Raw genomic sequence first — 72,089 nt, 5'->3', positions numbered from 1 at the left:
TTCTAAATATTATTTCTAAAAAACAATGTGCTCTGTTGAATAAGATAATGAATAAGAATACTTTCATTAATGAATAACTCTGAAGATTGTAAATGTGCCTGGGAACTCAAAAAATGGGTATTGTTCATTTTCCTTTCTGTTCTGAATACAGTTCCCCTCAAACAACCATTTATAGATTTGTTTGTTTTCTGGAGCAAGAATTGGAAAATGTCTGGTAGAGAATTAATAATGTAGTTTGGGGGGAAGATCAGTTTTATCAGATATCCAAAATCTCCACAGTAAATTAATTTCAAAGAAATAGGTTCTTCAAAATGTTAATATCTACCATTTAATTTTAGTTATAATCATTATTATTCTCTAGAACCTGTCTATGCATCTTTTAGTTACCCAATTTTATTGTTATTTCAGATAAAGGTATACAACTGAATTTGGGTGGCTCAGTGGGTGAAAGCCTCTGCCTTCGGCTCAGGTCATGATCTCAGGGTCCTGGGATTGAGTCCCGCATCGGGCTCTCTGCTCAGCGGGGAGCCTGCTTCCTCCTCTCCCTCTGCCTGCCTTTCTGCCTACTTGTGATCTCTCTCTGTCAAATTAATAAAAATCCTAAAATCTTAAAAAATCTTAAAATCTTAAAAAAAAAAACTGAATTGATTTATCTGTGTCTTGCCCATTGTGAAGATGTGAAATATGTTGGTGATAAACTTTCCCAGGTGGCACTTTGCTTTCTCAATCATTTTACAGCTGTGAAGAATGAATCTTCTATGTGGCTTTGTGAGTGTTGTTTTAATTCACCTGCCTGAACATCCTGACATAAACCCGGTTACTTTACCTTCAAACAAAATAATGATCACAATAAAAGAGAAACAAGCAAAATAAAATGAAAGCTCTTCAGTGAGTGCACACAACCTGGACCGATTCCTTGAACTCTGTGTGCATTCGTTTTCTCCCCTATGAAATGGCGGCCATGGTTGCATCTTCGGCTCGTCTAGAACTGAACGAGAGCTTTTAAAAGTGCTTTCAAAAGTGCATGGCACCAAGTAAGCATTTAATAAATGTTAGATCAAACACAAAGCTGAGTGACATCACTTGAGCATTGTCTCTTTATAGTTTCAATTTGATCCTTTTTAGAAACTTTTCAGTAGATATTCTTTTATTTATGAGATAAGCTAATGAGCTGTTGGTGGGAGTAGGGGTGCAATTCAGGCTCAAAACGAGAAAGGAGGAGAGATGCTCTGGGGGAGGTGTAGACGCGTCTCTACTTGAGATTTTATGAACGCATAACGTAGATAATGTTTCATCATAAAAATTGCTCTTTTTATTTGACAGATAAGTGCCCTGAACACATGGAGGGTCAAAGGGTGAACATGGGGGCAGGAGTCAGATCTAGAATTTACGTCCAAGCTTGATGACGCTAAGTCAAATTATTCTTACTTTTTGTCATGGTTATCTCTGTATATGATTATGTATTAATCTGTGTGTATTCATATTTAACATTATTTTATAACTATATGGTATATTTTGGTGAGTGAAAGGTTTATATTTAATGGTCACATGTTCACAATTTAATTCAGGTCAAATAAAATGCAAAGGAGTCAATAACCACATATTTCCGAATGCAATATAGCAGAGAGAAATGTAACGTTTTTGTGAAATTTAGTGAAGCCCATTAGGTTCCACTATCCTATTCTAATACCTGCATGCATTTTAGATAACAGAATAAGACATGTCCTAAAAATATACTGTAGCTCTCAGTGCTCTTACTTAAATGCATTCTGTTCATTAACAAATGGCTTAAATTATGTTGAGATGCAAAATCATATCTATCCAGTTAGCTACAAAATCTCTTCTATTGAAACTTCTCAAGATACATTAGTGATGCATTTGATTCCACACCTTCCACATTCCAAGCAACAGAGGATCACTGAAGAGCTCTGTGGAAGGCTGCTTCTTAATAAGGGAGACGAGGAAGCAGTCTCTATTTCCTCCAATCAAGAAATGGTAAGAGGAGAAGATGTCAAGCAAATGCATAGGAATCTCTCTATGTATCTGGAAAATGATCTGAAGCTAACCTTTCTAGACTCCAATTTTTGCATGAATTTGCACCCCCTTACTGAAGCATGCTCAGAAAGGAAAGGATCATGGCCAGGGCATTGGAGATGGTGTGGGACTTTCACAGTGAAGATCGTATTTCACTCTGACTTAAAGCACAGCCCAAGGCTGCTTAAATAAAAGGTGAGCTCTAAAAGGAACATCTTTCTCACACGGAAAGCAAAATAAATCTAATTTTCAAGAAGATGCAGACGCTGGTTGAAAAATCAATCCTTCATTCTTCTTCCAAAGTGACAGATTTAGGTGAGTCACAACATGTTCAGCCTTTATAAAACTCTGTCTCAGGTAAATGCACTTTCTTAAAACAGGTTCTAGTCCTATATTTTTTCCCCTATTTCTTTCATGTATTGGATTTATAAAGTCCTTGTACAGAGCAAGTACTGGAGACTCTATCTTGAAATCTAGTGTCTTAAAAGCATTCTAAAAATGGCAAGAGCCACAACAGTATAAATGCATAGTGGTTATTTCTTCCAAACATATATGTTATGTTATCTGAGACTGTTGAAGATGTCCACTTGTGTAAAGTCCCAGACATGGGAACACAGCCAGGAAGGGGATTTCCTCTGAGAATTCAGGAGCCTTGGAGCCAGAGCACCGACAGTCTGCCACAGGGAGAGCCCAACAAAAATTGCACATGGCAAATATGAGATCTGATTAAGGCGTCAGGGCAGAGCAGGAATAAAGAATTTAAAAATAAATAAATAAAAGGCTAAGCACCATTAAGATGCAGGAATAGAGAAGAAGCAAGGAAAAGGTGAAAATAAACTGAGATATTCAGAATGAGCATCATTTTGGTGCTGCTAGTGAGGCCATGGGGAGGGGGATCTGATTCAATAGTGGGCCATTCTCTAAGTGTTGACTGATGATGATTAAGTTTCCCCTACCTTGAGGTTGTGTCTATAAACCGTGACCATCTGGAAAATTCTTCCCATTGTTTGGGAGAAAAACCCTATATGGCAAGCCTGGATCCTAGACTTGGAGTTCAGTCCCTCCGGTTGTAATCCCAGCTCTGCCACCTGATAGTTTGGGACCAAGTGCTCAGCTTCTCTGTACCTTGGTTTATTCACCTGTGAGATGGGAAAACTCTATGTCCTTCAAAGGATTATTGAAAATAGTGAGTGGGTTGTTACATGTGAAACATTTATTATGATTAATGGCTTGTAGGCCCTTCATTTTTCTAGGTTGCCTTCGTGAAGCTCTTCTTCATTTCTCAATCACAAATAATTGTCTTTGAGAGAAGGATGTCGCAATCTTTAGAAAGAAATGTGAGTTCCAAAGGTTGTTCTTAGGAGGGACTCTATATAATACTGTCACATAGGCACATTACTTAAAAGAAACACTTCACTTAATGCATCTGTGTTCTTTAGGGCAAATTATATGGATGCTCTAAATTATCATAATGAACAGTGTATAGGCTAAATTTTAGTAAATTCTATCTCATTAAAAAAACACGTTGGACTACAGGAATAGTTTGAGTCCGGTAAAATTTAATATAGTATTTAAGAATATGTGCTTCCAAATGCAGTTCCTGAATGCAGCGCCGCGGCTACTTCCATGGTCCTGGGCTCCTTCAACTGTCCTTCTGTTTTCTCATCATTAAATGGAAGTAATAGTAGCACTTGCCTCACAAATTTGTGGGAATTCAGAAAGATGGTTCGTGAAGACAGCCTAAGACAGTATTAGCTATTACTATTATTTTCAAGAAGAATCTGATGCTAAACAGGTTTAGCAGAACTGCCCCAAATCATACACATTTATTTGAAGTAGACGCTAGATAGCTGATAAGTTTCAGCTCTTAACCATCACATCAATTACCAAAATGATTATTTTCAAATTATTCTGAGAACTTTTAATTTTTATTTCTGCCTTTGGAAGACAGTTTGTTGAAAATGAAAGATAATTCTGCTTCTAATGCTGCCGACGTCTGAAAAACACATCCGGGTGAGTAGCGGTTGGCAGACCCAGGCTTGCCACTGTGGTTTCAGAAGATGGGAGACTGCACTGGAGAGGCAGGGTCTCCAGGACTCGCGTCTGCTCACTAAGACCTAGGGAAGGAACTCTGAGAAGAAGCAGAATCGGGGAGGGCAGGCGGCGTGGTGGGTGGGAGCTCTGCGTGCTCCTCTCTGTGCGCTGGTCGGGTGCCGACACGCACCTGTTTTCTTGCTAGCCACCGAGTGGAGCAGGGGTTCCCTCGCTGCTGCCTTCAGGGCACTTTCATGAGAAACAAAGTGGAGGTCGGACCCTGTAAAGATTTAGGACTTAGTGGGGGGGGTGCCTGGGTGTCCGACTCTCGGTTTCCACTCAGGTCATGGTCTTCGGGCCGTGGGACTGAGGCCCACATTGGGTCCCCGCTCACCGTGCAGTCTTCTTGAGAGTCTCTCTCCCTCTGCTTCTCTTTTCCCCTGTTTCCGCTCCCTCGTCTCTCAAATAAATAAATAAAGTCCTAAAAAAAAATTAAGTACTTAAACATGGGAATAGTAACATGGACCAAACTGGAACATGGGACACAGGGCGGAGAGAGCAGAGGCCCAGAACGTAAGAATATTAGCATGCAGAACCAGGGTTCACTTCTGATCCCAGGTGCCTGAATTTAGGCCACTAAGTCTGATTGTTACGTGCTATTCAGAATCCCGAGTGGGAGTTTGTGAGATGCCGGGGAAATGGGGAAGACGGGCAAGCCCGGTCAAGAGGTCAGACCCCCGCAGGCCCAGGGACGACAAAGGAGGGGTGGTCCTTTAGAGAGCCGTGATCTCCAGGGGAAACCTGAGCTTCACTGCTGGGCAGTAAGCTTGCTCTTGGAGGGGTGCAGGCTTTGAACTGGATCATCAAAATGGCCTTTAGGAAGCGTGGCTTGACCGCAGTTTGATAGATTATGGAAGGACGGACTGACAGAGTAGAGCTGGGGCAGTGCGTGCTTCAGAGGATCCTGCAAAAACCTGATCCCAGAGAAGAGTCTAATTTAGCAAAGCATCATGAGCCATGGGGAAGAACTGTTTCTGTCTTACTAAGGGATGAATCCACAATTCTAAGCATAAGTGCTTGGGGAACGTGTGTATCAATATGAGAAACAAGGACAGGAGGAGGGACACAGGCGAAAGTAGGGCAAGGAAAAGAAGAGGCTCCTGAAAACCGCCGTGGAGCACAGAGACGGGCCGGAGGCTATGGCGGGCTGTTAGTACGCACAGGATGAAGAGCCAGCCCCTTCCCTTCCAGAGCCACGGACTCCCAAATCATGGAAATATTAAAGAGGTGTATTACTATTGTAAGAGATACGGTGCTAAGGCACAACGAATGTGGGCATAAAATGTAAGCCAATCTGGGTTTAAATCCAACTACAGAAGTATGGGTGATTTTGGACAAATTGATCAATCTTTCTGATGCCAAATTTATCTACAGCACGGAGGTAGTAGATGCTGTTTTCCAAGGTTATTGCAACAGGCCTGTAATAAAATAATTTCATGCCAGTCACAGAGACATCAGTAAATGATAATTATTGTTGTCATTATGCAAAATGTGATACAGTATAACAAGGGCTGAGAGTCACATGGACAAGGTATTTTCGCACCTGGAAAAGGAGAGATCTTTAGAGCTCAGCGGGGCTGGGGCTGGTGAGAGTTCATCTCAGCCTTGCGGTGTGTGTGGGATTTTCTAAATTAAATACACAGACACACACACTCACACACACACACACAGTATATATTTATATGGATTGAGGGGTCAAGTGTACTTTAGATAAAGAAAGTAGCAAAAAGAAGAAAAGTTCTAGCTTAAGAAGTCTTGTATCTGAGGGAACAGCAAGGTGTCTAAGATAAAAATATTCCACTGGAACCACAGTTCAATCAAGATTTGGTTGGGGGAGGATTTGGGAATCAGTAGCATTTCTCTAACTATCAAACGTATATATGAGTCATCTTCTTTTTGACCAAACACCTTTTTTCTATGTTTTAGAGATGTGTCAGTGAACAAGCCTAAAAATAATTTATGTGATGTTGGAGGTGGAGCATGGAAGTCTCCACTCTCGGCAGGGGGTCACCAAGACTTCAGGTGTGGGAGCCACGCGCAGAATTCTAGTCATATTTCCAAGAATAAAGACAAAGCCTTGACAGAAAGGAACAGTCCATGGATCCGCTGTCACCACCACCAAACAGATGGACTCTAACTGGTCGATTGGGTTATAGTGCTTAACAACCAAATGCCAAATGAATGCCCAGAAGCCAGTTCAAAGGCAACAAAAAAAGGTCAAATCAGCATCCAGCTATAGATACAGATTAAATGACACCAGTTATGATCCCTGCATGATATGCCTTGTAAAAATAGTAATATTTAATCTTGCCGTTATTGAACAAGAGAAGTTCTCCGGCTGATTAATGATGGGTTTTATCCTGCTGTAAAGCAGCAGAGTTTCCCGTAAAGAATTTTCCTTAAAAGCCAAGTGCACTAGAACCCTCAGCATTTAAATCAGACCTTGTGGACTAAGCGGAGGTCAGGATTGATGTGATTGTTGGGGGAGTTCAGTGTGTGTAATGGGCGTCTGGGGGATCTTGGTTTTGGGGACTGCACGCCAGAAATAGTGACTCTGTTTGCCTGTAGTGATCTCGAACTCCTCAGTTCAGAGACACTGAGAAAAAATGAAAGTAAAAGACAAACGTCAATGAGTTTATTTTACATGCAGCCAAAACTCTTTGATGTTAGGTAATTGCACAACATACAATGATTAGCAAATAATGATCAATGCATCATTTTGAGGTATCTCTCGGTATGTGTATATTGACTAGTTTTATGCACATCCATAGAATACATCTATATGTGCAAACTAGTTTATAAGCAGGATTGACTTTTCTCATATATGTTGTAATGCATTTTATTAGGTTTAAAAAATAACACATTCCAGAAAAGACGATGGGACTTCTGGCTCTGACCTGTGGCTCACCTGTAATTACCCGTGAAGACCCAGGAGGCCCAGGAGACTGGCTGCAGACGCACTCAAGAACCACCTGGTCCATCCAGATGGCCAACAGACACATGAAAAAGTGCTCCATATCACTCGGCATCAGGGAAATACAAATCAAAACCACAATGCGATATCACCTCACACCAGTCAGAATGGCTAAAATCAACAAGTCAGGAAATGACAGATGCTGGCGAGGATGCGGAGAAAGGGGAACCCTCCTACACTGTTGGTGGGAAAGCAAGCTGGTGCAGCCACTCTGGAAAACAGCATGGAGGTTCCTCAAAATGTTGAAAATAGAACTGCCCTATGACCCAGCAATTGCACTATTGGGTATTTACCCTAAAGATACAAACATAGTGATCCAAAGGGGCACGTGTACTCGAATGTTTATAGCAGCAATGTCCACAATAGCCAAACTATGGAAAGAACCTAGATGTCCATCAACAGATGAATGGATAAAGAAGATGTGGTGTATATACACAATGGAATACTATGCAGCCATCAAAAGAAATGAAATCTTGCCATTTGCGACAACATGGATGGAACTAGAGCGTATCATGCTTAGCGAAATAAGTCAAGCGGAGAAAGACAACTATCATATGATCTCCCTGATATGAGGAAGTGGTGATGCAACATGGGGGCTTAAGTGGGTACGAGAAGAATAAATGAAAGAAGATGGGATTGGGAGGGAGACAAACCATAAGTGACTCTTAATCTCACAAAACAAACTGAGGGTTGCTGGGGGGAGGGGGTTTGGGAGAAGGGGGTGGGATTATGGACATTGGGGTGGGTATGTGATTTGGTGAGTGCTGTGAAGTGTGTAAACCTGGTGATTCACAGACCTGTACCCCTGGGGATAAAAATATATGTTTATAAAAAATAAAAAATTATTAAAAAAAAAAAAAAAAAAAAGAACCACCTGGTGGTGAGTCCCTGCATCGCTCCTGTGGGCCTTTGTGGTTGACGGCTGACACTACGTGACATGAAGGGGAAGCTCTTCCTCCTGTCAGGTTAAAACATTCCTTTTGCTGAAGAGAAGGGTCGACGTTCTAACCTTTGTGTCCTAGACAGAGAGATGACCAGAATGAGCCCTTTGCACTCCGTGCTGTGGCTCACCAAGGCCCGGTGTTGACTAACTTCATCTTTTTCAAACCTCCTTTCATCACGCTGACCTGATGGGCACCCAGAGAGCACAGATGTTACAAAGCAAATTAAAATAAAACACAGAAGGAGCAAAGGCTTTCTCGGTCAAAGCAGAGATGGGAAAAAGCTGCCTGTCCCAAGGCACCACACTAGCTCCTTGGAGGGCACACCCACCTGAGTCCAGAGAACTCAGGAAATCACCAGAAGCGCGCCTGGACTGAGGGATGTTCTGAACATGGGGAGACACGATCGTCGGATGAGCTAGGTCTGGGCAGAGACGGAAGTCAAGTGTTTTCTCCAGGGCCTGGCCTGTGGTCTGGGCAGGGCACTTAGAGGTAGGCACCCTGGCCCAGATGCTCAGGTGCCGGTCCGTGCCTGAGGGCTTGAGTGACTCCTCTCAATCACTGGGAAGCTTTATAAATTTGAGGCCTCTTCCTCCTCCCATTTAAGCTCCCACTCAAAGAATTCTGAACTGGAATAGTTCACGGATGGCCTGAGAATCTATCCACACTTTTAATTATGCTGACATAACAGGATTGGGTTTCCTCCCTCTTGTCCAACCCCCTAATTCAGTGGCTCCGGTCCTGGCTGCCCATGTGATTCACCAGATGACCTTTGAACTCCACCGGTGGCTCATTCTTCCCCACTGAGCTCTGTCTTCATTTGGGTAGAGCAGAGTCCGGGCAGCAGTCAACCTCCCTCGCTACCGGCGTCCGCAGTCACCTTCTCTGATGCACGGATTCCTTTCACAGCATGCCAGACAAGGAGGCAGTTAGCACCCTCTTTCTGAAAGCCTCTGGTGATATGGAGACCCCTTCCTCATTACGAAGCCCATGCCAGCTTCAGGAATCAGTGGCAAGGGTCCAGTTGTAGGAAAAAAAAATGAAAATGAACCCAAATCTACTTCAGAATAACTCATTTTTGTGCTCCTGCTTCTCCCTAACGATGAAGGTGGCCTCTACTTCCTTGGGTCACAGCACGATGTAAGCAAGGAGAGATTCCTCCGTCAGCCCACATCACTGAGGAGGGCCGACCATCCTATCCTTGTAGTTGGGCAGGAGTGAGCAAGGATGCAGGAGATCTTGTTCACTCAGTGTGTAAACGCTCACTGGGTACCAACTCCCCTCCGGGGGCCCCAGGCCCTAAGACCAAACAGGAAAGGTATGTGGGGGAGCTGTGGAGGCCGTTTGGAAGGGCGCGCATTTGTAGTCTGGTAAGCAGGGGCCCCGCCAGGCTCTGCTACTGAATGCGTTGTCACCCTGACCAAGCGGTTTCCTTGCACTCCAGTGCTCCTGCCTATAAAGCAGAGATGACAAATATTCAGGGGATATCCATTATGTGACAGGTAAGGGAAATGTAAAACAGGCATGGCCCCAGTTCAGCAGAAAAATATGCATGAAATCTCACCATCGTACAGTAGAAGTACACTGGGTTTTCTGGAAAAGTCAAGGAAGAGAAGACCAGACTAGGAAATGAAGGAGGCTTCCTCAGGGGAGGATGTCCCTGGACTTAGGGCCTTGGCACATCACTTTGGGGGGAATCAGAAGTTAGGCTGACCCATGCCTGAGCCCCATACCTCCTAACGCCTTACCTACCACTAACTTACTGAGCTCAATGAGGTAATTCATGAAAAACGCAGACACGTGGTCGGTCTGCGATGCATCTCCGTTCTCATCCTGTTGTTTTGATCGTCCTTATCCCAAAGAGGAAAAGACGGACGATGGAGCGTGGGAGCAGACATGACCCTTCTGAGAATGGCTCACATACCCCGGCCTGCGGGACTGTCACAGCAGGGAGTGTGGCGGACATGGGCCCGCGCTGGAGGAAGGGGGTGACTCTGTCTTCCCCCTTTCAACCTCCTAACGCAGAGGGCTAGCAAACAGCCAAGCCTTCCAACCACTGCGAAATAAAACCCTTGGGTATGCAGTTGTCTTGTTTCATTCAGTGAAAAATAAGTTTATGAAGGTCTGTGTTCACTGTCTCCTCAAGACTAGACTCACTTCTCCACTTCTTTGTATTAGGTAATCATTCTTCTCTGTTTGAAAACCCTTCCTGCAAATTTTGCTCCTCACTCCTATCCCTCTGAGTGCTTCTTAACCTAGAGAATATTAAAAACTAAGGCCTCCTGGGGTGAGCCCTGGGCATGGGACTTTGAGAAGCCTCACTGTTGATGTTTGAGAACCACTGCTTTCTAACTCCAGTGAAGGCCCACCTCCCCCAGGCAGCATTCCCTGATTGTGCCACCCACGGCGATGGCCCTACTTCCAAATTCCCACAGCCCTCGCCTCTCACACACGCCGATCGCAGACAGTTTCACAAGCTATTTATGGTGAGAGAACTGGGTCACACAGGAGGTTTACATTCCTGGTTGGATCATGTCCACTGAAGAGATTTACAAAAGTTCATCTCCAGCCTCAGTTTTCCCATTTCTAAAACAGAAATTGTACAGATGATCCCACAGCGACCTTACAGATAAGTAGGTGGACAGTTTGCATCTTGTCTCCTAAACAAATGTGCACATTTCCTGAGGGCAGGGGCTGTCTCTCACGGGGCTGTGCCCTCCCCCACCACCAGCAGGGAGCTCCAGGCAAACTAGAGACCTTGGTCTCCAGCACCTGCACCACTGCGGGCTTTCCCAGGAAGCTCTTTCCCTCCATTTCTTTGGCTGCCTCCAGAAGAATGATCCCATTCTCAGCTCCCTCTTTGCCTGATGAGCTCCTCTTGAGGGGATCCCAGGAGTTAGGGGTGGCGGGGATCTTTTCCCCTCCATGACGCATGTCCACTCATAATTGTAGTTCAAAAGGGCAGGTACCATGCCAGCCACTGTCTCTGTGTTGGTTCGCTTACAAACTAGTCCTGTTTGCACGGAATATATTTTTCCATAAAAAGAGAGTTTTTCCAGCATGATGGTGGCCAGAGCTCTGCTAACTTTCTTCCCAGAGAAACTGATGGAGACTCTCAAACCCTCTGAGTTTAATTTCAGGCCTCCGGCTATGGTAAGCAGCAAATGAAGAAACATCGATTCAAGGACATCTACAAAACTTCAGTAGTAAAGTCAAGAGTCTGTGGCATTTAAGCCAAGACGTCTCTTCCCTCCCCATCCCCAGCTCAGGGAGACTCCATTCCAGACACCGCGGCCAAGAGCACAGGCTCCGTCTGCCCCGGGCTCCGAGCCCCATCTCCTTGCCAGAAGCCATGTTTTCAGGAGCCAGATGTGGGCATTTCTGCACTGCCTCCCTAACTCTGGTGGGGATGCTGAGTCCTGGACAGGTGCGGCACCCATCCTTGGATGCCCAGGGTAGCTTCGTTGTTCCCTGCCAGGACACACAAGCCCTGGTGCTGGCCCCACCGATGGCTCAGCCACTAGAGTGTGGTGTCTCTCAGAGGAAAGACAGCCATTGTCTTCACCCCCAGCTCCAGAGCCTTGGCTCAGGACATGCCTACAGGGAGACACAGGCCTTATAAAATAGATCTCCTGATCTCATCCCTAAGGAACTGACATCATTACCAGCAAACCTGGAGGGAGTCAGGCCTGGGGCACTCTCAAAGCCAATGAACTTGCCAAGGTTCATAGTTAGAATGGTGATCCGGCCTCGAGTACGAGCCAGAAAGGCCCGGGACTTATCAGACAGGACTGGGAGTAAGGCAGCTAGTTGCCTGGACCCCTCCTGGCTTCAGAATATCAAACACTGACTCCAGAAAGGAACCCATCCCCAGGGAACAATCTCTGAAGATCCGCACATGGCCAACGAGCACATGAAGCGATGCTTTGCCTTATTCGTCATCAGGTAGCTGCGAGCCAAAACCACAGTTAGATACCACGTCACACCTGTCAGAATGGCTAGACCCCAAAAGTCAAACAGCAAGTATTGGTGAGGTGGTGGGGGAGACTGGAACCCTGTACATTGCTGGTGGAGTCCCCACTTTGGAAACCGGTCTGGCCGTTCCTATCACGGTTAAGTATAGAATTCCCATATGACCCAAACATGCCACTCCTGGATATCTACCCAAGAAAAATGAAAACTTAGGTCCACACAAAAGCTTGTGCATGAGTGTTTATAGAAGTATTCCTCATAATAGTCAGAAAGTGGAAACAACCTAATCATCCATCAACACAGGAGTGGATACATGAAATGTGATTCGTCCACATGATGGGATTTTATTTGGCCCTGGAAAGGAATACCTTCCAGGCTACCTCGTGAGTAAAGCTTAGAGACTTTATGCCAAATGAAGAAGCCAGTCAGAGGAGACCACACACTGTATGACTCTGTTGATAGGGACAAATATAGAGCATAGAAATCCAGAATGCTGATGTCTGTAGAGATAGGAAGATCCGCCCCAGAAGAGCGTGGAAATGTGCTAGGATTGATGGTGGCAATGGGGGGCACATATCAGTGACCAAGAGTCCTTTGGATTATGCCTTTCATACAGGAGCGTTTTATCTCAATGACACTGCTAAACACATAGTAAATTGAATTTGTGGACATCAAAAGAGAAAAACAGTTGCCAAGATGGTGTTAGAAGGGTCATGGTTATGAAGGACTGTGGATCTAGATATATTTAGAAATATTTCCTCCCAGCAAAGCGTCCATGGCTTTCCAAAGAATGCTTCCATATTGGCTGGGCCCAGCTTACATGCCTTCCTGTTAGCCTTCTGAATGTAAAATGATTAAAAGGGACATTGGCTATCTGACATGTCTGGAATGAATGCCCCACGGAGGAAACAGTAAAACTCCCTCAAGGACTAGAAGCCCCCAAATGTGATGTCCTTTGTTTGGGGACGTTGACGTCCGTGTTCCTCCCCATTCCGACTGTCTACCCATCAAGAGGGTATTTACGACCATCGTTGAAACTTCTTACACTTTCTAAAAATACATATATACTTATTTATCTATTTATTTGAGATAGTGAGAGAGAGGTGGGGGGCAGAGGGAGAGGGAGAGAGAGAATCTCAAGCAGACTCCCCTAGGAGCACTGAGCCTGACACAGGGCTCGATCTCACAGTTCTGAGATCATGACCGGAGCTGAAATCAAGAGTCTGACACCCAATCCACTGAGCTACCAGTGCTCCCAGTTGTAGCTTTTTAAAATGCTTGTGCCAGGGATTGAAGCTACTAGTTCTCTGCTCCAAAGCCACTCTTCTCAACCTTTGCGATGTTGGTCCAGGACTCTGGAAACCACTTCTCTGCTTCTCCGTCTGGCCCTCAGTTTGGTCTCCCCAAAGACGGTGCCAGGAAGAACCAGGCTGAGGGAAGGGAGGCCCGTTTTCCTCCCCAAACATCACCGCACTTCCCTCCGGCAGCAGTCCCTGGGCAAGCGTGCGGGCTTCTCTTTGGAAGGCTGCTTTCCAGCTCCGAGGGGCTCCTTCAGGCTACGAATCCTTTCCGGTCCCTGTGGTCCTGGACGGTGGAGGGAAGAGCTACTCCCCAGAGCTGTCTCACTTGTGTCTTAGTGTTCTTTTCTGTTGTCTTCTTGACAATTGTTTACAGAAACCTGCTTGGATTCTTGTATGGTTATACTGTTGATGTTGTTTTCTTTCTATTAGAATAACTGTGTGATTGGTTTCTCGGTGGCATACATAGTGCTTTACAGAGAGGATCGGACTTCATGCTCCCTATTCCCTGTCTGGACAAGCACAGGATGTTTAACAGACGAGGCATTGGACTCCCAGAGGTTTAGACACTTGGCCAGAAGCTCAGAACCAGTGAGTGAGAAATCTAGGTCCAGAAGGTCTGGAGGATTCTGAAGATCCTGTCCTCCATCTCCATGATAAGAGGCCACCTGGTCTGACACTCCCAGGGTTCCTGATTTTCCTGAGTTTCGGCTTCCCTTCCAGAATGCTCTAGATCAAGCACAGCTCTCGTTCTGCAGTGAGCTCCACTGCGTTCTCTCTAGTGGCACTCTGCTCTTGGTGTTGAGTCTGATGGAAAGAGCGGTGCTCGCCATGTCCTTCTAGGTTCCTCTCAAAACATGGACCCCACCTCATGAGGGAGGGCCACTATTCTCAGCCTGCCATGCTCACGGTAGAGCCCTGGTCCCATGAGCTGGGGACTGACTGCACCTGCCATGGCTCATCCCCAGAAGGGGCAGAACGAGACACTCATCTCCTACTCCTCAAAGGAATAAGACCTTGCCACCAGATGCTGAGGGAGGTGCAGGGAGCCCCGAGGGCCCAACAGGCTCTCTGCGCCGCCTGCCTGCTCTGCTGGGCCAGCGAAGGAGGATGGACACTCTCTGTTCAAGTACCTCGGACTCTTAGTCTTAGCAAATTCTGACAGATTTTGTCGACTAGATATTGCCTCATCTGTTCTTTGTCCTCAGGACCATTTCCAGACCCTTTGGATGGTTGTTTTGTAAGTATTTGTTGGTAGTTGCACTGCAGAGAAGGCCTCTGGGGCCATGTTGGTGGCTGGCTTTTGGCATTTGTTTCCTGGAGGACCCAAGCAACACATCCTTGACCACCAGTCCGTCCATGGAGGCTGTCACAAAGCAGGACTGAGGACATTACTTGCACGAGAGGGGGTCGTTTCAGTAGTCTTTACTGTCAGTTCATGTGACCCTGTAAGAATGTTTCTTAAGCAGAATCTGCCTTTCTGGAGAGAAAGACAGCGTTCCCGGAGCACCTCATTTCTCAGAATTCTTGGCAGCCCCAGGGCTCAGCCTCTCTGTTGTAACACTGCTCTGGAGATAATGATCTTCATTTTGGCAGAACCTCAGGATGACCTTGATGTTTACAGCAGCAGGAAAAAATGATGAGCTGGCTGATGGCATTAAAGCCGACAACTAATGGCGAGGAAGAGGAATTCCCTCTTCTTTCCATGTACGTATATTCATTAGTAAAAGGGAAAACTCATAATCTCTTGCTTAAAACGAATTGTGTGCCACCTTCAACTCCTCATCTGAATACATTTTTTATGACACTGGAGAAATGTTTTTCAGTTTATTTTAAACATATAAATGATGCTCATATTTTTAAAAATTGATGTTGAAAAACAAAAGCCTCTAAGGATATGACTCAAAATGTCATTTTATATACTGTGTATCCAGACAGGGTGTTTATTTCAAGACTTCAACACAAGGCTTTTTTAACCCCCTTAAAAGCCTCATTGAAAGATTAAAAAAAATACTTCTAAATATTTCCTTAGAGTTTCTATTTACCATTCTAATTTTATTTTTTATCCAATAAAAGAGATGCTTAAAACTACTCATAAATTGCCTTATGAGGCAAAGCCACCATTAACCATATAAATCCAGTGGGGATTAAATCATGTTTGGCTATTCATAACGAGCGTTCACTGTGCATTATCCAAAATTGCACTAATATACACTTTGATTTTTTTTCCCAAAGTAATTTATAGAAGTGTGGTCTTTTTATGACATCACAGCTTTTACTCTTTATTCTCTATTGATTAAAAGTCAGGTCAGTTTGCCTCGGGACATCTCGTTAGGGGTGATTCAGATTCAGGCCGACTAGAACTATATTTAGCTAATGTATAGAAAATAAAATAGATGGCTCTCAAGAACTATGGGAAAAGCAACAGCGAACCTTAGCTAATTGTGCTGGCTTGTGATATATCATGACCTTGATAGTGGGAGCCATTGACTGATGCCCACTCAGCTGAGAAGAGCAGAACACATCTTGGAAACGCCTGTACGCTTTCCATGCAGGTTACATCCAGAAATTAGTACAGCTAAAAAGCAAAACGCTTTTAGTAAAAACAAAGCGATGCTGGTCACAAATACCTATCGATGAAAATGACGACTACATAAATTAGATTCATAGGATATGTTTCAAACAATTTTTATTCATCTAGTTCTGCAGTGTCAAAAGAGCTTGAAAAATTAAGATTAACATTGGCTAGAAAACATTAAGGTAAGAAAAGATGCAGAGAATATCTGTAATTATATTGACATTTATGGTGAAGTTTTGGAGATTAACTGCCTTAAGCTTCACTATTTCAGAGATCAGGAGGCAGGGCAATAACAGCAAAATCCCCTTCGGTTCTTTCTCTTATGCGAACAAACTAGCAGTTAGTGTTCATAATTTCACCCACATAAATACAAATCAAACCACACATTGTTCTTACAAAAGGAAAATAGAATTGCTCTTATAGTTCCTAGCTGTTTGAGCTTTCATTTACAAGATTATGATTTTTTTTTAATTGGGAATATAGAAAGAAACGTAGAAGAATTAGTATAGCTTGGTCATTATACCTACATGCACCTATCCTAAAGAACAAATAAAATACAGAGAAATTTTCTTTATGAAACAATGCATGATTTCATCATTATGTATATTAATAAAATACTGGAAATAGCCTTTGGTTCCAACTGCATGGGGATGGTTAAGTATATTTTGATGTGTCTATTTATGGAATAGTGTGCAGAAATGTTAAAATGCTATTTATAAAGGGTTTATAGTTGCAGAGAAAATGTATATAGTGTGTGTACCGAAAAGTTCAGAAAATATAGATCTTTACATAGAATGATGACTCTGGGAGCAGGAAATGGGTCATGAAATCACTGAAGGAGAAATAACAGAAATGGTCGCCTTGCAGTGGTGAGTTACAGGTAATTATTTTTGTCTTTTTAGGTGTTTTTCTGTGTCCTATACTGTCTCAAAATAAGGATATACCTTTTATAAGTGGGGGACTTTGATGGCTTTTGTCATTTTGAATAAGATATAACAAGGCATTCATACTCATTTCAAGACCTAGAGTAAGAAAAATCAAAGGGCAGCATAGTTAAACTCACTTCAATCGGTCAATCAGTCCTGCGTACAATTAGGACGCTAACTGGGGCCGCCCAACGTGTGGCCATCAAAAAGAGTACGAGAAGAATAAATGAAAGAAAATGGGATTGGGAGGGAGACAAACCATAAGTGACTCTTAATCTCACAAAACAAACTGAGGGTTGCTGGGGGGAGGGGGTTTGGGAGAAGGGGGTGGGATTATGGACATTGGGGAGGGTATGTGCTTTGGTGAGTGCTGTGAAGTGTGTAAACCTGGTGATTCACAGACCTGTACCCCTGGGGATAAAAATATATGTTTATAAAAAATAAAAAATTATAAAAAAAAAAGCACATCATAAAGATAAAAGGCGGTGAGCATGAAGTGTGGCCCTTGGGCAGCATGGTGCAGAGGTGGAGAAAGATCTTAATGGAGCAGGTGGTGGTTTCTGCACGCATCTGTGACAAGCATTCCAGGCAGGAAAACAAAGTGAGATGCCCAGATGCAGAGCAAATCAGATGTAAGAACGGAGGGACCCCCATGAGGGAAACGGGCAGCGGAGTGTGGGAGCAGAGCTGATTCTTTGAGTAAATTCCATGAAAAAGCAGTAGATTTAGAAAGCACAGAAAAAAGAGATGGGGAAGAGTGTCTCAAGTAGAAAAAATAACCTCGAGTAAGCAGACAGACCAGAGACGTCAGGCTGGGTGCACAGCTGAGTCATTTCTCTGTCCAGGCAGAGAAAAACGGGCAAAGTCTGGCTTTCAGCACGAAGCTTGGAGGTCACTCCCCAGGCCGTGGAGGGTGTGGAAGACGTGGAAGCCGGCTGCATTCACATTTTAGGAAAAGCACCAACAATGACGTGTGTGATATTGACTTCTACTTCTGGGCTTACAGGTGGGCTCTTAAGTCACCCTATGGGGACACAGAAAGGTAACAAGGCCCCTTACACAGGAAGCGCAGTTAGTGACCCTGCGGCCACCAAAGAAATGAAGCCGGCAGCTCCGAGCGATCACCGGAATTCTCAAACGTACAATGAAGGAGAGGGTGTCGTCAGAGCGAGGAGGGGCTCAGAGAGGAACTGGAACTATGCCTGAGTTTATTTGGAAGCCCAGTGAGCCTGGGCTTGGGTTTCCAGGGTAGGAAGTGTGAGGGGCAGCAACAGAGGTCGTCATACATCAGAGCGGCTCCCCGTGAAGCTGGGACTCTAGCGGACCCACGCCTCTGTGTAGGGACACATCCAATAGCAGGCCTCTTTGCACATCCCCCGGTGCTGTGACCAAAAAGATAGCTTCTCACTTAGACACAGTCTTACTGAAATGAAGAAAGTCACGGGCACCGAGAACATTTTGGAACTAGCCAGACATAAAAGACCTATTTATCTGCAAATAGAGAAACAGTTATGCTGGCAAAGCTGTTAATATCAGCAACGAAACAGATCGCAAGGGAGCATTGTCAGTGTTGCACAAAAGCAACTCTTGACTTTCATGCTGTGACCTAAATTCAAGAGTGGGGATATGAAATTAAAAATACACTCCAAGAAAAAGAAAAAAATAAAGGGAGAATTTACACCATCCGATTTGTCCTAAACGAGATGTTTCAGGTAAAGGACAGTAATCCCAGGAGGACGTCCGAGATGCTGGCAGGACTGCGGTAACACAGAAGCACCACGAGCAACTGTAAGTAAACGTCGGCGTACAAGAGTGACAGCTACCACATTCTGTCAGGTCAGAAGTGGACTGCCCACATATCTAAAATGGTGACATACCCAGCAATCGGGAAGGGGATATAGGACATTAAAATATTTTAGGGTCTCTCTGCTTCTGGAAGAGGGATAAATATATATCCATGAATGCTACAGTCTGACACTGAAGGAACACAGGGTCCTAGTTTCAGTGCAAGTGCTAAAAGAATAGAAGGGAAGACTGTAGCTCCCAAGTTCACAGGAGGCCAAGAAAAGAAGGATAAAATAGTTAACCCGACAAAGGCCGGGAGAGGAGAAAAAGAAGCCGAGGGCAAGAGCGCGGGGAAGCCCCAGACACTGTGGCAGGAGTGAACCCTAATCACTACAGCAGAGACGATGGGCTGCACTCCCTGGTGACAAGGCAGAGAGAACCGGGTTCCATTGTTTAAAAATTGCTAAATAATTTAGCAAGAGGTACCTCTAAATACCGTAACAGAACCACACGTTCCAGCAAATTTCAACCATGACAAAGGTCCTGTATACATTGTAATATTTGACAAAGTCCACTTTGTGAAAAATAATTCTCAGTAAGGCAGGTACTTCCTAACTATGCAGTGTTAAGATCGCTGAGATGATACGGCATTATCCACCATGCATGTCGGATGCTTTTTTTTTATTGCGTTATGCGAGTTACCATACTGTGAGCCATTCGTGTTCGATGTCGTGTGCCCTGATTCGTTGTTTGTGTGCAACAGCCGGTGCTCCCTGCAGTCCGTGCCCTCCTTAATACCCACCCCCAGGCTCACCTAACTGCCCACCCCAACCCTCCAAACCCTCAGTTAGTTCCTCAGAGTCCACAATCTCTCAAGGTTCATCTCCCAGCTCCGATTTCTCCCCTTCTCCTCTCCATCTCCCCATGTCCTCCGTGCTATTCCTTATGCTCCACAAGTAGGTGAAACCATATGATAACTGACTCTCTGCTTGACTTCTTTCACTCAGCATCATCTCTTCCAGTCCCGTCCATGTTGCTACAAAAGTTGGGTATTCGTCCTTTCTGATGGAGGCATCATACTCCATCGTGTATATGGACCACATCTCCCTCATCCATTCGTCCATTGAAGGGCATCTCAGTTCTTTCCACAGTTTGGCTATTGTGTGTGATCTCTCTGTTCTGAGATAGAAGTCTGGTAATCTCACTTTAAGAATATAGTGTATACTACTCTAGTATCTACATCTCTATCATCTAGTATTATCCAACAGAAATCCAGCGAACCTAGAAATATACTTGACTTAACTTTCCACGTGAAACCTTTTGGAGAACATAGCCTTTTCCACGACCACCACTCAGGGAACACATTCAGTGGGGACAGAGAGGTCCAGCGCCTGCGGCGTTCGGGGCTGGGTGAGGTGGGGCTTCTACAGTAAAGGAGAAGGTGGTAAAATGTCTAAAAATGTTGGAGATGAAAGAAAACTGCCCACCGCCGCCGGTGGGTGCAGGAGCCCTGACTGAGGACCCATGTGTTCTTGCCCAGGAGAGCTATTCCGTCCTCAGTTCTCGCTGGTCCCCCAAACTGCACCCAAGCGGGCCTCTTCCTACCCTGGATCCTCCCCTGAGGGTAGACTGAAATCGCTCTTTCTTGGGTGAGGGCTTTCATCTGGGGTTAGGTGGGGGAAGGGCAGAGAACTTGGCTGGAAATTTCCCACCTTCACTTAGCAGAAGCAGCGAACACTCTCCAGGCAGAGGCAACTTCGTCTGGGTTTCTCCCCAGAAGCAACAAACACTTTCTTGCTTTCCTGGGGGTCTGAGCTTGGAGGTCTTCCCGACCCTCCCCAGAGGCCTAGGGTTCTGGTGAGTGAGTTCTGAAAAGTGCGGGTCATTGGGCACCTGCACGCCTGTGACACTGGGGGTGCTGAATAGGCATCCCTTGGCACTGGGGTCCTATTTACTTGGCACACTGGCCTTGGCCCACCCCAAGCCCTCAGAACTGTCCCAGATGCACTGGCTTAATCTCCTCACATCAGTTGCCTGGCCTGTCCAGTTTTGCCAAGAGTAAGCCAGGTGCTACGTTCCTTCTCTCCTCAGTGGACTCAAAATGCATGTCTTCTGTTAGCTTTTTCTCATTGTTAGTGTGGGAGCCATGTTCCTGAAGTCTACCTCCTCTCCAGATAGGATTCCCCCCACGTGTTTTCTGAATGTAACTTCAAGTATGGAGCCCCTCATTTCTCATTCATAAATTCTGATTCATTTTATTAAATGGATCTGTACGTCAAGACCAACTTTGCGCTGAAGTGGTCTCTCTGCTGAGAAAGCTGTCAACTTTCCTGAGATGTCCTATGTGCCCTGAAAGGGGCCGGTGACACCGGCCTCCACCAGCGTGCCGGCATGTTCGCCAGCACCTGCTAATGTTCCCAGGTCTGGAACAGCCTTCTTTTCTCCCAGCATTTGGGGGGTGGTGGGGGGAAGAGCCACATTTCCTCCTTTTCCAGTGAGGGCATCTTCTAGATGGTCGGGTTCTTACACTCAGAAGCCAGGGTAGGTTTGGCATCTGCCACGGTGTATGCCAGGTCAAAAGCCATTGCATTTATAGCTCCAGTTCATCAACAGTTCACCGCCATGTCTCTGGCTCTTTTTTTTTTTTTTTTTTTTTCTTTAAGATTTTATTTATTTATTTGACAGACAGAGATCACAGTAGGTAGAGAGAGACAGAGAGGAGGAAGCAGGCTCCCCGCTGAGCAGAAAGCCCGATGCGGGGCTCGATTCCAGGACCCTGAGATCATGACCTGAGCTGAAGGAAGAGACTTTAACCCACTGAGCCACCCAGGCGCCCCACGTCTCTGGCCCTTAAAGATCGTTTTCTCAGCTCCAAGGAAGGCAAAGCTGGCGACCCTTCTCAGAAGCAGAGGGGTCAGGGTTTGGGTGCAGATCTGTTTGCCGGGGTTCTCATCCCTGGCAGCATGATCTTCACCACCTCACCACCCTGCCTCACAAGGGAAGGGACCTGGGCTTGGGGACTGGCTGGGCGAGTGGCTGGCCTGGGGTCCAGCAGGGTCCACGCGCTGCAGCGCTGTTGAGGGTCTGCATTCCTGCCTCTGCAAAGAAACTGCCTTTCATAGAACCGTGAGGCACAGAAATTGGGCAGGTTGTACTTTTTTTTTTTAATAAATATAAATAAATGGCCACAGATGAAAGGCTTCAAGCTCTGCACTTATCTCAAGAGCTAAGGGGAGGGAAAGGTTATATTTTTTCATACTCAGGTGTCCCCATGGTAACATGAAAAATCTTTTTTCCTCTGCAAACCACACTTGTGTTATCAAGACTCCCCAAGAAATGTGTGCCTGTTTGCAATCTGAGGTTAAAGAAAAATAGTCGCATATATACAATGGTTCAGAATGTTTACTTTTGAGAGCTTTTACTCCAGAAAAATCGACTCCGTTATCTCCCTTCCTGAGATCTTTCTCTCAAGGGTAGACAGAGAAGCTGTTGCTTACCGGTTCGGGACAGATGATTAACATCGGGAAGGCCCTGGACGGCGGGGGGAGCCTGGTGGCCACAGGGCTGGCGTTTATCAGCAGCGGGTGCTTGGTGGCGGCAAAGGTCCTGCACTGCGCTGCGTCTCCGGGGCTGGAAATGAAAGCACCGGCGGGACAGCATGCAGAAGACGAAACAGCAATCATATATGGACACAATCCGGGGGCGGGGGGTGGAAAAGGTACATCTGAGGGAGATCTCATTTTTCCAACAAGTGGCAGCAACCCTGGCAGCCCAGACTCATTCCTTCAAAGTCTTAACAATCATGCTGCCTGCAGAAGGGTGGAAGCTATAAATTAATGTCGCCAGCAAGGGGTCGGAAAATAGTTTTGCTTACTTAAAATACCAAGTCCAACTTTGTTGCTGTCTTTGCGGACATTAGAAACCAAAAATAAGTTTTAAAATGTAAGACTCAGAAGTGAGTCCTTTGATGAATGAAAAGGCCCCCATGGCTTTCCCTTCTCAACCTCTGTTAGGCTCGCGCGCTAAGTAACCAGCATAAGGCAATCCAAAGGGAAAGGAAGGGGTGCCAAGGCAAGACCACACTCCCTAGGACGGGCTGCAAATGAGTTGCCCTCTTTGTGACCTGACGGACCTCAGCACGCAGAGGACTTCGTGTGACCCGCGCACTTTATGAAGGGCCTGAGTCGGAGGCTGCTCCCCACTTATCTTTCTCCAGCCCCAACCTAGCATGTTCCCTAGAAGGCGGTGGTGCGCCGCTAATCATAAGCACCTATGCAACAGAATTAAAAAGAGCAACAACAAACACAGGGAAGGACTTTCCTTGGAGCGGATTCTGATAACAGAGAGGCGCATCACAAAAGGGAGGAGAAATCACGGTTGCAGGCCCTGGGCGCTCCCCAGGGGCCGACACATTTAACCTTCAGAATGAACCTGTGTAGTAAGAATTATGAGAAATGGGCTCAGAGTGCTGAGGGGACACAGGCACCAAGACTGGTGCATGGGGTAGGTGTAGGGGTGAAGACTGAGGTGGTGGAGACCACAGCGGGGCCTCTGGCCGTGTAGACAGAGAACAACACCCTGGGAAGTGGGATGGGCAGAAGATGAAGGCGTTTGAGCTCTCAATCAACTGGGTGTGAATCCCGGCTCTTCCACTTGTTAGCCAGGATTTCCCGAAGTGAAATGACCCCGTGTTCTCTACATTCCCATGAAAATAGGAAAAACAGTCTGTACGTCAGAGGGCATCGCATAAATGAGATACAGGTGTCTACTTGGTATATTGTCAGGGGCAAAGGAAGTGCTTCATAGAGTAAGTCTTAGCCACTTGCTACATGTTATTATCACTGGGATGTCATTCAGTCCACAGATGAACCTGTCTATGCAATATCATAGCACAGAAGCTGGCTTGAGCACAGTTCTTCCTGAGAAAGACATTCTGCATGTCTGTCTGAGGAGCGCTGTAAGACAGCTCCCCAAACTCTAGGGGTAATAAAACCAGTGCAGGTCAACTGACTCCAGCAACATGCCAATGAAATAAGTTTTCCCCATTCCCCCTGGTCTGAATGCACGCTCATCATGAGAGCACATCTCTACAAGAACATTTCGTCGCCACAATTTCGGGCAGTTCTTCCGGTGACGCTCCATGTCCATCAGCCGGTCCCAGGTGAGCTTGCGGTCTTCAGGTCTTGCTGACTTGTATCTCTGCTCGTTTCCTCCCCAAACCAATCTAATAATCCTACCTTTATTCTAAGATGAAACCTTGCAAGTTTGGGGCGCCTGGGTGGCTCAGTGGGTTAAAGCCTCTGCCTTTGGCTCAGGTCATGATCCCGGGGTCCTGGGATCGAGCCCCGCATTGGGCTCTCTGCTCAGCAGGGAGCCTGCTTCCTCCTCTCTCTCTGCCTGCCTCTCTGCCTACTTGTGATCTCGGTCTGTCAAATAAATAAATAAAATCTTAAAAAACAAAAATAAAAACTTGCAGGTCTGGGCACAGACGCGAGAAGCTCACTCCTTCAACTATGATAGCAAGTGCAGTGGAAGTTGTTCCAGACCAGTGTGTTTAACGCCATCACGGAAAAGACCACACAGCACTGCGAGGGACAGGACATCGGGCAGCTCATGACTAGACAGAGCTCGGTTTGTTTGGAGAGTGGTGTGCGCACGCAGAAGGACTTGATTAGATCCCGCGGGAATTGGCCTACAGGAGGGAACCTGAATGCAGCATCGGAGGAAACATTCGGAAGACTGGTCAGGAAGAATACAGTCTTGGACCTGTGTGGCACTCTCTGTGGAAGTGTGATAAAAACGCTACCTGTCACCTTTGGTTCCAGAAATGGGGCCACCACTGTTCATCCAATGAGCATGGCCGGATGCGAGTGAGACACTTGCTTTAGCGTGCTTCTGAGCTGCACCCGTGCCCTTCTGAGTTCCTGGGAATGCCTCTACCCTGTATTCTTCTCCATGCACACACACCCTTCGAAACCACGCTTCGATTTCATTTGCAGGTGGAAAAATGTCTTGATCCTCCAGAAAAAATAAATCATGCCACCTGAATTGTTTCAGTGCAAACAATGGTTTTGTCGCATTTTTCACTATATGCTGACATTCATTTATTTAGAAGTCTATGCTGTGTACATAGTAGATGCTCAATAGACAGTCGCTGAATCAGATGACATCTTCTCTCTTAGGTGGTGATGTGATGAGCTCTGAGTGGGTGTGTGTTTAGACACTGAGACCAAACACAAATGTGGCTGCTTTTCTCCCTGTTCGGTTGATCAATCATCTGATTAAAACATTGAGTGAGCATCCATTACTTGCCACACATTACGCATCTATCTGGAAATGAAAGAAATAATTAAGCTTTTCTACTTGATTCATTGAGCGTGGAAAAGAAAAATTATTTCCATTTTTTAAAAATGTTTTGAGAGAGCAGTGGGGATTTTGCATAGACGAGTGTTTTGTGGTGTAGACTAATATTTTTAATGCAATCACAGTTGTGAATAGCAGTGTAAATATATTTTTTTGTTTGTTTTTAGAAAGAGTTACTTAGAGAATTCAGTCCCTTAATATTGTAGAAACATTTCAGTCATTACGAAGATTAAGCAGCCTGGAGTCTGAGAACAAAATGAAGCTTTCTCCTCTACTGACTTAGCTTTACTGTCCATCCACCACTGTCAAGAGTCTAAACTCAGAGTGAGGGAGGTGGGGGCAGGGCAAGGCAGAGAGGAGGAGAAAGGAAGCAGCCTTGGCCAGGATCAGGCTCTGCTCACATCCAAGCTTGTTTGCACCGTAGCTGTTTTCTAAGACAAGTGACTAACTTGACGCCAGGATACAGGTCTGGATCTCTCTGGATCTCATCCCTATATCTACCTGGAAATACATTCTGAACATTAAAAGCATGTAGCAAGGCAGGGTGTTAGGGACACGGTCACAAGCGGAGTCTTGGTCTGCAGGTATCAATCCCCACCCCTCAGTCCCCCAAAGCCTGAAACTGTACTGGGAAAGTGACATGGCTTCCAGCCTCAGGATCACCTGGAGGGCTGGTGACAACAGATTGCTGGACGCCGGCCCTGCGGTCTTCTGATCCCACCGGTGTTAGGTGGGGTCTGAGAGTTCGTGTCTCTCACAAACACTCAGGGGATGCTGATGTTAATGGTCCGCGGACCACACTTTGAGAACCAAGGATATAGCTAATGGACCAAATTAAATGAGAAGTGCCTGTTTCATGGCCCATTCTCCTTTTTCACCAGTAAATAAGTTTTAGAGCAACTGATTTTCTCCATCTGAATTTTTCATCTAACCCTCTACAAACATTGTTTTCCCTTTGAAATTCAAATTTTGGAGAGCATCTGCTCAATAGACAATGCCTATTCTTGAGTAAATGAGGTCAATGCACGACAGGCGAGAAGTTGTGAAAACTCAGATACTCAGTATTGCTGTCACCACGATGGCTTAGTGGGTAACCTCTGTGCCGTGCCCGAACCCCCGTTATGTGCGGAGACTGTGCCCGATTCTTGAGCTGCTGATCTTTCTATTTCAGGTCACGAACCACTTGACAAGCTTTGCTTTTAAATGTATAGAAATTCACAAGAGTCTTACAATAATGTTTTACCAACATTATGGGAGGCAACAAGTCTCAAGAAAATATCTTTCTAAGTGCGTGCCACTTGTCTGCTTTTCTTCTGTATCTTTCCCTAGCAACGGCCTTGGGGATTTTCTCCCTTTGCAATTTATGAGTCCCCCCCACCCCCGCATTGGTAGGAAAACTGTATGCACAGAACTCCTGTATCATTTTCTTAAGCTAACTTGCCAAAGTTGTTTAAAAAATGATTTTTCCCTTTGGGATGCCGGGATGGCTCAGTTGAGCATTTGACTCTTGATGTAGGCTCAGGTCATGATCTCGGGGTCGTGAGGTCGAGCCACACTCAGCGGGGAGTCTGCCAGAGATTCTCTCTCTCCCTTCCCCTCTGCCTCTCCCCTAGCTCCATGCTTTCTCCCAAATAAATAAATCTTTTAAAAATGATTTTTTTTTCTTAATGCAATAATTTTGGTAATAGATTGTCTGGTCCTTGCTTAAAGTTCTAATTCCAAGATTTTTTGTGTTTGATTCTACATGAGAATTTGGAGCCTTGACAGTCCTAACAGCCAGCAATGATAGGCAGAACCAGATCCTTGAACTCATCATTCCAGACAACACTTACGAGCACACCAGTTGGTCATGGCATGTCTGGTCCCATGTCACAGAGGAGGAAACTGAGGCCAAGACAGAGAGAGTGATTTAATGAGTGCTACACAGTCAGTGATGGCAAGTCAGGGGTGGGATTTGTGTGGGTCGGGTTTCCAAGTCCACTGCACGCTCTTCTAAAGTCAAATACACAGTGAGAGAGAGTGTACTCATGGCACTCAGTCCTAATTTTATCTTGATCCAGAAGGATTACCTCCTCTGGCTCCAAATAATGTTCAGAATTCCCCACTTTAATAGGAGGATGCTTCTATCGATAAGCCAAAAAGATGCATGAGAATGAATTACCTACATCCGCTAAGTGCTACTCAGAATTTCTGGATGAAACTTGTGAATCCAGGCTCAGGGTTTCCTCGGCACTGAAAACCACAATTCTCCCTTTTTGGGCCTTGTCTTAGTCACTCCCTAAAACATGGCATCTGAAACTTCCTGTCTTAGGATGCCGTCAGAGTCCCTGGAAGTTGCAGTCACTCTTCCAATGGCTTTGCTAAGAACTTTTCTGGCTCATGGTTTGCAGGTGGGTGTTGTAGCACTTACATGAATAGGAGAATTTCTTGCCCTTACCAGTCACCATATCACAGAGGATATGGACCAACTGCTGAGAATTAGCAGCTACGTATCAGCTACTACTACATAATAATAAAATGGTGTCATGAATGAGATTGAGTGAAAGATCATGAAGCTCTAGAGGAAGTGATAATTTCAGGCTGGCAGTACCAAAAGCATCTTAATGAAAGAAATTAGCATATTTGGTGAGCTTGAAAGTTTTGTCCATAAATGCACCTATGCCCACTTCTAAGACATGCAGGGAGACCTCCTGTGTTATAGGAAGAAGATAGTAACTTTGCAATTCCACTATTTTTTTAATCTAATATTTAAAAAAAAAAATACCTTATCAGTCACTAGTACTTGATTTACTTTCGAGACGGGTGCTTTCATCCAGAACCAAGTACCATATTTGACACTGGAGTAGAGCCTAAGGAAGCATGGGGTTCCATGACACAGGATGGAAAGATTGCCTGCTATCGTACTGATACACATTAAAGAGTGCTCCATTAATGGGATTTACAGATTGTATTATTCTGTGTTTATTAAGCAACACACGGAGAAAGGCACAAGTGGTTTAAAATCTTTACAAGAAGACGGGGATTAAAGATGATACTACCATGTCCTCAAGAAGAACATGCAGAACTCCACGTCATTTCCATATCCCATTCAGGTCCAGTTGTGGTCACACTCTGCAACCCACAAACCACAGTTACGAATGCAACTTTTAATTCTAGATTTAGAGTCCATTATTCATTTCATACCTCCATCTAAATGGATACTTGTGCTTGTATGTTTAGCTTGCAAAGAACTACACATGCAGTGTATTGATGGATGGGTGAATGGGTAAGTAGAACCTGGAAATGAAGCCACTCTTTAGGATCTAAGTCAAATGAAAACGAAACACTAAGTGATTCAGATCCACAGGCTGAAAGATGTTAAACATAAGGACATGGGCCTTGAAATTTTACTATGTTTCCATCAAATTGCCAATTTGGAAATGTCAAGGCTTAGATCCTTAAAAATTAATTTTAAAATATTAGCTCCTAATAATAGTACACATATTTATTTTAAGCATAAGTGTACATGTATTACAGGATATGAACCAAAGTTTTGTTTTTGTTCTTAATAAACATTATCTGAAGTGTTGAAATGATTCCCTCAAGGGATGGGCTTTATTCTAGACTCTAGTGGTCACTGTGATGCTTCAGAACAGTTTGCAAATCCCATAGGCTGCTCTGGAGCTTTATTCAACTTGGAATCAATAGCACTTGGAGTCACACCTGGTAAACTCAGAAGCTGGTGATTGAGTAAGTGTTAAAGCACACACAGCTACACGGCAAGTTCTTACATTTCCTCCCTCCTACCTACCTACCTGCCTTCCTTCCTCCCTTTCTTTTTTTTTCCTTCACTCTTTTATTCTTTCTTTTAAAAAGGCCTAAAGAGAGCAAAATTACTATTCCCGATCATCAGTGAAATGGACACTGGGATGAAGCCTGCTGGAGGAAGGGAAGGGTACGCATGTATTTATACAAACAACATACAGTGTTGTCATGTGGTTCAACAGATGAAACCATGTCAAGCATATTTTTGTATCTTCTCCTTTTTTCTCTAGTAGTAATTAAACATCAGAATCATCATGTTTAAGTAATTACTTATTCTAATTACTTTAGGCAAGAAAGATATTTATACCTTTTTAACAGAAAATCCTTAATTAGCATATTAATCAAAAGATGAATAATTTACAAGTTCATAACAGTTATAAATTATTTTAAAAGAGGCCTTGTTCATGAGGGCCCCAGCAAGTTTATCCATATTTTGATATTCCTGGGCACCTGACCAACGGAAGTTTTACCTTCCACCAGCTCTGCAGGAAAACGAGAGTAAGATCTCAGTGGCTCAAGGACACTAGAAACATCACCCAAGCTTATTCTCTGTCCCAAGGTCCAGAGCTCTCCCTTGACTCTGACTGAAAAGCAAAGCAAAAAGGAGAAACAGGTAAGTCCAGATTATCCAAAACCATCCTGAGATGGTAAGATGCATAGGCGAACTTTCACCCAGCGTACGCTACACAGAAGCCCAGGCTTGGGCTCATTATGAAATAAGTCCATGGAAATAAGCTCATGAAGACATGCTCACAGGAGCTTGAGGGAGATGCGCCTGAAATTTAAAATAGAATTTCACCCCTTGGCCAAGCCAAACTGTGCTAGCCTTACAAAACCAGTAGCATTGTTTCCTAGGGCTGATGTGATTTTCTATCCCTAACACAGTAAAGCATGCAGTCTATAGATAGTTGCCTGGGGTGAATGGGCCATTTTCCTGGTGGGGAATACATCTGACTCTATCTCCCCTCCCCTCCGACTGATTTACTCACGTCTCTCCTCTACCTCTTCAACTCTGTCCTTGGTCCAATAATTCACAATGGCCCCTCGTAACCACAGCTGCATCCCTGTAGGACGTTGGTTGAAATGCCAACACTAAAGCATGGCTATTTGGGGCGCATTGTGTTTAAAATATAAAGTGAGTCACCAGCAGGTAACTTGGGGAAGAGGCATTGAATGAGATCATATTAGAAAGAAAGAAGAAAGGAAGGGAACAGAAAGGAAAGTAGGAAGAGAGAGAGAAAGAGGAAGGGAGGGACCCAGGGAGGAAGGAAGTACTAGGTAGAGAGGAGTTGTGAGAGTTCATTGTTCTTCATGGGCTTCTTTCCCCTTCACGATGGCTGAAGATGCCTCTCTGAGGGCTGGGCCGCTGCGTAATGAGAGCAGAAGGATGGTGGAGCTAAGACCCCGGCTTTGGAATGAGAGGGGAAGAGAGGGGGCTCCTGCACCCCTGCTCCCCTGGAGAAGGTCAGTGCGTGAGAGTGGACCTGGGGCAGGTGCTGGGGACAGCTCCAGAAGCTCTGAGAAGGAGAAAGTGACCATCACTGGTGCTCTTGACAGCCCTGGAAACAAAGGCCCTGAGGCCACTGTCCAGGTTTTCATTTGGTTGTTTTCCTGTCATTGTGGCCTGTAACCACAAACCTCATGATATTTGGAAAATTGGTTCTAAATTATAACATTGGTTAATCCAATATAGTCTGTGGGACTTTATTGTAAAGATGGAAAAGCCATGAGTGTGTGTGGGGAGGGGGAGAGAGGAGGGGAAATGCCTGTGCTCTAAGGAAGTAATCTCTTACATTACAAGATTATGATATTTAGAACAGTTTAATGAAAATTCCCTCAAAACTTACACAGTTAACATAGGCTAGGTTAACTTTTAACTTTGACCTAAATGTCCAGCTTTGTCCCGATGTGGGAGTCCACACCATGCCGTCCACAGGAATGCTCTACAGATGCTGATGTAAGGCATGCGTTCGGCTCACTGGTGGACACATGCCGCTCATGTATCCAGGTTCTAGCCCTGCTCCAGATGGTCAGGTGGACAGCAGCTGCACAGACAGCTACACTTGGGATCAGTATCACCTGGAGCCAATAAAGGCCCACCTATCAGAAATCCTTGTCCTAAAAATGGCAAGAATTCTTAAAAGTTAGGGCAGAGACACTTATAGGCCCTTGGATGACCCCACTATCCTCCCATAGACAGTCAGACCTAATGATCAACCCTGGGTCGCCAGAATCATGCAATCTCTGTCCTGTCCTGCCCTCCACAAGGCCTATGGGTCCCAGTCTAGTGAGGTCTGGCCAGTCCTCCAGACAGATGGCTGACACTAGAGACCCCCCTTGACAACTCCGAGAGTTACTGAGAGGACCCTACCTTGCTTCTCAAACCCATGTTTTCTTAGAGCCATAGTCCTGAATGCTTTCTTCCTCCTCCCCCTCCCCCTCCCCTTCCTCCTCCTCCTCCTCCTCTTTGAACTGCGTGAGATCTTTCTGTTCCGTCCATCTCACCCATGTACTCAGGAGGAACACCAGTGAGAGACGTCTCTTCCAGGGTGTGAAAATCCTGTGGCTGACATTGATTTTCTGCTCTTTCCTTGCCTGTCTTTGATGATTCTTACCTTTTCTTGCTTTCCAGAACACCCTCAGAACACAAACAGGTGCGCTCTACTTCATGACCTAGAGGTAAATGAGGAGTCACAGAGAAAGGGAGAAAAAACGGCTTCATACTATTGCCGAGACTAAGCCCTTATGATGAAGCAACGGGACGTCTACACACACCCCTGAATGCAGTAGAGTTTTTAGCCTGATGTCATTCATCCAACAAAGGCAAACATATTCACTCAGTAACTTATTTGCCATGCGTGAGGCAGGGCTAAGATGAAAGGGCAGTCTCTGCCACAAATAACTCAAATATTTTATACAACACAGGAAGTCAGCTGGTGGCCACTCTCTGTAATGAGAATGTTGAATCGGCGGGGTCTACTCAGGAGACCGTTTCTTCTTGGTCTTAATCTCTTTGAAATATATCCAGTGGAGGAAGTTCCTACCTCGTCCAGGTCGAGAATTGTGGCAGGTCCCCACATTCCCTAATCATTCTTAGGCAATTCAAAAGGGTTAGTCATTTTAAGACACAAAGCACAGTCCTGATTCAGAAGCGAGGAAGCCCATCTCCGTGGGCTGGTCAGCGTCCCCAGGCTCCTCCTGCGGTCAGAGCCCCTCCTCTGGGACTGGAAGTGGTCCTCTCACTCACCTGCGTCCTGGCTCGCCTCCTCTCCTACCTCTCCTGCTGGCTGGGAAGCGTGGGGAGCAGCTGAGGAGAGAGAAATTTTGACCACTTGGTTAAAAACTCTGGTAAACTTGGGGGGCTTCTTGAGATTCCCCTTTACTTTGTCAGAATCAAGGTCCTTTACTCCTGTTCTCCTGATGCTTGCTCCAGGCCTTACCTTTTGGTTCTCCTTTGCCGAGGGTCTTCTATCCTCGGGGCAAGTACAGGAAAGGCCTAAGACAATGTCTGCAGGGCTCACCTGTGACCCATGAGGAACACGCTTCTCCCTTCAACAAAGACCTGCTGTGTGGCGCCCAACACAGCACATGGGCCTTCCTTACAACAACGGATCTGCAATGATCTCTCCCAGTGGAGTCTCCAGGAATGACTGGGGACAGTCCACGGTGTCCCATGAGGGCAGCAGCGACATTTCAACCTCTCCCAGTGGCAATGCCAATGCCATCTCATTAGTGTGAGGCAAGAGAGAGATAACCCTACCCTAGCTCTGGGAGGTCAGATTATCAACTCTCATCAAGGAGACACGCTGCTCCTGAAATTCTCATATGTTTTCTGGGTGTTCCAGGAGATTCTATCCTCAACCATTTTCTTTTAAAATTTCAAAATCTCCATTGATGCCTACCTCACAATTCATTTTGGTGGTTCCTACCTCAGTGCCTCAGTCGAAATTGCTAGTGGGACGGCACCCTGTCACAAACATACTGTGGGAACCCACGAGTGGGAGGAGAGACCAGAGGAGGGGCTGGAGCTGGAGCTTCATCTCCTTTCTCCAAACCCTCCTCTTCCTGGAAGGAAAGGAGAGAAGGATCCTCAATATTCTTTCTGCAGCCTGGTCAGGAGAGATCGCCCCACCTCCTACCAGCAGAAACGTCCTTCTGCAAAGAAGGTTTTTACATGCATCTTGTCAGAGCAGAACTGAGGGTGACTCTCAGACAGTTTGGAGTCCTGATTTTGCTGTAGGAATTGGATAAAAGGAAACTCAATTTGCTCCTTTTACACTGAGTGTATTTGATACATTTGAATTCAGGAAGTAGGTGGACAGTATGAATCGATGAAATGACATCTGTGTATTCATGACACAGATTCGAGCAAATTTTAAGACAAATAAAATGAACTAACTAAATATTTAGTAGCTTGAAGCAAAAAGTTAAGCATATTTTCTATATAGAAAAAATAATTTATAATACCAGGAAGGCCCAATTTTGGCCTCCTCTACAGAATTACATCTGTTTAAAATGTATCAGTTTGGTGACGGACTATACTAACTATAATATATAGTGATTTAACCAAACATTTAAGGAATAATAAATTATCGTCTTTTACTAGCAGAATTCAAAGAAGCCAGAACAGAGTATAGTAGACACGCCTGCCATTTTTTTTAACCAATATATTTATGAGACCTGATTTTCATCATGATGATGTATTTTAATTTCTATTCATGATTTATAGTTAATTCTAATATTATACTCAATCTTTGTTTACGTAACAGAATGTTATCTCCACAGTTAATTTTAGGGAAAAGTCCACATGAAATCTATAATCCAAAATTCAGGAGCTAAAAATTCTAACCTTTTTTTTTTTTTTAAGATTTTATTTTTAAATAATCTCTACACTCAGTGTGGGGCTCATACTCACAATCCCCAGGTCAAACGTTGCATGGTCCACCGACTCAGCTAGCCAGGCACCCCTAAAATTTCCAACCTTCTAAACAAATTCTGAGTCATCTAAAATATTTGGTCATTTGAAACATAGTAAATGCCTAGTAAATAGTAATAGTAAATAAGATAGTAGCTCTGAATAGCTTCAATAACAAAAGGCTCAAACCCTTGTGTTCCTTGATCTCGCACTGCCGGGGCTCTAGAAGGAGTAGCTAGCCTCCCACCTTGCCAGCCTACGTCTTGCTGGTGCCATCTCTCCGGACAGGCAGAACTTGTGGAAGACAGGAAGCACCGAGGAAAACCAGGGCCCCAGCATGCAGGGCAGGCACGGAGTGAAGCAGCGGGGCTCCCTGTTGTCCCTGGGATGTCCTAGTCAACTCTCCTCCAGCTCACGCTCTGACTGCCTAATCTCTGAGCACTTTTCCAGTTCCGGTTCTCTGCAGGGCGGGGAGGGGCAAAGGTCCTACACTAGACTGCATGTTCTTACTGAATCCTGACAGTAAATTAGTACTGGGTCCCCTCCCCCAAATGTTCTAGGATTGGGATACGGGGTAGTAGGCTAATCATCACAAACCCATCTTATAGATGAAGCTCTTAGACTTGACGGCTCCTCTCTAGGTTCCTAGCTGTGGACGAAACAAAACTTGGTTTTATTGGGCTGGATAGAGCCATGGATTGAGCTTCCTATTTCTAGTGTGAATTTAAATATGCGTTTGATGAGCCTTATGTACTTAAATAAATGTAAAAATATATACCTTGGGGAAAATACATTTCATTTAAGAGCAGAACAGTTATAAATTCATAATTTTTCGCCTGAGATTATCAATAATTGTTTGCATTTTTAGGTCGCAGTTCAATGTTTAAACCAAGAATTTAATATAAAGAAATACAGTGGATTCAATAATTATTAGGAAGAAATCAAGGGAAACTCTCCCGAGGGCATTTTTTTCAAGCAAGGAGAGCTGGCGCTGTATTTTAGAGATCATCAGAATAGTGAGCATTTTGTATGCTCATGGAGAATATCTTTGTGTTGTTTTCATATGCATAATTGTAAGTTTTCCACCACCTGATGAGGTAAGTTGAGGCAGATTTTCTATTTCCCACTCTGTTTATAGGAGAGGGAAGCCCAGGGAGGTAATGTGACTTCATGTCCACACAGCAAGTAGGTGTTACAGCTGAGGCGTGAGCCCAAGTCCACGGATCCTAGGAGTCTCTTTCTTCTCTACATGGTACTGTTCCCACGTGACAGCACATCCTGCAGGAAGGAAATAAAGGTGATTCCAAAGGAAAAAATCTGTTGAATTAGAGGTTAGTGATATTTTTATATGATAAGTAACATTTTTAAAGATTTCTGGTTCCCAGTGCTCAAGAGTATCTCGGGGAAGAAGCAGTTTCCTATACCACAGGCAGCTGTAGGGACCCTCACATCTGCAAAAGTCGGTTTGGAAATAGCTCCTCCCTGGGACCCACACAAAAAGCCTTTTACCAAGAAGATGAATTCTTAGAACTTGTCTTGGAAATTTGCATTCATGATGCCCGTCCAAGAATATTTATTGCATGTATATTGTAATTGAGAAACAGTGGGAGTAACCTAAATGTCCGTGAGCATCTGACAGCTTCCAAAAATTATTCTGTATCTCTTCAAGAGACTGAGTGAGAACTGAGGAGAAGACCACTGTGTGTTTGCGAACTATGCCCTGCACAGTCTTACGTGAACATGCGCACAGGCAACAATATTTGTAGAATAATCCAGTTCAGGCTGGAAGAAAGACCGATGAATGTGTGTGCGTAGTTTCTTGGCTGAGTAGCTCCATGGGAGCCAGAAATGCTCTGCTCGTGTTTCCAGACCTGCTGGCTCCCTTTCTCCACCCTCTGCTTCCATGAGAGGAAGGGTCCCCTCAGGGTCCCCTCCATCCACTGCCCACTGGGTTTGGGCAATGGAAGTGAGGGGTTCCTGCTAGAGGTGAGAGGGCAGGCGCGCGGAGGTCAGCGACCTTGCTACTTCTGCTTCGGGACTGAGGGACCACCCTCCCTGACAAACAGCGCTGCTTGCTCTGAGCCCCTCCCCTGCACTTGCTGGGGGCTCATAGGAGCCTTACGGGCCTCTCTAACCCTTCTGGTTTTCTTATTTCCCACCCAGACCTTTGCAGATAGACCCCTTGTTAAGCCCTCCTCAGAGTATCCCAATTGCAGGGTTCTATTTGTTGCCTGCTGGGAACTTCACTGAAACTATTTATATTTTGGGATGTGGGCATGTGGGTGTGTGGGTGTAAGGCTGTGCGTGGGCGTGCATGCTTATACCCCCACATACACCCCACGGCCAGGTGACGTGTCCTTCCCAAAAAGCATGTCCCTGTCCTAATCCCTAGAAGCTGCGAATGGGACCTTACTCAGAACACGGAGTCTTTGTAGGAGTTATTCATTGAAGTATCTTGAGATGAGACCACCTGGACTTGGGGTGCCCCCCAAGGGACTCGCCCTTATAAGACAAAGGCACAGAGAGATCTGAGCCCCACAGAGTCAGGGGCAGAAAGGGGGTGGTGAGACCGCAAGCCCAGGTAGAGCTGGTGCCACCGGAAGCTGGAAAAGGAAGGAAGGACAGCTCCTGGAGTCTGCAGAAGAGCAGGACACATGGACATTTTGAGTCCAGACTTCTGGTCTCCAGATGTGTAAAAGAGTGTGTTTCTGTTGTTGTAAGACCCCATTTTGGGGTGGGGTGTTTGTGGAAGATGTAGACTATGAATGCATGTTGGCATTTTTATCAACATTTTTACATATTCTGAATATAAGCATAGACAACATCTAGAAACATTTTTCGTTAACCCTTTCCCTGTGTGTGCCCATGGAAGCTCCCCACACGTCCATTATTATCCAGGTATGTTTATGCGTGCTTCGAATGTGCTCACCTTGATGATTTATAAAAAGAAAATAGAGGAATGAGAACCTAAAATTCCCTGCCAGGGCATGTCTGCTGGAGAACAGTGGGGTCTTCTCAGGGTCTCGCCGCAGAGCTTGGCGAGCTCACGGGAGAAACCAGGGGTTTTCCTCTTGCCCTGCAACTGGGCGCAGTATTTGCAGGTCAGCCCGCTTCCCACCTGCACAAACGTGGGTCAGAGAATCTGGTTCAGAGCTCGCAGCAAGGAGATGCTACAAAGTGCATTTTTAGACATGTCTGCACTGTAACTAAAACAAACAAATGGAAGATTCGTGATACGATGACATATCAAGGAAAATAGATGATACTCGATCAGCCATATTAGACACAATCGGTGAAGTTGTGCTTCTCTAGTATCGTTCCCAATTTTTATTCTAAATCAGTGCAGGCATCTGAATTATTGAAGAATCAGTATTTTCACTGTCTTGTGACTTTGGATGTATTATGGGTCTTCTTCAGAGAAAATGTCTTGGTGTGCAATTTTGCAGCAGACTATAATTTAGAGAGCATGAAAACGAAGTCCAACATTTATATAAAAATGAGCACTGTTTTGTTCAGCAGGAAATAGCTCTGGCATATTGTAGACACTTCTGTTTACTTATATGTAATAGACAGCCAATTCCAAGCAGAAGAAAAATGTTGTACAGAAAGAGAATTGCACAACAAAAATGCTTTTCTGTCCACTTACCTGAAAATAATGCTAGCATCTCTAGCCCTTTCCTCCGCCCCATGCATCCTCTTGCTTTCAAAACAGTATTTTTTTACATTTTTACTTCACATTATTCTCAAGAAAAAGACTCTTATTGCAGTGTATTTTGAAAGGAGATTTTCTTCTGGACAGGAGGGCAAGCGTGGTGATACCGACGGTGGAGGTCTGATGCATCCCCGAGTCAGAGATATTAAGGAAACCATTGTCGGTGCATGGGGAAAACAGCCCACATCCCTACAATGCCCAGACCTGGGGCTGAAGAGAGAAAAAGATCAATCTACTGGGTGTTTGTCTCAACGTTATGTTAAGTAACATCTTTGATTTCTTTTCATTGGATAGATTATTTTCCCCTTGGTCATGGTTGTTTCATCTGTTTTAATCACTTAGTTAAACTGATGCTGTTTTTGTTCATTCATTTACTCATTCATCATTTTCTTGTTTGTTTATTTATTTATTTATTTGAGAAAGAGCAAATGTGCACACAGTGGGTAGGGGTAAAGGGAGCGGGAGAGAGAGAGAGAGATCAAGCAGGCTCTGGACTGAGCATGGAGGAACCCAACTTCGGGCTCGATCTCATGACCCTGAGATCATGACCTGAGCCAAAGTCACAAATCAGTTGCTTAAGCGACCGAGCCACCCAGGCACCCCCATCATTTTCTTGGTTCCATCATTTGTGACGGGCCGGGTCCTCTGCCCGGCACGGAGGAGACACAGTGAGGATGCCGAAGGATTTCTGACGCTGACCTGTCCTGCCACACGGGCCACAGCGCAAGCTGCGTACCACAAAACGGCCCCCTTCCTCTTGCCAGCGTGGGTTCTGCCCCTGCTCCATTCCTGGCCTTCGGGTCTTTAACTGTCTCTGCTTTTGTTTTGTTTCCCACAAAGACTAGATTTCTCAGCTATAGTGAAACTCCAACTTGTGACACAATAGAAGCGTTTCTACTAGAGGCCAGTTTTTGTTTTAATAAAACTTTTTTTCACTTTAGAATGGCTGTAGAATTCTCTGGAAATAATGGAGATAGTACCGAGATCTCCGTCATGCCCCACACTCAGTGGTCTTTTGTTGTTAACGCCTTACCTGAGTAGGCTGCCCTTGGCACAGGTAACAAGCCGACAGTGACACGTGATTTCTCACCAGACTTCATAACATTTTCATATTTCCCCAGTTTGGTCTGATGCCCTTTCTTCTGTTTTAGGAAACCACACCTCATTTGGCTGTGAGCAGCTTTCAGTTCCTTTCAGTTGCACAAATTTCTCAGACATCCCCGTTTCTGATGACCTTCACAGCTTTGAAGAGTACCAGTGGAGTATTTTGAAGAACATCCCATAATTGCAGTTTATAGGATGGTTTTGCCATGATGAGATCAGGGTTATGGCTTTGGGGAAGTCTGAAGAGGTAATGTGCACTTCTCACCACACCACATCCAGAGTGTATGGTCCACGTGACCTACCCTCAATACCCCTGTCGACCTTGCTGAGGTTGTGTCTGGAAACTGGCTTCTTTCTCCACCCCGCTCCCCAGCCAGACACTACTCTTGGGAAGGCTGTCACTGTGCGCGTCAACCTGGGTTTTAATCTTGGTCCTGGAACCTGTGACTTGTCAAGAATTTCAAACTCTTTCGAGCCCATTGTTCCCATCTATAAAATGGAGATGAGATGTCTGCTTTGAAGAATGGTTTTCAGGATGAGAAGTTGCTGATTTTGAGCCTGGATGCGGCTCCTGCAGTCGTGCCCAGTACTTAAGTGCGGTTTCATGAGTAACGCCCCCAGCTGACCCCTCTCTGCAGGAAGGCGCCCTATGCACATGGAAACCCATGTCTCGTTTCCTACAAAAGCTGTGTAACTGCAAATGTTTAAATGCCCTGCTATGTACAATGCATTTATTGACCAGTTGTTTATTTGTTAATGTTCTTTCATGTATTTTAGTAGGAAAGAGGCATTCTGACCAGATGGCACGTGCTCTGGTTTTCTCTTCTCTAGCCCGTCATGCAGGTGTTTAATAACCAGTCTTTATTTTTTAAAGATTTTATTTATTTATTTGAGAAAGAGAGAGTGAGGGAGTGTGAGGGAGAGGGAGAAATCACAGGCAGGGGGAGAGGCAGAGGGAGAGCAGACTCCCTGCTGAACAGGGAGCCCGATGTGGGGCTTGATCCCAGGACTCTGGGATCATGACCTGAACCAATGGTGGATGCTTATTAACAGACTGAGCCCCCCAGGTGCCCCGTCAATATGGGACTTTGATTTTCCGTGTTTGCTGCCCACATGAGATAATCTAATAAGTGCTTTGCACATTCCAGGTGCTTCCTTTTCTCAGAACACCACATTTTTTTCACTTACATGTGGACTTAGGATCCCAGAAAAAACAGCTTGTTAGGTTGCAAAGTTTGCCAGCTGAGATATGCCTTTCAGACATGGGGTCCCCTGAGCTCCCGGCAAAGGGCATCACAGCCCATCCCTGCCCCTCCGTCTCACATGAGAATTAAGACATCCACCTAGGGCCGGCGGTGCCCTATGCGTCCTGACGATCTTGTCCTCGTGGAAGGTGTGCAGTGTGCATGGAGAAGCTTTGATGGCAGAAGGCTGCTCCTTTCTCTGCAGAAGAAATGCTTTCTTTGCATTCCTTCTGTTGCTTTGCTAAAACTGAAAAATACCCCTTGGACACTCTCAAACTTTATATTTGGAAATTTGAAATATCGCATTGAGAATCAGCAGAAAGCCAGCTTGGTCTATTTTTTTTCAGAGCAGTAGAAGCCGAGAAAGATGCCTCCAGATTTATTATTGACTTTTGGTCCTTCAGTGAGTGCTCCTATACATTTATTTTGTGTTTTAATATAAAGAGAAAATAATTTTATATGCAAATAATATTTAATAAAACATTTTATGTAAATAGAATATGAGAATACAAGACCAGTAAGTATTCCCCAAATGCTGCTTAATTGATTTGATAAATCCAGATATCAGTTTGACAAAATATCTCTTTCTATAAATAAAACTGCAAAGGATAAAGCCTCTTCACTAAATGAGGCAGCTGTCATGTTGCATTAGGCTGAAATCATAGTGTGATGTAACTTGTAGCAAATAGATAGAATGCATAAACCCAGGCTGAGTATTTTATTGGGCCATTTAAGCATACTCCCATCTTATTAATAGCTTAGTGTTGTTTGAAAAGAACCTCATGATAATTATGTTGCCCTTTCCCATATTTATTGGCAACAGGACTATTACAATAAAATATCATGAAGGAAACATCACTCGTAAGAGTCAGTTGCTCAGAGCTATACAGCAATGTAAAGTCACTATGTCTATTAATTAAAACTTGGACGTATTCTGCTGAGACTAGAACCGGCAGGAGTGAATTATAACAGTGAGACTACACATTTATCTAGATAGATTTGATACTGAGGCAGGAATCTGAAACATTGCTGGGTCCCCCATTAGGGATGCTACCATCTCTGTGTAGCAGACCAAAGATTTCCATCTCTTCTCTAAAAACCACAATCCTTGGGCACCAATGCATCCCACAGCCAGAGCTGGAAGGACCTCATGCCAGCAAGAACGTGTCTTGGGAGGTGTGTTAGCTCAGGGCGGAGCTGAGGGGCCCACCACGGTGAAGCCAGGAGTTTAGGGGTAGGACACAGATCTGTGGAGAGAGCATCTGCAGGAAGAGAAGGTCACAAGCAAGGTCATGAGTCTAAGCCAAGCTATCAAGACGCTTCTGGGGCGCATCTATGTATCAATACTTTATCCTTTTCAGTGCTGAGTAGTACTTCACCATGTGATGTGCTTGCCCTTTCACCAGCTGATGGGCCTCTGGATGGTTTCCACTTGTGGGCTGTTATGAATAATGCCGCTGATGTTTGTGCGTGAGTTCTGTGGGTGCATTTGCATTCAGTAGATTCCTGAAGTAGACTCGCTGTGATGTGTGTCAACCCTGTGCGTATCCCATCGAGTCACTATATTTTCCTTCACATTCCGGCAGTGCTGTTTGAGACATTCAGTCGCTCCCTCTGACACATGGTGTTGTCTGATGATTTTATCACAGCTATTCCAATGGGTGCATGGGGCTAACCTCCTATAGTTTTACCTTAAATTTTCTTAGTGACGAATGATGTTGAGCCCTTTTCATACCAAGTCTTCTGCCCACTTTTTATTTTTGTTCTTTGTCATGTTTTGAATGAGTGGTAAGCATGCTCATATCATCTACACTTGAAGCTTTTATCTGACAAATGGTATGCATATGAACCTCCTGGGGCTGCCGTCACAAACTGCCACCAAAAAAAAGAGTGGCTTCCACAGCAGAAATTTATTGTCTCACACTTCTGGAGACTAAAAGTCTAATGTCAAGGTGTCTACAGAGTTGGTTTTTTCCAAGGGCTGTGAAGGAGAATTTGATTAAATTGTGAGTGGCCACTTTCTCCCTGGGTTCATCCACATTGCTGTCCCTGTATGTGTGTCTGCATCCAAGTTTCCATTTTACAGGGACACTTGTCATATTGGATTAGGGTCCATGCTAATGACCTCACTATAACCTGACTATCCTTGTAAGGATCCTATTTCCAAATAAGGTCACATTCTTGCACTGGCAGTAAGGACTTGAGCATGTGCATTTTGGGGGAGCAGAATTCAATCCATAACAGTGTGCAACTGTTTTATTCCCAGTGCTCTATGGTCTGAATGTTTATGTCCCATCGACATTATTTCTTACCCTATAGCAATGGTATCAGGAAGTGGGGTCTTTGAGGATCATGTCATGAGGGGTGACCCCTCATCAACAGAATTAGTACATTTATAACACAGACCCTTCTGTCAAATTTTTTTCTTCAGCTATTGCTATGGTTGTGTGTTTTGTTTTTATTTTACTCTGTTAGGATTGTATATTACATTGACAGATTTCTAGATGTAAAACTAACCTTGCATTCCAAATAGAAATCCATTTGGTTATGGTACATAATCTTTCTTATGTGCCATTGATTTTGGTTTGCTAGGATTTTGTGAAGGTTTCGGTGAGTATGTTTATGAAGGATATTGGTCTATAGTAGTCTTTCTTGTGATGTTTTCATCAAGTTTTGGTATGAGGATTATGGTGGTGTCATAGAATGAACTTGAATGTGTCCCTTCATCTTACACATTCTGAAAAATTTGGGGAAGAACTGGCATTATGTTTTCTTTAAATATTTGATAGAATTTTCCAGTGAAGTCATTTGGGCTTCAGATTTTTGTGAGAGGAAGATTTTTTTTTTAAAGATTTTATTTATTCATTTGACAGACAGAGATGACAAGTAGGCAGAGAGGCAGGCAGAGAGAGAGAGAGAGGAGGAAGCAGGCTCTCCGCGGAGCAGACAGCCCGATGCGGGGCTCGATCCCAGGACCCTGGGATCATGACCTGAGCCGAAGGCAGAGGCTTTAACCCATTGAGCCACCCAGGTGCCCCGAGAGGAAGATTTTTAATCACTATTTTCTTTTTTTTTTTTTTTAAGATTTTATTTATTTATTTGACAGAGAGAAATCACAAGTAGATGGAGAGGCAGGCAGAGAGAGAGAGGGAAGCAGGCTCCCTGCCGAGCAGAGAGCCCGATGCGGGCCTCGATCCCAGGACCCTGAGATCATGACCTGAGCCGAAGGCAACGGCTTAACCCACTGAGCCATCCAGGCGCCCCACTATTTTTTTTCTTGTCAAGATCCATTCATAAAATTAAATTCTCCTTGAGTGACTCAGTAATGTGTAGGAATCTCTCCACGACATCTAAGCCTTCTCATTTGTTGACAAGAAATTGTTCACAATATTTCCTTATCATTTTAATTCATGATTTTGGTCATTTGATTCACCTAGTTTTCTTTAATAGCCAAAGATCTTTCAACTCTGCTGATCATTCTAAAGAATTAACTTTGACTGACCATCTTCACTTAACCCATCAGAGCCCAACGTGAACCACTTAACTCACCTAAAAACTATACATTCATCAAGGTAATTACATGGTTAATTATATATTTTGCACAAGGTTTTACATTATGAGTGTGGAGGAAATGTATTTCCTGTTGTTCAGGAATGTGCTCTCAGGGGCTGGTGTATAATAGATAGTATGTGCTCAATAAAATGTTAAGGAATAAGCAAATTAATAAAGACAAAGATGAAAATGTTCAGAAAAAGATTAAAAAAGAGCAAAGAGGAGGGAAAAAAAGACAAACATAAAAAAAAAATCTTTAATGTTTTGCCCACCTCCTATTTGGATACTCTTTATTCATTCTTAGTATGTTCTTGTTTTTCTTCATTTCACACAGATCTATCCATAGATCTATAAAACTTGCCATGTCTTTGTATCAAGGTCAATGTGAAATGCTCAAAAAACATTCAACTACAGGGCACCTGGGTGGCTCAGTGAGTTAAAGCCTCTGCCTTTGGCTCAGGTCATGATCTCAGGGTCCTGGGATCAAGCTCCACATGGGGTTCTTTGCTCAGCGAGGAGCTTGCTTCCTTCTCTCTCTCTGCCTGCCTCTCTGTCTACTTGTGATCTCTGTCTGTCAAATAAATAAATAAAATCTTAAAAAAAAATTCAGCTGCACTATCTAGAATTAAAAGGCACACTTTTGTCCCATTTAATTACTCTTTTTGCTATTTCATACTACACAAATGTGTGCCTATTAGAGATCAGACTTCCCATTCTAAACAACATACCTACTGTCACCATCTCAAAAATCTCAATCTTTGTCTCTTTTCCCCAGACTCTGGGTAGTTCTGGCCCTCAGTGGGTAGAAATAAACATTGAACTGAGGATCCCTGCAAGAGATCTCCCAGTGTTCACAGTTAGTTTTCTGTAGTTACTTCCTGTGCTGCATGATGCCTCACCCTCCTGTACTCCTGGACCATAGATATGATTGAAACTATCTACCTGTTTCCTCAAGAGATAATACTATGGCCTCATTCACACCTGCTGATGTATGGCCCACTGAGGCACCTGGAGCCGAAGAGAATGACGCGCTGCGGGGTCTGGTGCAGGAAGACCTGCCAGGGGGATGGAGTAGAAGGACCATGAAGACAGGTGCTTCACTGTTTTTGTGTTTCAATGACTCTTTTTGTGTCTTTCCATATTTTCTTTGCTATCAAATTCCAGAACAGAAGGAAATGGCTTCTGCAAACATCTGTTCTCTCCAGGCTAACACTGGATAAAAAGAAATATATTGAGGTAGGCCATTTGTCCCATTAGCTGGCAAATCTTATTGAATGCATACAATAAATGTATTCTTAAATCCCAGTGACTCCACTGATTTAAATCAAATTTCATTTTAAAAGCACTTTGCCTAAATAGATCAAGTTGCCGTCTCCTCAGATTTAAAGGAGCAGAGCTCCAGGCTCTCAGCTGCAATTGGTGACAGGAATGCAGAGACGTCCTGCTGCATGGGAGCCCTTCTGGATGCTTCCGTGATGTCCAGGGGTCTGAGGATGGCCAGAGAGCTCACACATGCACTTTCAAGCAAACAGACTACCAGGCTTTTCTACCAGGCATGTTACCAATGCAGCATCTAAGTATGTCCCTTTCAGGTGAGCCAGGCTGGGAAGCTCACACAGACTCTGAACTACGAGTCATGGACTGTGGTTCACACTGACAGCAGTGGGCACTCAGAACACCTGGAGCTCTTGCTAAAATGCAGATTCCAATTCAGGAGGTGTGGCATGTAGCCTGAGCATTGACTACATTTTTCACAAGCTCTTAGCTGATGTTAATGCTGCTGGTCTGTTGACAGTACTTTCTTTGAGTGACCAGCATCCAAAATATTACAAACGTTTTTGATAGCAGTTGATCTATGAAACCCATTATCCACAGGGTTAAGAACTGCATGCCGCAGAAGTTTGATAACTCCCCACCAGTGAAATGGATGTGGATCTACAATTTGCTGCAAAGTTAATCCTGTCGTGTTACGTTGCTTTTTCACTGAATGCCATCATCTAAAAGAGATGAATTTCTTTGAAGTGGGATAGAAAGTTCCTAGATATAAGGTGATACACAGGAATTTTAAGAGAGACATTCAGAAATTCCATGTATGCTGAAAAAATGGAAACAATAAAATATTTGCAATTGTATGCAATCTCTTAGCCATAGTCGATACATTAATAATATGGTGCTAGTCTAATAAATAACTGAAAATACCCCAATGATAAAGAAATAACTGATATGACAATTACCGTGCTATGGAAGCAATAAGAAAATTGGACGAAATGTATTAAAGACATGTTTTCAGATACTGGACAACATGCAGAGCTGAATTGTAATTCCTGAGATAAGAGAAATTAATGATGGGAGTTAAACAATTGTCCCAGCTTTCTGCCTGCAGGACATTTCTGGGCATTGCTACAGGCCTGAGGAATCCCAGCAGAGGCTCACTGTCTCGCTGATACAGAATTAAGAGATCAGGGAGGCTGTGGAAATTGGAATTTGCATGGCAAATATCGCAGCTACAAAGGAAAAGACCCCATCCATTCACATAGGGTTCTCACGGAGTGTTGGGCTGACCTGCTCACATGGCCAGAGGCCACAGTCCAGCTAGAGTAACAGGTGAGTGGGTGTGGGGAGATGTTAGAGTTTGTGCCAACCAGACCTGGGAACTCTGCGGAATACAAAAGACAGTCCGTACAGATTCCAGAATAGCCTGGAGAAAAGTCTACTCTGTACCTTCTCTGACAAACTTTAAAATTAATACTGAAAGAATTGAGCTGATCTGAAAGCAACTTCAAAATAAACTTTAAAATTCCTCAAAGGAAGACAATAAAATCTAAGCATTCAACCGGCTTATATCCAAAATCTCAGGAAGACAGTACAAATTCACAAAGTTGTATAAATAAATAAATAAATACCCTAGCAAAAAGTAACTGAGAACCTGATTTAAAAAAAAAAATCAGTTGGTCACCTGGGTGGCTCAGTGGGTTAAGCCGCTGCCTTCGGCTCAGATCATGATCTCAGAGTCCTGGGATCGAGTCCCGCATCGGGCTCTCTGCTCAGCGGGGAGCCTGCTTCCCTCTCTCTCTCTCTCTGGCTGCCTCTATGTCTACTTGTGATCTCTCTGTCAAATAAATAAATCTTAAAAAAAAATCAGTTGATAGAACCAAAGACAGAAATAAAGGAGATAATGAAATTATCCGACCATACTTTAAAATAGCTTCTATAGATGAGTTTTTAGAAAATGAACATAACGAGGGGAAAAAGGAAGCTAAGATAATGAATGACACTTACAGAGTTGAAAACTGTAATTTGAAATGAAAAATACACCAAATAAAACCAATTACACAGCAGACGCCACAGAAGAAAGAATGAGTACATGCAAATCACAGCAACAAAATTTAGCCAAAATGAAGAATCAGGGGGAAAATGGCTGAATATTAAAAAAGAACAAAACTTACTGCATAGCTAGTAGAACAATATCATAAGCTCTAATATACATTTAATTTGTGTAGAAAATGAAGGGAAGTGGGATGAGGGGGCAGAAAGATGTTTTGAAGAAATAATGGTGAATAGTTTTTTAAACTCCATGAAAACACTAAATGTACAAATCCCAAAAGCAAACAATCCAAGTAAGATAAACACAAAGAAAACAACAAGATACAATATACTCATATTGCTAAAAATCAATGGTAACAAGGCAGTATTTAAGGTTGCCAGAAAAAAAAAATATATATAGGTCATATATGTAAAAATGTAGATTGACTACATCCAAGGAGAAAGCTATATGAATGACTTTATATTTCTTAGCCAAAAAAAAAAAAAAAGAAAGGCAAGGAATAAAAATTTGTTTATACTAATTTTAAAGTATTAAAAAATAAAACCGTCAATTTAGAATTCTATATCAAGTGATGATATCTTTCAAAAAATTAAAGATAATGTATTTTTCCACAAAATCTAAGATGAGATAATTTGTCCCTACCAGGCCAATATTTCAGGGAATGTTAAAAAAAGGTTTTTGGGTAAAAAAGGAAATGATATGCAAGGGGAATATTGAAGTACTTATAAGAATAAAGAGTACAATAACTAGAAAACAAAGGTATATGTATTGATGTAAATACATTTTTATATAAAAATACAAAAATATTTTTCTCAGGTTTTATTTGAAAGTAAATAACTGACTCATAATAGTAAAAAAAAATAAAACCTCTGTATTTGGGGGTTTGTAATATATAGAGAAGTAAAAGATTGGTAAAAAGTTACACAATATTTGAGGGAAGAACAATATTTATTGCTAATAGTTTCTTCACTTATACTTGAAGTACATCATATAATTTACCATATAAATTAAATCTACATTTTAAAAAATCCTGGGGCACCTAGGTGGCTCAGATAGTTAAGCATTTGCCTTTGACTCATGTCATGATCTCAGGGTCCTGGGACTGAGCCCTACGTTGGGCTCCCTGCTCAGTGTTAGGCCTGCTTCTCCCTCTCCTTCTGCTCGTGCTCTCTTTTGCTATATTTGTCTCTCTCAGGAAAATAAATAGCAGCTTTAAAAAAAAAAAATGGGGGCTCCTGGGTGGCTCAGTGGGTTAAAGCCTCTGCCTTCGGCTCAGGTCATGATCCCAGGGTCCTGGGATCGAGCCCCACATTGGGCTCTTTGCTCAGCAGGGAGCCTGCTTCCTCCTCTCTCTCTGCCTACATGTGATCTCTGTCTGTCAAATAAATAAATGAAATCTTTAAAATAATAATAATAATAATAATAATAATAATAATAACGAATTAGGGACATCTGGGTGGCTCAGTATGTTAAGCATCTGCCTTTGGCTCAGGTCATGATCCCAGGGTCCTGTGTCCTTTCTTCCTCTGCCATTCCCCCTGAATGTGCTCTCTCAATCTCTCTCTCTCAATATAAAATAAATAAAATCGGTAAAAAGAAAAAATATCTTAAATAAATGACTAAAAATGAAAAGCACCAAGTTTTAGCTTTTAATTAATATAGTGCAGGCAAAATGGAGATAAAAAGAACAAATAATGAAAAAACCCTTCTATAAAATAATGCACAAAAATAAGGAAAGAAAAGGAAAACAGTGTATGGGATATAAAGAGAATGAATACAATGGGAGCCTTAAACCCAAATAGATCAAAACTGTATTAACTATAAATAATCTAAATTTAAGGCAGAGATTATCAGACTGAATGAAAAAGAATGATCCAACTAAATGATGTCTACTAAAACTCTCACAACAAAGACACAAGTGCATTAAAAGTAAAAAGATACGTAGGAGCACCCTGGTGGCTCCGTTGGTTAACTGTCTGCCTTCAGAGCCCCGCATCAGGCTCTCTGTTCGGTGGGGAGCCTGCTGCTCCCCCTCCCTCTCCCTCTACCTACTGCTGCTTCCCCTGCTTTTGCACTCTATCTCTCTGTCAAATCAATGAATAAAATCTTAAAAATAGAAAAAGAAAAGTAAAAAAATACATAAAAATAATTAAAAAAATAAAAAGATATGTCATGCAAACCCTGACCTTAAGAAATCTGGAATCATTAAGATCAGAGTGAATGACTTCCAGAACAAGAAATATCTCCAAGCATAGGATGAGCATTTCACAATGTAAGGTGATTTATAAACAAGAGAACTTTGCAATCATAAATATATGGAGCAGCAGAGATACAACGTATGTGAAGTAAAAACTCACAGAAGTGAAGGACAAATAGAAAATCAGTTATCGTCAGAGATTTCTTTTTCTTTTCTTTTTTTTTCTTAAGTTTTATTTATTTAAGAAATCTCCACAGCTGCTGTGGGGCTTGAACTCATGACCCTGAGATCATGAGCAGCCTGCTGTTTGACTGAGCCCGGCAGGCGCCCTCATCAGAGTGTTCGATGGGCTTCGATCAGTAATTTGTGCAACAAATAAATGGAAAATTACTAAGGGAACAAGAGACCTGACAACTGTATCAACCAGCTTGACTTAATTAATATTTACAGAACATAGAACCCCAAACAGCAGAATACATTTTTCTCAGATATGCGTGGAAAGTTCACTAAAGTAGACTCTCTACTAGGTCAGAAAATAATTCCTTTCAAATATAGAAAGCTTGAGGGACGCCTGGGTTGCTCAGTTGGTTAAGCGACTGCCTTCAGCTCAGGTCATGATTCCAGCGTCCTGGGATCGAGTCCCACATCGGGCTCCTTGCTTGGCAGGGAGCCTGCTTCTCCCTCTGCCTCTGCCTTCCACTCTGTCTGCCTGTGCTCACTCTCGCTCCTCTCTCTCTGACAAATAAATAAATAAAATCTTTAAAAAATATATAGAAAGCTTTAAAAATCTTTAAAAAATATATAGAAAGAATTCAATGACCACTATTACATTACATTAAAAATCGGTCACAAACAGATAAAAGAAAAATTCCCCAAATACTTGGAAATTAAATACACACTTCTAAATAGTCTAGTCTGTGGGATGAATAGACACATTTAAAAATAGAAAATATTTTGAACTGAATTATGTTAAAAATCAGTGTATAATTGTAGGATGCAGTAATTCAGTTGAAAGGAAATTTATAGTTATTGATGCTTATATTAGGAAAGAAGATCCTCAAATCAATGATACAAACTCCTCCTGTTAGAAACTAGAAAAAAAGGGAGGCATATTTATCCAAGATTAAGTAAAGGAAAAGAAGTAAGAATGGAAATCGATGAAATAGGAAGTGGACAACCAACAGAGAAAGTTTATAAAATCCATGACTGGTTCTTTGAAAATGTGAGTAAAATCCCACACGGCTCGCTATGCTAGCGGTAAATGGAAGAGAAAACATAGCACCATGTTATAGCGGAAGTGAACGAGAGATTACCACTTCATATCCTACAAACATTAAAATGGCTTTAAAAGGCTATTTTAAACATTACGCTGAATTGCTGAAGGAAGCCCTGCCCAAACTAGCGTGTCCTGCATCTACCAAAGAGATCGCCCTGGTTCTTAAGCCTCCCCAGGAAGAATGCTTGGGCCCAAGTGCCTCACGGAGGAGCTCCGTCCAACTTTGAAGGGAGGGATTATGCCTAACCTGATGCGGCCTGTCAGAAAGTGGAAGAGGAGTGCATACCTCATGACTGCCTTCCACGTGCCGCCATGGCACTGCTTCTAAAGTGAAAGGCACCACAAGGAAAGGAGACACCAGATCAATATCCCTGATCAAACGCTCACAAAAATAGAGCAGGCACCATAATCTGGATTCAGGGTTCTACTGATGGGAGACTCCATTTTTACCACAATTTTCTACCAATTATAATAAAAATGATTTAGGGGTACAAATCAAAACCATGATGACATACCATCTCACGCCTGTCAAAACAACTAAAATTAACAATTCAGGAAACAAATAGGGAGAAAGGGGAGCCTTCTTACACGGTCAGTGGGAACGCAAACCGGTGCAGCCACTCTGGGAAACAGCATGGAGCTTCCTCAGAAAGTCAAAAACAGAGCTACCCTACAACCCAGCAATCACACTACTGGGTATACAAAATAGTGACTTTTCATAGGATACAAAGATACAAAAATAGTGATTTTTATTATTTTTATTTATTTATTTATAAAATATTAATTTTTTTTAATTAAATTTATTTATTTTCAGCATAACAGTATCATTATTTTATCACCCCACCCAGTGCTCCATGCAATCCGTGATCCATGCCCTCAGTAATACCCACTACCTGGTACCCCAACCTCCCACCCCCCTACCACTTCAAACCCCTCAGAGTTATTAAAAAATAAATATTTATTTTTATTATTGGGGCACGTGAGCCCCAATATTTATAGCAGAATTAGCAACAATAGCTAAATTATATAAGGAGACCAAATGTCCGTCAACTGATGAATGGTTCAAGTAGTCATGGTGTATATATATAATGGAATATTACTCGGCCATCAAAAAGAATGAAATCTTGGATGCCTGGGTGGCTCCATGGGTTAGACCTCTGCCTTCAGCTCAGGTCATCATCTTAGGGTTCTGGGATTGAGCCCCTCATCAGGCTGTCTGCTTGGCAGGGATTTGTTCCCCCTCTCTCTCTGCCTGCCTCTCTGCCTACTTGTGCTCTCTCTCTCTCTCTCTGTCAAATAAATAAATAAATAAAATCTTCTTAAAAAAATGAAATCTTGCCATTTTCAATGATTTGCCATGATATGGATGGAACAAGAGGGTATTAACCTAAGTGAATTCCGTCAGCCAGAGAAAGACAAAGACCATATGATCTCAGTCACATGTGGAATTTAAGAAAGAAAACAGACGAACATAGGCAAAGAGGGAAAAGGAAAACGGAGCGAGGGCGATAAAACATCAAAGAGTCTAGATGATGGAGGGCGACCCGAGGGAGGTTGGAAGGAAGGTGGGTGGGCTGGGCTGGACGGGGGATGCGGACTGAGGAGGACATTTTTGTGATGAGCACTGGAGGTCCTACGTAAGTGACAAATCGCTGAATTCTACTCCAGAATCCAAGATTGTCCCGTATGTTAACTAAGTAGAAATTAAATAAAACCCTTAAAAACAAATAAATAAATACAATTCGCCATTCTCTTTAAATCCGGGTGGGAAGCTCCCTATCACCAACACTGTTCTCTCTCGCTTCCACTCAGCTGCAATTCAATTATAAATAGTGAAGATAAAAATACACGACAAGAGTTCTTCGACCACGACTTTCACTCTGCATTTGTAGGGTAAGTCTAATCCCGTGCAGGGATACGTATAAATTTAGAAACATCCCTGCCAACATAACCCACATACATATTAAAGAATCTCGTTTGTACATTGTCAACATAGGAACATGGTTTATTAAAAGGTTTGCAACCTTACTGGTCTTTTTTTGAAACAAATACAGAGCAAATACATTATTAAGCTCATTAATTCTGAACCCCACCATATCTGTATGCACTTCGGCCCTGTGGCGCTCCACCACTGCCCGTGGGAAGCAGGCTGGCAGACCAAGGTGACTCTCGGGGGCTCCTCCAGAATGTCAGCAGCCCTGCAGCCGCCGGAAACTAGTAGACGGTCGCTCACGGTTGGTGCAGTCTTGCTTCATTCCATGTAACTTTCCCCCACAGCGTAATAGGAAAACTCAGTATTTCAATGAACCTGATACTTTTGTCAAATTAATTCCATTCTTTATCAAAATGTGCTTACTTGGTGGTTAAATTATAGGGGGCTCAAGCTCTTAGTAGTAGAAGAAATAAAAACCCTACAGGGTAATTCAGGTTTGAAGTTCTTACTGACTTTGTTGAGGTTTTGAGAATGTAGGAGGCCTAGGGAGACTCAGCATGGAAGGGGTGCTCGGGCAGGGCAGCCAGGACCCCGAGTTAGAGCCCCTATCCATCCACGGCCTTCCCTCACCGACAGAGCACTCACCGAAGCACTGCCCTCTCCAGACCCTGGATGCTCTGGGGTCATCCTTCCTGTTGGGGGTTGTGACCTGGTTGGTTCATCACAGCTCCGCAAACAATTCCCTGCACTCCCTCCTCTTCCGCCTGTGTTCTACCCCATGGTGACCATCTGCCCCAAGCCCCGTTTCCGTTTCTCACCGTGCTGCTGACATAACACAGCACGGAACCGTCTGTAGTAGGAGAGCTGGCCCAGGAGCGCACCCTGAAGCCCCACACTCACCATACTGGCCCCGCCCGTCCCAGAGCCTCTGGGGTCTTATCTCCGTCTGCACCAAAGAGCCTCCTCAAACATTCAGGTCTGCTTCTACTTCCTCTCTAAGCTTCAGCTTTCGCTTTATGTTACTAATTCATGTTTGGATTTTTAAATTGTTATCAATATCTAGGTCACACATTACAGATTTCTCCTGAATTTCAATAACTCAGCTCCTGGAAATGTAGTTTGGATGTCAAATGACCTGGCCTTTCACCATTGGCTACCACAAAGTCAGTCAATGGCATAGTTATGGGTTTGGATCCATAAAACTGATGACTTGCAGTGGGTGTCCCAGCGTATTTGCTAATTTAAGCAAGTTCTTATATAAAACATCCTCTGGTTGAGTCTCACAGTGCACGTTTCTACTCAATGATCAGTCATCAATTTGAGGAAGTATCTGTAGTTTCTGAAATACAAAATAGAGAAAAATCTTGTTTGCAACCTCTAACACAGGGGTGTTTTTTTTTTTCTTTATGCCAAACACAGTGGGATGTAGTGGAACAAAATACTAAAATATTTATCAGAACACTGGATTCAGGTCCCAGATCTCCCAATATTTTTAACAGGAGCATCCAGAGCTCAGTGTGGGAACCAGAAGCACACTAAGTGTTCTATGTGAAAAAGATCGAAAACACAAACGATACACTTAGGGAATGACTGGAGAGGCTCAAGTAATTGGAATTAGTGAGCCAGTGCTTTCATGTCTGCTTTCAAAGCTCTGTAGGAATGTCTGGGATGCAGGAATCTGGGGCAGAAGTCAGGGACCACTGAGGTCCCCACTGATTCTTGGCAAACATGAATCCTTTGCTCCTTTACCCAAAATGTGTCCAAATGTCTGCAAACGTCTATGATTTCTTATATTTGTCTCTAGGCAACATTCTTTCTACGTTTGACACAATTCTACTCAAACATCTTGTGAACTTGACCTAAATTATAAAGTTAGTCACAACTATCAATTTTTATTTTACATAGAATTGTAGACTCTGAGAAACAAATGGAGGGTTTTGGAGGGTCAGGGGTGGGAGGCTGGTGATCCTGGTGGTGGGTATTATGCAGGACACGTATTGCATGGAGCACTGGGTAAGGTTCATAAACAATGAATTCTAGAACACTGAAAATTAATAAAATAAAATAAAATAAAAATAATTGAAAGGAAAAGGCAATGAAAGACAAATTTGTATATGTGTATATATGTATGCATAAGCACATATATGTGTGTGTGCATGTGCATTTGTGTGTATGTACACATGTGTATGTATATGGATGTATTGTGCATATGTGTATGTGGGTATATATATGTGTATATGTGTGTAGGTATGTATATGGGTGTGTATGTGAGTATGTGTGTATGCATGTGTGTGTGTGCATGTGTGTGCATATATGTGCCTGTGTGTGTATAGCACAACAAAGAGAAGTGCGTGGGCAGTGTGGAAGGGAGCACTCACTCAATGCAATGTTTCTTTTGTTCTCGTACAGTTTTAGCTCTTTGGAAATTAGGTGGAGCCATGTCATTGCTCTAGACAACAGACTGATCTACCGGAGCCACTCTCACTTCTAACCCGAGGCACAGGAGGGCTGGCGTGAGTTCTCTGTACCCTCTCTTCTGCTCCCGGGACAGGTCTGGAATCAACCTGTGGAAGATGCAACCAGCTGGACGAAGCCTACAGGGCAGCCGCCATGGTGCACCATCTGACCTACCTTGAACTTGGCATTAGCCGATGATGTATTAAACTGCTGAGTTTCCCAGGTTCATGTACTGTCCTAAGAAAACTGATCCATCCAAATGAGGCAGGTATTAGAGCTCTTACGTCTGCTAATGATCTGGAGGCATGGCTCTCCACCGTGACTACCAACCTCCATCTGTCCTCTGCCCTCAGCCAGCGTTTCAGCTGACCAGGACTCTTTAGCTGCTGAGACAGAGCAAAACTTCTTTGCTGAATGGTCCAAGTGGGTATAGGGTTGCTGCACATTTCTGTGAGTTTTAATCATATTAAAGGACCAAAGAAGTACACTCTAGAGGACTGCATGGTTTCCAGACACAGTCTCCCTTCTTTACCTGGTTTCATGGCAAACTATTTCCTCTTGATAACCAGGATTAGTAATTGCATTCAACTCGGGACAATGAGAGACCTGGTCAGTTCCTAGTTTAGGGAGATGGTGGTGATTGTTTTCCCTGCTGGAAGTGCTCTTACTGTGGGAAACAATGTCCTCAACACAAGCAGACCATGACGTCATGGAAGAGGACCCAAAGTGGACCATCGGGTGTAACAGTCAGGTGCGGCTTCCATTCCCACAATATGGTTTCTGAATCCACGGAATTTGTCTGAGAGAGAAACGGCATGATATATGTGTCAACAGTTCAGAGCATATTACATGCCCTAGAGGGGCTCAGACTTGGAAGGCACTGTTTCCCAACCAGCATCATCCTTGAGTCTTCACTACTCACCCTTTTCTCGAGCCACTTATTTCTAAGTGACAGAGGGTGTCTCAGCTGGAGAAGCTCACAGACTTCATTTATCACTGTCCTGCTTTTGTGGTGAGAGCAATCACTTGGTCAGAGCAATATTTGAGAGATACTTGGTGTGAGTGCCTCATTCACACCAAGTAAGTTCACAGGGGGCCCTGCTGTTTGCAGTTCATCCCGGAAGGAGTCCCCTGCCCGCCCGCCCTCGGTTCTGTGGAGTCTGATCCTGTGTTCCGTCACGGATGCTGGTGTATCACACTGGAATGCTAGTGAGTGGGGCTCCATTCCCCTTCCCCAGTTACAGAATGCTCCAGGAAACCATAAATTGGGATGAGGGAGATAACATAATACAGCCAAAGTCGTCAGAAAGGGTCTAGAGATTAGGGAGAAATCACCACAACTCCAGTGTATTTGTCTATTTTAGTCCTAAAGAGTCACAGGAATCAAAATCCACACCAAGATCCAACAGGTCCAATGGCCGACCGCTTCCACCTTTCTCCTTCACCACGCTGCCGATTCGAAGGCAAGTGAGCACTTCCATTTATCCTCTGGGATTTCTGAAGATCGTCGTCATTTTTGAAAATAAGGAGGTCATTCCAATGGTTATGTCCCAAGCTGCACTTCTGACCTGAAGAAGATAAACACCACAGGACTTCCAAGAATACTGACTTTCCATTCTCCATCGTACTACTTCTTGCTGTCTTTGTGAAGGAAATTTTATCTGGATCTTTTGAGGGTCAACATTACTGGGTGTGTGTGGGGGAATCCTACCCATTGCCTGCGTGAACACTTAGAGCCGTTCTGCACATGTGACCGCGTTTCTGTGTGGGGTGTGTGTGTGTGTGTGTGGGTACGCACTCACACATACGGACGTGTCTACGTTTGTGTGTGCATACCCATTTTACAGGTGAGGACACGGTGACGCATTGAGATCTACTTCCCTACTTCCTTCTTCCATGTTGCTGGGTCAGAAGTTTTCTTGTTTGTTTGTTTTTTGTTTTTTGTCTTGGAGTCATGCTGAGATCTCATCGCATTTACAAGACTGGAGAAGAAGAGAGGGAAGTGGCGGTTTTTGCAAAAGGAGAATCGGCACTATTTCATGATAACTACCATCGATGAGGTTCCTGCACAGTCCCAGGGCGACACCAGAAACACCTCGTGGGCAGAGGAAGAAGATGGTTGCTGCTAATAAGGGGCGATCAGTGGCGCTGAGTGCTAAGGACACTCAGACTCTTCCAAGTCTCTAGAGCTGGGGGCATTCGTATTTTCCACTTCCCGCTTTTTTCCAGTCGGTGTCACACGCTGTGTACTCCTGGCACGAGGCACCTGGGAAACCAGCCTGTTGTCACCGACCAGCCCACATGCCCACATATCCGCCACATTTGTGGAATGATTCACGTTGGACAGGCAGATCACTGAGCTGCCGTAAATGCTCCACAATATGTGCTAAAATAAAGCTTAAATCTTATGATTGACCTGGGAATCTTACGAGATTTAAGCAAAATCTACTCCTTGAGGTTCTTTGTTTAGGTAAGACCATTTTAATCTCGCACTTACTACATATAATGAACTATGTGTAATATGCTTTTTTGCCAATTATTTTCAGTTTGTTCACTCTCTCATTTAAAGATCTATTGAAATGTATCTCAGAATTCAGGAAAACATTCTAGGAAGTGAAGGAACATTAGGAAAATAATTCAGTTTCAAGCAGATGAGTAAAACATCAAAGTGTCACACTGAACCCAAATCACCAAGCAGAACTGATCCAGCTTCAGTGAGCCATAGATATCCGGAGAGCTCTGAGAAAGCAAAGTAACACATCGCATTAATATTATCAGATGAACTTAATTTATATTAATACAGGGTTCCCTTGGGACGCCTGGGTGGCTCAGTTGGTTGGACGACTGCCTTCGGCTCAGGTCATGATCCCGGAGTCCCGGGATCGAGTCCCGCATCGGGCTCCCAGTTCCACGGGGAGTCTGCTTCTCTCTCTGACCTTCTCCTCGCTCATGTTCTCTCTCTCTCTCTCTCTCAAATAAATAAATAAAATCTTAAAAAAAAATACAGGGTTCCTTTGTGTTAAAATTCGTATTAAAGAAGTGTATTTTTCATTTTTTAGAGGGCTTGCCTTTTATTGAAATATGAATTGTTTTAATATGCTTATAAAGCTTTGATGAAGCTGGCTTTAACCTATTGGAAAATGTAATTTTATATCTTGGCATAATGTTTAAAAATAAAACCTTCCAACGTCTGTACGCCCCGACCTCCTCACCCCACACTGGTAAGAGATGGTTAGTTCCATGTGATGGGAACAACTCCTCTTATATTCTTGCTCTGTTCAAATGTTACATCAGGAAAGTCAATAGAAATTATGACTTTCAAGTTTAAGACCTGAAGACAAACCGAAATGTGGATTTATAAAGAATGCCCACTATATCTGGATGGTCTAATTTCAATGAAATCAAGGAATATTGTTTAGTTGGTGTACATAAGATGTTCAAAGACAGGAAATAAATCCTTTTTAATGAAGAATCCACATGCTACGCAATTCACACATAATTAATCTGTGAAACCCAAAAATCACTTAGAGAGATATTTTGAGGACTTAAAGGATACATTTAGTTAATAGTCCTATTGTCATTTAAATCTTAGGACTTTGTGTAATCAAACTATTCTAGTTTAGAATAGATAAGAGGCTTGGTTTTTATAGGTAATGATCACCTCCTATTATGTTCTTGCATGATTAACAAATTAATATTTCATTTTATTCCATGAAAATCATTTGATTTAGTACATTTATTCCTAATTATGTTAAAAACAGTATTTTCTTTTTTCTTTTTTTAAAGTTTTAATTTATTTATTTGAGAAGGAGAAGGAGCAAGAGAGAGACAGAGCAAACACCCGTGGCAGAGGGGCAGAAGCAGACACCCCACTGAGCAGGGAGCAGGACCAGAGCTCAATCCCAGGACTCCAGGATCATGACCTGAGCCAAAGTCAGATGCCCAACCAACTGAGCCATCCAGGCATCCCTAATCTTTTATCTTTCCATAAGATTTAATTCATTTATTTGAGAAAGGGAGAGAGAAAGAGAGAACAGAAGCAGGGGAAGGGCTGAGGGACAGAGAAAACAAACTCCCCGTGGAACAGGGAGCCCGACGCAGGGCTCGATCCCAGGACCCTGGGATCATGTCCAGAGCCGAACAGATGCTTAACCAACTGAGCCACCTGGGTCCCCCTAATTTTTTCTTAAAGAGATATTTATATCCAATAATGTTTATTGATATGAGGATATAAGGTAAGTATTCAGGAATTGTATTTTCTCTTTTATGGAATAAAGTTAAGAAAGGCAGTATTTAAGAGGCTGATACTGTTCGCTCAAACACGACTACGTTTCTTTTCATGGGAAGCATAGTCCTGTCTATCTGTCTATCTGTCTATATGTCTATGTATCAAAATATAAAATACACCATAACCATCACCCTGAACAGTTATCAGTAAATTTCAGTTGAATATAGTTAATTTTTGTAATAAAAATCACAACAAGCTACAGATTAGAAGGTCTAACAGTCAGTTGCCAGTCAGATCAACTTCAGGAAACTACATGAGATCAATGAGGGGGTGGGGTTATTTTATTTACAAAGCAAAAAAAGCAGACAAATTGCAAAACATAAACCAAGAAGTGCTAATAAAATACAAAACAATGTTTCCTAAAGTGCAAGCCACGTTCCTTCCATGGAGCTGTGATAGCATAGGCCCTGCACCCGAGACAATTGTGTGCACCGACTCTGTAAAGCGGAAGAGCTAGGAAGAGAATCACCAATTCTTGGCATCACAGCACACAGGAAAATTAAACATAAAACGTGAACCTCAAACTCCCACTTACTCTCAATAAATGAATACCAGTGTCACGGACTTTTCTTTTTGAGTCACTTTCTTACTCTTAAACAAAACATATGTGATGCATGAGGTCTATAATGCCCATTTTAAAATATTGCTACCATTTTTTGATAAAAATCTATTGAACTCTTAACAGGTGTGATACGCTCTTCTCAACATTTCCTGATGTATTATGTTGTGCAAACTCTCACCCTGGGTTGAGCCACTGTTCTCTGCACCGTATAGACAAGGAGGTATTGCAAGAGACACAGCAGATAAGTCATCGAGGTTTACAGGGAGTGGTCAGGCTCAAAGTCAAGCTTCATGTGTTTCAGCTTCAGAGTTTATGTCCTTCAGCATAACACTGTGTTCTCTCTTTCCTAAATGACTTTGCTAACCTAACCATTTCACCAAATTAAAATTTTCACCAAAATTAAAAATAATTTTTAATGTACTTGTAAAGTGAAAACAAATTGTGGTAAAAATATAGAGTTTGCCACCTTCCATGTTTTTGGGTACAGTTTGGTACTTTGAACTTCATGCACACCACTGTGCCTTCAACCTCCAGAACTGCGTCTTGCAGAATGAGGCTCCATGAATCCACGACTTTCCACTCCCCAGCACCTGGGACCCACCATTCTACTCCATCACGCACACACACATACACACAAATAAATAAATCTTTAAAAAAGAGAGAGACAGACAGACTTACTGGGAGCTGGAAGAGAGAGATCCTTGATACAGAATAGTGGAAAGTGGAGTAACAGCATCACCTGTGTTTATACAAAAATAGAAAATACACAGAGTGCATTTTTATATGTCAGCATATGTGTGTACACTTTCCTGAATGGGACCTTTATTGATTCTAATGGTAACTATCAAAGTGAATTTTACTGCTATCTTAGTAAGGATTATACAAAACAAACACCAGCATGAAAATGATTACGGGCCACCAAACAGAGATCAGGAGTTGGCCATACAGCACAGCTGGACCAGGCTGTAAACCCACATACCTCCGACTTGGATGGTTATGTGCTAAACATTATGATAGCAATTCCATAGGGGTCTGAAATAGATCCACAAACTTAAAACATTAGAAATATAAAAGGTTCACTAAATGCTAACACTTTGTCAGCAGCATACGCACGTGCATTTCTTAAAGATCTGTCAGAGATACTGGGCACCCTCTGTGCATCAAATATATACATCCTACAAGATGTCCAAAGAAATCTCTCCCTCGGCTTATCAGGCTTAGAATCCAAAGCAAGTAGCAGCATACATAATAACGTCAAGAAAACAGCCCTGTGCTCTGAGGCACTGCAAAGCCTAAGGCAAAGAAGAAATAGTGGAATGATATCCTTCTGAAACACAGGCGTTAATAAGATCATGCATAAATAAAATGCAATAAGAAAATCAGCAGTTTCTGCAAGACTCATTTGTGCCTTCCAAAAGGACTCACTATTTTTTCTCTCATTGTGTTTTATTTATGTTTTCATTTCCTCAAATGTTTTCACCATCAAACATGTTCACCAAGAGAAATGAAATAGACATAATTTTCTTTTTCCTTTTATTTCTCCAGGCTCTGCAACCTGCTGTTTTGGTAGACCCTCTTTTCAGAAGATGCTGGTTAAGTACCAGAATGTTGCTGTGCTCTCCAGCTACACGAGTTCACATCAGGACACAGAAGTAAGTCTGGGGAATAAGATGTTATGAGGAAGAAACAGTCACAGAGAAAATGAGGCAGACTCGCTGTTGGTGTTGGACCCGTGGCCCCGTGGAGCTTGGCTGCTGGGCCTTAGAAGAAAGCAATGCAGCTCAACACTCCAGTGTACCCACTGGGACCGAGCACCCCGTGGGGCGTGAGTCACCTGCTCTCCACTCTCGGCCAGCCGGACTCCTTTTCCTTTCCTTCGGTTTGTCTCCTCCCCACAAATGAGAGATGTCAACGTACTGCTGTAGTTTAGTACCCGCAAATCTGAGAGAAGCAACTGTTGAGCAAGCACTGAAAATAGCTTTCGAATATCTTTTGCCTTGGCAAAAGTCTACAAGCATTTTGAAAAACCTCTGTTCTCTCCATCTAAAAAACCATCTGTATTTTAAGGAAAATTTAATGTTTCTAATTGATTGACATCATTAAATAGCATCTTGTTGGGGCTACTGGATCTATCAAACCTTGTATTTCCTAAAAGATTTTTTTTTTTTTTTTTAGAATCTTTAAGCATTGTTTACTACCTGAAATGAAAAGGAAGCAATACTATAAATTTTAGCAGATTTGACAACTCCAAAGACTAGGAATCATTTATAAGCTAGGCAGAATCTGCTTTAAATCTTGATAGGTTTATAAACAGCAAGAGAAGACGAGATGTAGAGTATAATAACTATAGAAACATGAAAAATATTTTAATCCCAAAGAGTTTCTACTATTCAAAAGTTTACATTAGCAGAAAGCTGTCTATCCTAGCCACAGTCTTTAAATAGCCGCAGATGTAACGGGGAGCAATTTGAAAAGCTGGTTCTGAATTCACTTAAATAGTGTGAAGTGCTCATCCTCTCCACAGCCACCGGCAGGCCCCGTATTGTCCCCAGTCTGATAGAACATTCTTATTACACCAACAGGGGAACTCACACACGTGTCCTCTCACGTCTTGTCCCCAGCCAGTCAATCGTTGTTTCAAACTTGAACACAATTTTTCATTATTATTTCCTAGGAGGAGCAGAAAATGTTCCCTCTCTGATAGAAGGCTAAGAAGACGTCCCCAAATCTCCAAAGAGCACTTTCAGCCAGACAAGCAGAGAGCACACTTTGCTGCATCTCAGGCAACCCTCGCCCTGTTAGGGGTCCAGCACGGATCAAACCCGTGGTGGATTCCCATATCATTCTTGACTCAAAATCTGCACACATTATAAAATCTATTCTAAAATCCAAGTCTTACTCTTCTATAATAATACAAATAAAATACATACAAAGAGAAGCTCTAAAGGCAGGAAGTGGAAGCTGACCACCGTCTCCATTTAGGCAAGTGCAGTAAGAGCAGGTGGAGGGACATGGAGGCCGTGAGATGCGCTGTCCCCAGAAAGAGGGGGACATGCCTGAGCCTTGGTCCCGACCCCTCAATTACTTACATCCATGGCCAAATGTAACACGGCTAAATATTAATAAGGTTTTGTCAGAACCCAACTTTTCTGACTTTAAAAACTGTGTATTGTCCACTACTTCATTCCAGTCTCTCATTAGGGACACCCCAACATTGAAAACTAGTGTAAGCTTGGCAGAGAGTAAGCCTGTAGCTCATTCTTGAACAAAGTTTTCTAGACTCTGATGGGATGTTTTACAGACTAAAATAGCAAGTGAAGGGCTTGGTGGGGGGGGAATTATTTCAAAAAGAATTGCCTAAATAATCTTTCTAAGTGAGCTCCTGTGTCACCAGAAATTTAAATTTTTCATGCATATGATCTGGACTGCCTAAACCAATTGCACTGAAATATGAAAGTGCTGTCTTGCCTATCAGCATAGTTGTTTTTTTTTTTAATTGCTATGACTGTTTCTGTATGACCTCACTCTGAGTATCATAACACTCTCCTGTAATATTTCATATATAATATTATGCATGTTATATTTAACTGTGAAAGTACTACATTTTGAATTTTGAAGGTAGAAGACTTGTCTTTGACAGTCTTGATATGTTATGGGGAGAAAAAGGAAGGTACACCACAATGGCAGCAGACTTTCAGTTCTGCATCAAAACAAAGAAAACAAAGCAAACACTGCATATATTTTATAATCTATTGTATTTTATTTTATATTTATAATTAAATATTATTTTATTTTATAACTACAAACTTACATGCTAATTACCAAAATAAAACATGAACACAATACATTAGTTAAGAGGACATCAATGATATTTAGACAACTTCTGGAATATTAGCAACAGATCCATTGATTTCACGTACCATCTCTAATTCATTCACAGTATCTGGGCAATGGTTTGTTTATAAACAATGGGATGTTTATGCTATTCCTAAGCAAATATCCTTGATTAGGGTCACAGGTTTTTGATCAAACTGTTTGGGTTTGAATCCCAGATCTTCCATTTACTACATAGAAAACCAGGGACAATGATTTGATTTCTCCAAACCTCAGTTTTACCATCTACCAAATGGGGATTATAATGAGGGTTTAACATAAGTAATTACATATAGGCTCCAGATAATTAATAATACTGCTACCATAAAATGTATTTTTTTCTTGAAAATCTGGATGGCAAAGTGGAAAGAGGAAAAACTGAATGATGTAGTGTTCATATGATCTTCAACCAAACCAGTTGCGGAGACAATAGCACACGTGGCCTCTCCTCACTAGAAGTTGATGGGAAAGGAAGAGGGAGCAAAGATAGCAGAGCAGTAGGAGGACTCTAGCTTCCTGCACCCCTCAAACACAGCTAGATAAATATCAAATCATTCTGAATACCCAAGAAATAATTCTGAGGACTGACAGAAAAAAACTGTACATCTAGAGGGAGAGAGGAGACCATATTATGCAAAGTAGCAGGTGCAGAGATATAATTTAGGGGAGAAATGAATGGTGGGTGCCATGGAGGGAGTGATCCCAGTAGTGGAGAAGGGTGAGAGAGACAGGGAGAGAAGAATGCACAGGTGATCACGCCAGGAATACACTTCCCAAAGCCATTCACTGGGAAAACCCTCAAAATTGACTGATTTTCATGAGTATTTGTAACCAGTGGGGGTCAAAGACTGGAGTTTTAGAGGTCCATGGAGTGGCTGGTTTAAAGCCCTGAGGGTGCTGCCCAACTCCTGCAGAGAAGACAACCAGGTCACCCAGAGAGCAGGACTGTGGATCACCAGAGATGACCTGGAAAAGATGCCCCCACCCCCTGGAGTACATCTGAGAGAGGTGGCATCTCCTCTCCAAAGACAAAGAGCTGATGCACAAGGGGAAATTATTGCTCTTCCAGAAGGGCTTCCTTGACAGTAGCAGGCACAAACTCCTCTCTCTGAGGACAAAGGACCTGGTTGGTGCCATTTTTCTCCCCTACCCATCAGCATAAACTAACTTCAGGAAGCAGACAACACCAACACTGACTGCTTAAATTGCATACATCAAACCCCATGACCCTGCACTCTGCTGGTACTGCTTTTCCCCAGCAAATGTGCCTGAGAACCAGAACAGCAGGCTCCTCCCTAGAAGTCCAGCACAAATCCACATATGCACCATGTCTACTGACCACAGAGCTATGCAAAGCTTCGTTTGAAAATAGCTTCAGATCTCTTTTAGCAAGCAGATCAGAGCACACCTAGTTAAAACTCATTACACATTGGCCAAGGTCCAAACACTCCCCACTGCGGGAAGGGAAAAACTTTCTAGAGGACTTTTTTGGGGGACAGAGCAGCCATAACACAGCAGCAGCATGCACACTACACACACACCAAAAACACTTCCCAAAGCATTGGGCCCTGGACACTATATGACCTCTTCTTTATAAAGCCATTACTCTCAAGTGCAGGAAGCATAACAGGCTTTCTTAACACAAAGAAGAAAACAAAGATCTAGACAAAATGCTGAGACCGAGAAATTCATCCCAAAAGACAGAACAAGAATAGGTCACATCCAAAGATCTAATTAAAATGGATATAAGTAATAGACCTGACCCAGAATTTAAGGCAATGATTATATGGATACTAGTGAACTTGAGAAAAGCATGGAAGACACTGGGCCATCCCTTACTGTAGAGATAAAAGACTTAAAAACCTAGTCAGGCTGAAATAAAAAATGCAATAGCCAAGATTCAAAACCAACTATATGTAATGACACAAGGATGTGAGAAGCAGAAGAACAAATAAGTGATACAGAAGATAGAATTGTGGAAAAGAATGAAACTGATCAAAGAAAGAAAAGGGAAGTCTTGGATCATGAAAGTAGACTTAGGGAACTCAGTGACTCCATCAAATATGATAGAATTTGTGTCATAGGAGTCGCAGAGAAAGAAGAGATGGAAAAGGGGCAGAAGGTTAATTTCCCCAATCACTATATAGGAAATTATTTCCCTAATTTGGGAAGGAAACAGACATCCAAATCCCGGAAACACAAATAACTCCCACCAAAATCACAAAGCAGACCAACACCAAGACATATTGTATCTAATTTGCAAAATATAGGGATAAGAAAAAAATACTAAGAGCAACAAGACAAAAGAAGTCCCTAACTTACAAGGGAAGACAAATAAGGTTGACAGCAGATCTCTCCACAGAAACTTTATAGGCCAGAAGACAATGGCATGATATATACAACGTGCTGAATGGGAAAAATCTACAGCCAAACATACTTTGTCCAGCAACGCCATAATTCGGAATAGAAGGATAAATAAATACTTTTTCAGACAAAGGAAACCTAAAGGAGTTCTTGTCCATTAAACCTGCCCTGTGAGAAATATTAAAGGGGATGAATGGGAAAAAGACTAGAAAGGAACAAAGAAAATCTTTAGAAACAATGGCAAAGCAAGCAATAAAATGTCACTAAATATCAATAATTACCCTGAATGGAATAAATGCTTCAATCAAAAGACATAAGGTATCAGAATGGCGCAAAACAAACAAACACACACACAAACAGAAAAGACCCATCTGTGTACTGCCTATAAAGGACTTGCATTTAGATCGAAATACACCTACAGATTTAAAGTGAGGGGATGAAGAAATATTGTTCATGCAAATGATGTCCATAGAAAGTCAGAGTAGCTACACTTATATGAGACAAACTAGATTTTAAACCCAAGGCTGTAGCAAGAGATGAAGAAGGGTATTACATCATAATAAAGGGGTTTATCCAACAAAAAATATCTAACAATTTTAAATGTTTATGCATCCAACTTGGATCACCCAAATATATAAAACAATAACAGACATAAAGGACCTCATTTATAATAATACAGTAGAGTAGGGGATGTTAACATCCACTTATAGCAATGAGCAGATCATCTAAGCAGAAGATCAACAAGGAAACGATTTTGAATAACACACTGAGCCAGAGGAACTTAACAGATATATTCAGAATATTTCATCCTAAAGCAGCAGAACACACATTCTAATCAAGCGGGTTGGAACATTCTCCAGAGCAGACCAATGTGACGTCACAAATGATGCCTTTTACACAAGTACTGTGTACTTGTATACAAGTACAAAATGTCTGAGATCATACCATGCATATGTTCTGACCACATTCTACGTTACTTAAAGTCAACCACAAGAAAAAAATTGGAAAGACCACAAATACATGGAGGCTAAAGAACATCCTACTAAGGAATGAATGGGTCAATCAGGAAAGTAAAGAAGAAATTAAAAAAAAAAATACATGGAAAAAAAATGAAAATGAGAACATGACAGTCCAAAACCTTTGAGATGCAGCAAAAGAGGTTCTAAGAGGAAATTATATAGCAATAACAGACCTACCTCAAGGAGCAAGAAAAATCTCAAATACACAACCTAACCTTACACCAAAGGTATTGGAAAAAGAACAGCAAAGGAAGCCTAAAGCCAGAAGAAAGAAAATAATAAAGATTGGAGCAGAAATAAATGATATATAAACAAAAACAAAACAAAAACAGTAGAACAGAGCAATGAAAATGGGAGTTGATTCTTCAAAAAAAATTAATAAAATTGATAAAACCTTAGCCAGACTTACCAAAAAGAAAAGAGAAAGGACCCAAATAAATAAAATCATGAATGAGGCAGGAAAAAATCACAACCAACAATACAGAAATACGAATAATTAGAATATTATGAAAAACTATACGCCAACAAATTGAATACTCTGGAAGAAATGAATAAAGTTCTAGAAACATTTAAACTACCAAAACTGAAACAGGAAGAAATAGAAAACTTGAATAGGCTGATAACCAGCAAAGAAGTTGAATCAATAGTCAAAAATCTCCCAATAACCAAAGTCCAGAGTCAGATTGTTTCCCAGGGAAATTCTATCAAAAATTTGAAGATTTGATATCTATTTTCTCAAACTATTAAAAAAAAAAAAGCGGGGCGGGGGAGAGAACTTCCAAACTCATTCTATGAGACCCGCATCACCCTGATTCCAAAACCAGGCACAAACTCCACTGAAAAAGAAAACTACAGGCCAATATCCCTGATGAACATGGAGGCAAAATTCCTCAAAAAATTGCTAGCAATTTGAATCCAACGGTATGTTAAAAGAACCATTCACCATGATCAAGTGCGATTTATTACTGGACTGCAAGGGTAGTTCAATATTTGCAAATCAATCAACGTGATACACCACAATAACAAAACAAAGGATAAGGACCATGTGGTCATCTCGACAGGTGCAGAAGAAAACATTTGACACAGTATAGCATCCATTCTTGATTAAAAACAAAAAAGTCAAAAAGCAGGGATAGAGAGAAAATATCTCAACATTATAAAAACCATATATGAAAAACGCACAGCTTAGGTCAACCTTAATGGGGAAAAGCTGAGAGCCTTTAACCTATAGTCAAGAACAAAACAAGGATATCCACTCTCACTACTGGTATTTAACATAGAGCTGGAAGACCTAGACTTAGCAATCAGATAACAAAAAGAAATAAAAGGCATAGAAATCAGGGAGGAAGAAGTCAAACTTTCATTGTTTGCAGATGACATGATATTATATAGAAAACCCAGAGGAGTCCACTAAAAATTACTAGAACTGATGCATAAATTCAGTAAAGTCAGAAGATACAAAATCAATCTACAGAAATCTGTTGCATTTCCATACACCAATAATGAAGCAGCAGAAAGAGAAATTAATGAATTGTTCCCATTTACAGTTTTACCAAAAGCTGTAAGATACCTAAGAATAAACCTAATCAAAGAGGTAAAAGATCTGTACTCTGGAAACTGTAAAACACTCGTGAAAGAAATTGAAGAAGACACAAAGAAATGAAATAACCCTCCATGCTCATGGGGTGGAATAACACATATTATTAAAATGTCTATACCACCCAAAGCAATCTAAAGATTTAATGAAATCCTTATCATTATACAAATAGCGTTTTTCTCAGTGCCAGAACAAAAAATACTAGAATTTGCATGGAGCCACAAAAGACCCTGCTAGTCAAAGCAGTCTTGAAAAAGAAAAACAAAGCTGGACCTCACAATTCTGAACTTCAAGATATATTGCAAAGCTATAGTGATCAAGACAGTATGGTATTGGGCGCCTGGGTGGCTCAGTTGTTTGAGCAGCTCACTCTCAATTTAGGCTCAGGCCATGGTCTCAGGGTCCTGAAGTTGAATTCTGCATTGCTCAGTGGGGAGTCAGTCTTTTTGAGGATTCTCTCTCCACTCTCCCTTTGCCTCCTCCCTTGCTCTTGTGCATGCGCTTGCTCGCTCTCTCTCTCTCTCTCTCTCACACACACACACACACACACACACACATATATATCTATATATATACATATATATTTTTTAATACAGTATAGTACTGGTACAAAAACAGACATATAGGTGAATGGAACAGAACAGAAAACCCAGAAATGGACCCACAACTATATGGTCAACTAGTGTGATAAAGCAGGAAATAATATCCAATGGGAAAAAGATAGTCTGCTCAATAAACTATGTTAAGAAAACTGGACAGAGACATGGAAAATAATGAAACAGCTATTTTTTACATTGTACACAAAAATAAATTAAAAATGGATGAAAAATCTGAATGTGAGAGAAGACCTTCAAAATCCTAGAGGAGAACACAGGTGGTAACCTCTTTAATGTTGGCCAAATGAACTTCTTGCTAGACATGTCTCTTGACACTAGGAAAACAAAAGCAGAAATGAACTATTAGGACTTCATCAAGATAAAAAACTCCTGTACAATGAAGGGAATAATCATCAAAACTAAAAAGCAACCTTTGGAATGGGAGAAGAGATTTGCAAATGACATATCTGTATCTGTGTAAGGTTAGTTTCCAAAATATTTAATATTTTGGTATCCAAATATTTAAAGTATTTAAATATCCAAAATATTTATCCAAATATCCAAAATATTTAAAGAACTTAATCAAACTCAACCCCAAAGACAAATAATGCAGTTAAAGAATGGGCAGAAGACACAACATTTTTCTAAAGGAGACATGCAGAAAGGCAACAGATACATGAAAAGATGCTCAACATCACTCATGATCAGAGAAACACAAACCAAAAGTACAATGAAATATCCCCCCATCCCTGTCAGAACGGCTAAAATCAACAAGTCAGGAAACAACAGGTATTGGCGAGGATATGGAGAAAGAGGAATCCTCTTATGCTGTTGATGGGAATGCAAACCGGTGCCCCCGCTCTGGTGAACAGTTTGGAGGTCCTCAAAAATGTTAAAAACAGATCCAGAAATTGCACTACTAGGTTTTTACCCAAAGGATACAAAGATATTGATTCTGATAAATACATGCACCTCAATGTTTATAGCAGTGTTACCAACAATAGGCAAATTATGGGAAGAGCCCAAATGCCCCTTGACTGATGAATGGTAAAGAAGATGTGGTCTATACATACAGTAGAGTGTTACTTAGCCATAAGAGTGAAATCTTGCCTTTACAACAGTGTGGATGGAGCTGGAGGGTATTAACGTTAAGCAAAGTAAGTGAGAGAAAGACAAATACCATGTGATTTTACTCAGAGGTGGAATTTAAGAAACAAAACAAATAAATGTGGGGGAAAATCAGAGAGAGGCAAACCGTAAGACAGTTAATAACAGAGAACAAACTGAAGGGTGATGGGGGGGCGCTGGGCTGGGCTAGATGAATGATGGATATTAAGTGCACTTGCTGTGCTGAGCGCTGGGTGTTGTATGTAAGCCACGAGTCCCTAAGTTCTGCTCCTGAAACTAACCTTACACTCTATATTAACGAAAAACTTAAAACTCAAGGGGGGAAAGAAATAGGTTGAGGGAAAAACAGAGCAATTACAGTCCAACAATAATAACAAATAGACATGATTAACAACTGACAAAGAGATGTATCATATGGATGTATTTTACTATAAGTTCTATGAGAGAAGTGACAGTGTCTATTGTATTCACTAAATACCTTTGGAGAGTAGCTGATCAACAAATTTTTTTTTAAAGATTGTATTTATTTATTTATTTGAGAGAGAGACAGTGAGAGAGATCAAGAGCGAGGAGAAGGTCAGAGGGAGAAGCAGACTCCCCGTGGAGCTGAGAGCCCGATGCGGGACTCGATCCCAGAATTCCAGGATCATGACCTGAGCCAAAGGCAGTCGTCCAACCAACTGAGCCACCCAGGCTTCCCTCAACAAATATTTTTAGTACATTTTTGGACCTACGCTTGAACCGAAAATGCCCTCAATGGAAAGATGTAGTTTTAATCAGGGTTATGACAGCTTATCTTTGTTATGACAGCTCGTATGACAGGCTATCTGGGTCATGGCACTAATCTAGTAACCAATTATTAGTGCTTCAGTCTGTCTTAGTTTGTGTAGACACCGATTAAATATAATGATGTATGAAGATAAAGACAGGAGGATAGAAAGTTTATGTCATGCAAGCAATCGAAAGGAAGCGGATATAAAGTGGATTTGACTTAAGGCAAGAAACACTTCATAGTGATAAAAAATAAATAATAAGCATTAAATCCACATTCATGATACATCTAAATTTGTAGGGGACTAATTGAGAACTTCAAAATATATAAGCAAAAATAAAAAAAAAAAACAACCTAAAATTGCTACGGGCAAATCCACAATGTTATGGAGAGATTGTACCATGCTACCATGCTCTCTCTCTCAAAATGATAGAATAAGTATTCAAAATAATCATTAATGATGGGAAAAATTTGAATCATATGACTCATAAACTTGTTCCAGTGTAGATGTGAAGGACACTCACACAGCAACACTGTTATAATTATATTATTAATATTGATAATTGTTTAATAATTACTAAACTATAAAACTGCTAGGAGAGTTCAACGAGGTGAATATTCATGACCTTGGATTTGACAGTTGAGTCTTCCATTTAACACAAAAAATGTGAACAACAACAATAAAAACAGATGAACCCGGCTTCATAAAAATTTAAGATCTGTGCTCAAAGGACACTATCAATCTAGTGAAAACACCTTGCAGAATAGGAGAAAATATTTGAAAATTTTATATCTGATAAGGGAATTGTCTCGAAGATGTAAAAAATGCAAAGAATGCATAAAACTCTGATAGCCATTTGTATGTCTTCATTGAAGAAGTTTCTGTTCATATCTTCTGCCCATTTTCTTTTATGTGATTATCTGTTTTCTGTGTGTTGAGTTTCAGGAGTTCTCAAAAAATGTTCATCATCACTAGCCATCAGGGAGATTCAAATTAAAACCACAGTGAGATACAACCTTACACCAGTTAGAATGGCCAAAATTAGCAAGACAGGAAACACCATGTGTTGGAGAGGATGTGGAGAAAGGGGAACCCTCTTCCACTGTGGGTGGGAATGCAAGTTGGTGCAGCCACTTTGGAGAACAGTGTGGAGATTCCTCAAGAAATTAAAAATAGAGCTTCTCTATGCCCCTGCGATTGCACTCCTGGGTATTTACCCCAAAGATACAGATGTCGTGAAAAGAAGGGCCATCTGTACCCCAATGTTTATAGCAGCAATGGCCACGGTCGCCAAACTGTGGAAAGAACCAAGATGCCCTTCAATGGACGAATGGATAAGGAAGATGTGGTCCATATACACTAAGGAGTATGATGCCTCCATCAGAAAGGACGAATACCCAACTTT

Source organism: Mustela lutreola, chromosome 9, assembly GCF_030435805.1.
Source record: "Mustela lutreola isolate mMusLut2 chromosome 9, mMusLut2.pri, whole genome shotgun sequence".
Taxonomy (NCBI): Eukaryota; Metazoa; Chordata; class Mammalia; order Carnivora; family Mustelidae; genus Mustela; species Mustela lutreola.
This window is presented reverse-complemented; position numbering follows the sequence as displayed.